This window comes from Delphinus delphis, chromosome 11, assembly GCF_949987515.2.
Source record: "Delphinus delphis chromosome 11, mDelDel1.2, whole genome shotgun sequence".
In the NCBI taxonomy this organism is placed as follows: domain Eukaryota; kingdom Metazoa; phylum Chordata; class Mammalia; order Artiodactyla; family Delphinidae; genus Delphinus; species Delphinus delphis.
In genome coordinates, this window is record NC_082693.1 from 43,329,678 (window position 1) to 43,399,114 (window position 69,437).

The window sequence follows — 69,437 nt, forward strand, 5'->3', positions numbered from 1 at the left end:
AATCCTAAGGTGGTTCCTGCCAGAGTTCCAGGTAGGACTCAATTTGATGGAAGAGGCTTTGCCCTGTTATAAGGCTTGAGTTCAAATTCCAGATCATACATTCTACAGATGCTTTAAGCAGCTAAACTTTTGTGTTGCGCCCTTAGCCATTAGATTTCTTTCACAGAAGACAGAATAAGAGGAAATAAACTGGAAAGCTACAGCAGGGGTTGAGATGAGATAGGAATGATTTCCTGGTCCTTATGGAGTTATCTATAGCCAAATGAAGATGGGGTGCGGCCTGCTCTTGTGAATTCTCTCTGGAAAGCTTTAAGCTTAGGAGAGACTCCCACCCGCCAGGTGGGTAGTTAGAGGCACCAGGGGGAAGGCCACATGATGGGTGCGTGTCAGGAAGACCGCGCTAAGGGAACGGGGGCAGAGGTGTGGGATACCGTGGCCACTCAGAGCACAAGCTAGACTTCTCGCCTCAAAGTCAGGACCACACATGCGAGGGTCTGGTCTGGGGCTGGGTTCTGGTGGTGGGTGGCCTCACTCAGCGAGTGCCCAGGACCCCAGGCAGAGAGCTGTGGACTCGTCCCCGACCCCTCCTTCACGCCTGGGACGCACCGGCGGCTCTGAAACGGCACGCACTCACACAGAAACTCAAAACACACACCCAGGGAACCCACAGCACCGCCCAGAGCGAAGTCCTGCCGCCCACCGCCTGCGCTGCGCTCCGTGAACACGCACTCACATCCACCCGCGTGGGGCACACGCAGCCTCCCGCACCCGCTGCCAGCGTGCGTGCACTCGCCTTTGGGCGCTGCCGGCTGTGTGTGCCCCAGGCTGCCAAGCGTTCCTTTGGGAGGGGGAGGAGAGGCTGCAAGGAGTGAGAGACGAGCGCTTAGGCAGAGAAGGGAGGGGGGAAAGGGAGGGGAAGCCGGCCCGGGGAGGAGGAGAGAGGCGAGGAGGCGGCTCCGGCAGCGCACGGCGGCGGCGGCGGCGGCGCGGAGGGCTTGGACTGGGAGGCCAGAGCTCGGCTGGGCAGCGGGAGAGGAGGAGCCTCAGGAACTGCAGCTCTGCCAGCTTGGGCCGAGCCTAGAGACATCGGCCTGGCTGGTCCCCGCCAGCCGCAGGTGGGAAGGGGCTGGGATGGAGGTCGCGGGTCTCCCGGCTAGCGGCTGGGGCTGAGCCGCGGGGCTGTCTCCTCCCCCTCTGTTCCGTAGACAGAGGCTGAGCATGGAGCTGTCCCCCCGCAGCCCTCCCGAGATGCTGCAGTCGGATTGCCCGTCGGCCCTGGAGCTGAAGTCAGCCCCCAGCAAGAAGATGTGGATTAAGCTTCGGTCTCTGTGAGTCCCCGGGCAGGGGAGTTGGGGGAAGGGATCTTAGGGAGCCTGGAAAGGTGGGGGATAGCCGGAGCCGGGCCGGTGGATTCTCTCGGGCACACATGTTGGCAGGTGAGAGGAAATACGCTGCCCTGACACGCGTGGCCAGACGACATGTGCAAGGCATAGGCATGTGCGGAGCAAGCCGGCCGGTTGGAGCGGGTTTAGGAGTTGCAGAGCTAACGATGTGCCTGCGGACCCCCCGGTGACACATGCAGCGCAGAGAGGCGGCACAATATTTGCGGTGTGGCAGGGCCGCGGACGGGCAGCATTCGGGAGGTGCCAGGCTGACTCACACGTATCCATGTGCAGGGGTGTGCAGATGTGAGACACATCACATGTGTGTGCATGACTGTCCCAGGGTCACAGAGGTGTGTGTAGAGTGATTGCACACAGATGCAGCTCTACTGCCTGGGGATACTTGTGCTAACCTGTGGGCCATATGTATCTCGACTGGGATTGGTGGTTTCCGCCTCCTGCATCCAACGGGGGTGGGGGGTGGGGGGGAGGGAGGGGATGGGCCGGGGCGGGGCACCCCATACCTGAGCTGCTCACCTCTCTGCCTATTAATAATGGGGGACCCATCTGGGATCTAGAGAAGAGGTGGAACCCCTACCTGCGATCTGGAGGAGGGGGGGTGGAGCCCCTACCTGGGAGCCGGGGTGGTGGTGAAGAGAGATTTGTTGACAGGGGCAAGGTAACTGTCAAAGCCTTTTTGCTGCTGTAGGGTCTCCCAAGGATCTCCAAGCACATTTAGGCATCTTTTCTTATTGTTGCAGGAAGAGGGCATGTGGGGAGGAATAAATGGGAAAGGGGTGGACTCCGGTGTCCCATACTCCAGTTCCAGGGAAGGAAAGGAACTTTTCTTCCTGCTCATCAGAGAAGGAGAGGATTGAGTCAAAGACAAGCCATGCATCATGTTTAGCTCCCTGTCAGCGGCCATCGGGTAATCTCCGCAGTCTGTTGATTCTTAACCAGAGCTAGGGAAGTGCTCCTCTCCCTGCTAAGACTTTCCATGGCCCTAGGAAAGAGGCTGCAGATGTTTGGTGAGGAAATACAGGAAACACAGCCTCCAAACCCAGGTCCTCACCAGCATTCTCAATGGTGAGCACTGAAGCTTTTCATTTCTGGGCTCTGGCAGAGGGAGAGATGGGGGTAGAATATGGATAGATGTTTATGATTGTGTTTTTTAAAAAGCCTTCACCTGTGGTGATAAGATGACGCCTTTATATTGGGCCCGTGGGTCTGATTTACACACTAGCTGCTTAGAGAGGCCTTAGGGAGAATGGAGGCATAGTGGGCAACAAACGTGCCGTAGTGGAATCCAAATATGCTTCCCGGTCCCCTCCTTTGCTGTCTCTGACCAAATGCAATTTGCGGGCTCCATGAAGTGCAGCCTTGGAATGAGGTTCTGGGATGAAGAAATGGAAAACCGGATTGAACTGGTTTTTGTTGGGAGGAACACTGGGTGATTCTTGACAGAAAACACTGCTCTGTTAACAGGAACTAAGCTGGGAAGAAGGGTAGGTAGGGAAGTGGTCAAAAGGTAAAGAAGGGCCCACAGGGTCTATAAGTGGCAGAATTCAAGGTGTCCCAGGATGCTTCCCCACAGCACTAGTGGTTCATCCTGTACTTCCCTCGCCTCCGTTCCAGGTAAGGGACGCTGCAAATGAGCAGGTTCTACCATTTCACTCTCTCCCACACCTTGCTAACCACAGGTCTTTTCTGGAAGCAAATTGCTATTTCTTCCTTTAGTGTGAGAAGTGGTCAATGGCAAGAGAAGAGGAGCCTCACAAGGAGGCACTGAAACCCAGGGAAAGAAGGGAGTGGAGGCAGCTGCCCCTACGGAGTGTGTTGGCTGAGATGTCCTTACAGGAGATCACTGTGGACAAGAATCACTAATCTTATTGATGAGACTGTTCCGGTTTTCACTCACTCCAGCAATCTGGTCCTTGAGAGTGCTAGCTACATGTAATAACGTACCCAGAAAAGTACCATCTCCTCAATGTTAATTACCAGGAATAGATTCCCAGTCTCACTTTTTCAAAGCAGAGGCAAGTCTTGATATCAAGTTAGATCCCAAGTTGATAGCTTACTAGATTTGGCCCTGTTTGAATATTGGGCAGGGGTGTGTGCTTTGCCAATCAGATGAAGGGAAATAAAAGGATTTAGGACTTTTGCTTGGTAGGAGAGGGAAACAACTCTCAGGGTCGAGTGGTTTCTGAAGAGGTGAGCAAAGAGGGCATTTCTTCCTTTAAATGGAAATAGAACCTCACCCTCACCCCCAGTCACCACTGTCCCCAAATAGGCCTGGGTGGGAAGGGGCTATTTAGTCTGGAAATAGGTAGATGGATGTGATTATCTCAGGACTAGATACTGAACAGAAATGAAGACAGATGGAGTATATAGATTCCCATGCTCAACATATCCTAGCTCCCCCCCCCCCGCACGACCCTTTTAATTTCTAATCTGGGACATCAAGATTCTCTTTCGGGAACCTGGGCCTGGTGTTTTTTTCCTCTGGTTAAAAAAGCCCATAGGAATATAATTGTCCAGGGCAATTTCTTCTTGGGAAGGGCATCCATCCAGGAATTCTGCTTCCCGTACTAGCACTCTGCCAAAGCTAAATTCAGAATCTGGAGCATATTAGCTGGAGAGACTCTAAGTGTGGGATTTCACCTCTACCTAGCAGGAAGATTTTCCTACCTAAGCAGACTTATAGGCTGAGGCTTGAGAGGGGCTGAGACAGGCATTTCAGGGATGATGGGTTGGCCAGGTGAGTTTCAGCATCTCTAACCTTAAGATGGAGGACTGGACTTGCCTACCCACCCTTCTCTGAGACCAGAGGGCCTTGAGGAGTGTGGGGAAGGGCCAGTAGAAGTTGAAAGGGTTTTCGGTGTCTTTTGTGAAACAAGAAAAGCTATGAGCAGAGATTGGTTTGCCATCCTTAGCTCATTCATTCATTTAACAATTATTAATTGAGTGCCCCCTGTGGGGCAGGTGATGTGCTGGATGCTGGGCATATAGTGGTGGACAAAATGGACTCAGTCCCTGATTCTGCGGAGCTTGTAATATGGATCAACTCCAACAGATGGAGTGGAGAGTAGAGAAGGCCTCCTGCTCCTTGTTTTGCCACACCCATCCAAGTGGTAAAATTCAACCATTCTGGCATCTGCCTCACATTTTCCTTTGGGGGGGTTACCTACACAGGAAAAGCACATATATGATTTCTCTCTCTCCCTCTCCCAGGATAGTACAACATCACTCTCTTCTCTCTGCTCCAGTTCCTCCTGGAATTTTACAGACAGAACTTCCCTCTTCCTTGGGATAGTATAGACACAATCCCTTTCTATTCTCCTTTCTCCACATGGTGTACACTCAGGCTCCCATGGTCTAGACCCAATGTCCTAAGCTGTGGTTCAAGGTCATTTCAGGGGACCTGGAGCAAAGACCCAGCTGGGGATTATTTTTGCCCATCTTTGTTTCATCAGAGTCAGTGTGGGACCCAGAACATAATAGGCACTCAAAAATTGCTCTTAAATAAAGGAACGAACAAATGAGTTAATGAATATACCTGTATATGTCACAGAGCCCAGTTCTGTCTCTGATTGTGTGTTGCGTGTGTTCCTGTGTGTAGTGGGTGAGGGGAGTAGGCATGGGGATGGAAGAAAGGGAGAGGTTGTTTTTGTTGTTGCTTTTGGAGGGTGATGTTCAAAAAGTGTGGTCCTCTCTTTTCTTTTTTTAATTTGTTTATTTTATTTATTTATTTTTGGCTGCGTTGGGTCTTCGTTGCTGCGCGCGGGCCTTCTCTAGTTGCGGCGTGTGGGCTTCTCATTGCGGCGGCCTCTCTTGTTGCAGAGCACAGGCTGTAGGCATGTGGGCTTCAGCAGTTGTGGCATGCAGGCTCAGTAGTCGTGGCACACGGGCTTAGTTGCTCCGCGGCATGTGGGATCCTCCCGGACCAGGGCTGGAACCCGTGTCCCCTGCATTGGCAGGCGGACTCTCAACCACTCTGCCACCATGGGAGCCCTGGTCCTCTCTTTTGAGGACCTCAGACCAGAGTCTGGAACTGAAGGAGTTACAGAGAGGATACAGAAACAATCTGGATATATGAACGAGATGTATCAGGATGAAATTGTGAATGCCTGACGTGTATACATATGAATCTGGGTAAAGGTTGATGTGAGTGACAAGGACATTTGGTGTAGTGTGAGCTCCATGACGATGTCTGTTTTTATGTTTCTAAATGGCATGTGTGGTAATAAATATGTTGGGATAATAAACACGCGCTTACCTGAACACCTGAAATTGTCCTATGTATGAATGAGATGATGTACGTGAGTGTGTGTATAGGTAATGGGATAATATGTATGTGTGATCTGGTGTATGTATCTGTGACACACCCACATTTTGGACAATTCTGGGGAGATCAAATGCACAGGAGGAAGCAGCCCAGGGACTGGACTGGGTGCCTCACTGATTTATCCCACCTTTTGTCTTCATTTTATATATGACCCATGGACTGATCTTCTGTGGCTCTGTTTTGAAAACTGTGCTGCTGTCCTTTCTCTGCATATGGCTGTGGAGCTGCCATGAAGACTGCAGGATAAACTGGCTCCCTGGACCTCTGGAGAAAAAGGAGCATCATTTCTCCCAGGCCTTGGCGGGAATGATTTTTAGTGCCTTCCTCCCTGGATTGGCCCTTCTTCCTTTATATTCAACCATGGCAAAGGGAATCTCTCCTCCCTGGGTTTTATATCCCCCTCTATTGTCTTGAATGAGGCAGCTATTGCCCCCACCAGCTTTGTCTTGAATGAGGCATCCCTCGATGGTAGAGGGTGGAAAACACCTGCAGTAAGGTGAAGGGGAGGTGCAGAGATACGGGAACTCAAATTTAGACCAAGGGGAGAACTTCACAAACCTCTGGTCAGAACAGGTGGCTGGAGGGGACCGGGGACCGGAGTGGTGGCAGTGGAAGAGCAGAGGGAATATTGGGAGACTTGAGCTCGAGTTCTTGTTTCCACTCTGCCAAGTATTAGCTGCATGACCTTGAAGTCGTATAATCTCTGCGTCTCTGTTCTTTATTTGGTAGCGTCCATATGAAAGTGGCTGTTAAATGATAAAGTCTGAAGTTCTTTCAGCATGGGAGCGCTTGCTGTGTGAAGAGGCAGCAGAATGGGAATAAATGGGTGGCCATTGGCTTGGATGGGGAGAAAATAAAGACTCAAGAGGCAGGAATATGAATGACTTAATAGGTTCAGAGTCCTGGTGTCTGGGACCTGATTTGGAAGAGTCTTGCTGATGAGTGGTTGTCTGGAGGGGGTGAGGCAGGTGACTGAGCTTAGAGAATAGAAGGCTGGGTGGGATGGGAAGAGGGCCGTCCCACAAAGGGTGTGGGCCCCTGAGGTCAAAAGAAAAGAGAGAAACTTACTCCTTGTCATCTCTTTCTGATTGGGTCAAACTAGAAGTGGATGGAGCAATTTTAAGTTTTGGTGGGTGTGGGCAGCCTAGGGACTGCGTTGGTGAGTTCCTGAGCATTGGAGGAATTCCCCTCTGGCATTTATCCTAAGTCTGTAGGCCTGGGGGTGATATGACCAGGTATGACACACCCTATTCTAGAGAATCTCTAAAGTCCCTTAGAACCCAAAAGCACTCTGCTTGCCTGGGAGCCCCAGGAGGCCGGTTAAAAAAGGCAGAGGAGATCCCACGTTTGAGGTTGCCACTTAGCACTTTTGCCAGGAGGAGGGTGAAGTAGGTTGGGGATGATGCTATGGGACTGGAAGGCCAGGTGACAGACTCAGGAAGCTTGGATGTCTCTAGACCCTTTCCACCCGCCTCCAGTCCAGGGAGCTCCTGAAGTCAATGCAGTGAGGGGTTGTGTCTCATCTCCTCCTCTTCATTTTTCTGGCTATTCCCATCAGACTGGGATGGAGGAGCCGGGAACCTTGAAACAGATCTTTCCCTCTTTTCTGGGTCTTTACGGGGATCATCGAGGATTTGTTTGCAGCTTCTCTGCTCCCTCTGCTTTCCTCTTCTTTGATTCTTCCTGCAGCCTTTCCTCTGCCCCTTCCCTCCTTTGTTCCCATCTCCTTCTGGTTTCTCTTTCTGTGCTGGGCTCTATTCTGCTCTTCTCTCTTGTCCCTCTTCCTCCCTCTCTTGGTCAGGAGCCAGGACCCCCCCACCCCCCGATCCCCCACCGGCTCAGGTGTTGTTGCGGTGATTGCGGTGATGGTTCAGGGCAAGTTGGCTGCAGGCACCCTTTGGGGCCGCCTGACGAGTCCAGCCTCAACTCCTGTATTCTGCAAGGCCTTTCTTCTGCCATCTCAGTGACCTCATCCTCCCAGCTCCTCTGGGGAGGAAGCCAGGTAATTGCCTTTGGATCTCAGGGGGCTGATTTTCGCAGGTATGGAAGTTGAGTAGCTATTTTCCAACTCTCTTCAGGACAGCAGCAGAGAAAGGGGGACAGAACCAGGGCAGCAGGTGGGCTGCAGGTGAGACCACTGGGAGACTGGTCTCCCAGTTGTTATATAATGAGACTGTCCCCTAAGGGAGGAAGACTTAATGGTCTGCGAGAACTGGGGGAGAATCCTGGGAACAGTGAGTGGGGCAAAGATGGGACTTGAGGGGGAAGAAGGGCTACTGAGAAGGGAAAAGGAGAAAAGCGAGTTGTGATCCATTCATTGCAGGAAGGTCCCTAGTACCAGTGTTCTTGCCCCTCTGTCTCCCATGCCCCCCGTCCTGCAGTTGCTCCCCTCCCCTCAGTTCCAGTGGCATCCTCTCCCTCTCTGGGAAGAAAACAGCAGGTTAGGATATGCTTCAGCATTCCAGACCTGGCAGAGGTCCACTGAGGGAGCTGGGATGGGGTTTTGGTGGAGAAGCAGGCTTGGGGGAGAAAGGGCATATCCAGGGAGAGGCCTGGGGGCTCAGGGCTGGGAGAAAAGCTAGAAAGGGGGTACTCAGGTGGTACTGTTGGATCCAGCCAGGCCCCCAGGTCAGTTGATTCCGCAGCTGCAATGGGTAGTCAGACTTGCAGATAATTACAGTGGCTGCAGCGGGATCAGCCTGCCAGCTGGTGTTGGCACCATTTAGGTTGGGAAGGGAGCTTGGCTTCCAGGGGACTTAATGATTCTCTGGCAGGCAGGACCTGGGGACAAGAGAAGCTTCTTTCCTTCCTATTCCTTGGCTTCTCTGCTCCCCTGTTTATGATCTCTTGATCATCTAACTTGGCACCATCCGCCTAGTTCTCTCCTCTGCGCCCACCTTGTTTGGAAACTTCTCGGGGCCTGGGTTGAGTGAGCACACACGCCAACAGTATTATCGGGCTCCCTAAATTCCAACCGTCTCTCTACAAGCAGTAGCTTTAGAAATTCCAATCTGAAAGAAATGTAATTAATCAAATTGCACCAGACTCACCCCCAAAGACTTCTTTGTCCTGCCCATTCTCTTCCTTTCTGTTCTTCTTTGAAATGCCAAGAAAATGCTGTTGTTTTCATTGCAGCAAGATGGACTAAAGATAGATATGCAGGAGAACTTCCTGGAAATTTCATGGAGGTTAGAATGTAACCTTCCTACGGTAAAGAAGAAAGCCACCCTCCTCCTTTAAAGCATCAGGTTAGGGCTAAGTTGGGGGAAGCAGTGAACCAGTCAGAAAGATAAACTCCAACCAGGGACTCGAGACCCAGGCGTCCTACTTCCCTAGTGCCTCCAACCCAGGCAGTGACTCTGAGAACCATAATGTGTTACAGAGGGGGAGACTGATGCCCAGAAACAGTTGGTGAGGTGGGGGGCAGGGCTGAGACCAGACTCAAATCCTGCTGATTCACAATCTAGAGCTGCTCCCGTCACACTGGCAGTCAGTACCTTGCCAAGCTTCCAACTCACTCTCCCAACCCAGGCGCCCTTCAGTGTCTGTCAGGTCCCCCGGAAGCAGGGAATCTGCTGGGAACATCTGTTGGGATGTGGTTTGGAGGCCCGGTGGGGAGATCCGTGCTCAGGAGGTTAATGAGCAGAATTAAATAGTGCAGGGATGGCGAAGAGGAGTGAGCGAGTGAGCCAGAGACGGGGTCCTCCTGGGTGGGATCCTGGGAGCCTCCTCTCAGGCTACCCTTCCCCTGACCTTCTTGCCCACCCCTCCTATTTCCTCCCTCTTTCAAGGGCTGAAGCCTGAGGGAGACGGGATTCATTTGTGTGCTGGGCAGGCAGCTGGGGTATCTGGGTTCTTATTAGTCTGGCCTGAGGCTCCAGCTGCTTAGATTACCCCTGCCTCAGCGGATCTGAGCTGTGCTGGGCTGTTGCTAGGAACACCTGTTAGAAAGGGCTTCTGGTCAGGAGGCGTAGGGGGGGAGTTGCCTTCAGACACACGTGGGGTGTGAGCCGACCACTCCCCCTCTTCTTCAGTGTTTCCCAGACCTTCTTCAGCAGCGCTTTTCAAGTGTCCTTTCTTTCCTTCCCTGCCCCCTTAATACCTCCTGCCCCTCTCCCTCATCTCCCTCCACCCTCCTGGCTCCTGTCCTTCCCCCACTACCCACCAGCTTTCCCCAAGCCCTGCTCAATTCTCCCTCGACCCTCCCTCCATCCAGCTCCTCTGTTCAGTACCTGGAGATCTCTCACCACCACTGCCATGTCAACCTGAGGCTTGCCGCCTCCCGGGATGGCACCCCAGCTCTGTCACCAGGGGGGCTATTTTTATCTCTGGAGCCACCCCCGCCACTGTGCCCAGCCAGCTGCCAGAACTGGGGCTGCCTGTATAGCAGTGGGAAGCCAGGGGAGTGAGGGGAGCGGCAGTACTTGGGTAAGGTGGGGATCTGGTTGTTCCTAGTCTCTGGAGCTCCATGCTGTGCATGTCCCCAGCTTCCGCTTCTGCTGCTTCCCTGGTCCCTGGAATAAGGAGCCAGGGAGGAGACCCAGACATCTGGAATGGTGGTGGCGGGGAGACTGGGCTTTTCCACATCAGGGGCCCTGGGTACAAGGGTGGGCACGGGGAACTTTGTTCATGGAGGAGTTGTAATGAACCTTGCTGAACTAACTAAAATAAAAACTAAATAGTAATTTTTTGCATTATGCATCACTTTATATTTCCCAGGGTGCTCTCATATGATCTCATTTGATCCTTGTGAGAATTCTATGAAGCGTGTACTTACCCATTTTACAGACAAGGAAACTGGAGCCCAGGGTGTCTTGTCCAAGGTCACACATAGTGCTGAAGTCCAGGCAAAATCTCCTGATTTTAATTCATATCCTTTTTCTATTGGATTTAGATGATTTCTTTGATTTTTTTCAATTTCTGAGATTTTTGGAGCCTTTAGATCAGCCGGGTAATTCCTTCCCCAACACCCCTCCACCCACTCCCCCTCACACCCCTCTTCTCTGACCACAGGCAGAGGCTCCTATGCTTTGCTCATCCCCTATTCCAGCTCCTGTTCTTCAGTGCAGGTGGGGAATGGTGGGGATGGACCAGGGAGGGAGGCATTATAGTTGGGCTCCTTGCTATTTTAAAACTACATTTAAGGGCTGAAGGAAACTTCATGCTGGGATCATCACATCTATGCCCTGCCTCCCATCCAGGGAACAGTCTCCTTAGCTCAGACAGAGGTAGAGTGTGGCATGTGTATATATGTGTGGGTGAGTGGATACGTGTGAAAAAAATTTTTTCCCAGGAAGGGATGGTGGTTGATCAATATCCTTTCTAATTAGGAACCGTTGATAATAGGCTGGGATGAGCAAGTACGGGGTGCACGCTGGGATGATGCAGCATGTATGCACGTGGGGTGATGTGGTAAGCCGTTATTTGTCCAACAATCTTTGGTTCTACTGGGCAAGAGAGCAGAGGGATGGACAAGACATCCTCTCTAGAGCTTTTCTAGTCTAAGAAATCTCTACCTTTCCGTAGGATGGTTGAGGTTAGTGCCTACTTGGCTCAGGGGCCTGGGCCTGGAGTCAGGTGAGGGAGGGGAGCTGGCTTGGGTTGGTGTTTGCTGGTGTACCACCTGCCCCCACTCCCACCCCATCTGTATCTCTCCAAGAGAGCTTGTCTACAGAGCAGGCTGAATAACTTGTCCCTCATCCTCTGGGTGGCAGTTCTAGGTCTCTGACTCTGGGTCTAGTTTTTTCTCTCTAAAAACACTATCTAGCGCACCGGCCGCGCTGCATGGCTACCAGGAGTTCACTAGAACACAACTTTGTAGACATTTAGCCTGCATTGCTGCTTCTTGCTGCTGCTGAAGCCCGCTTCCGCTGGTCCCAGTAATTTCCCAAACTTCATTTGTTTATAAGCCTTCAAGGCTATGGCACAGTGACAAGGTATTTTGATTTCTCCCTGCTTTTGGTGGGGAGGGGTGCGAGGCGGGGTGTGTGCGGGGGGGTGGAGCAAGACTTCCCGTCACAAAATCCTGGCTCTTGGCCCGTTTCCTTTCTTTTCTCTTTCTCCTGTCATCCTCATCCCCACGTTACCCCCAGCCCTAGGACGTAGATTAAAGAGACTGTAATCGAGCGGAACTCTCTTCACTCGCTGCGTTTGGCTTCACTCCGGCTCTCCTCCTTAGCCCCGCCTCGCCCCTCCGCTGACCAATCGCGGCCCCAATGCACTTGTATTGGTGACGTCACCCCACAGCCAATCCGGAGGCGGGCTGGAGCTGTATGCGCACTTCGCGCCGCAGAGGCCGGGTTCTTTTCTTCCTAACCTGAGCGAGAGCAGAGCCAGGAGGAGAAAGAGGGGTCTTGGTTCCCAGGCACTTTCTAGGCTATCCCATCACTTCCCTTCTCCCTCTGCGCTGGATTGAGCTCTCTCCAGTTAATTCACGGTTATTGCCCAGTCCCCGTTTTACAGATGAGGAAACTGGGGCTGGGAGTATTAAAGAAACTTGCCCAGCCTCTCGGTTTCGATGAGCAAGTCCTTCTGACTTTCAGTCACTACTTGGGCGGGGGCTTCCCTCCCTGTTGAGCGGATCTCTGGGTAAGGATCCCCGGATCCCTAGCTTTAGCGAGCCCCTCTCCTGCAGTTCCTAGTTCTCTTCCGGTCTTGCTTCCATACTTTCAGGTGGGTTAAAGCTCATTTTGAAGAATGGCCCCGGAAAAAGACCCTGGGAGGGAGCCGAATCTGCCTTAGCCTCGCTGAGGGGTCTTGCAGGGCCCTTTCCCTTCACTACAGACTTCCTCTCATGGACAAATTCCGGATGGTTCCCTGTCCCTGCACCCTTAAGCCTCCTGCTAACCCTTTCCTTCTCCCCAAAGAGGAGCCCCACCTCCTCAGAGCAAGGGGCTGGCCTGTACTATTTCTGTCCTCTCTGGGATTCTTCTGAGAACAGATTCTTGTTTTCAGTCTGATTCAGATGTGAAACTTTTCCTGCGGCCTCTCACCCACTTGCTGTGGGCTGGGTCTCTCCCTCATCACTCCTTCCTCCAGCCAGGCTCCTCCTGTTCTCCTCCTCCAAATTCTCTCTGGTCAGTCACTTTTGCTGAGACCTGGAGGAGGAAGTCAGGGGCCCAAGAGGGAGCCATTCCCCTCAGGGGCCCAGGGGGCCCGGGGGCAGCATTTTGATACTTTGAAGTAGGAAACTTTGATTCCCATGGCAAGCCCTGTTCCTGTGCCGAGGCGCCACCTCCAGGGCCCCATCCTCAGGTAGGCGCCAGGGATGAGGAAGGGGGAGGGGAGGAGGGGGACAGGCTGCTGTGGGTCTAGTTTGGTGGAGGGGAGGGATCAAGACCTGACAGCCCCATATGCTCTGTGTGTGTGTGTGTGTGTGTTAACAGGGGCAGGTGACTTAGCAGTGTTTCCCCTCTTTCTCTCCTTCCTGACCCCCAGCATCATTTAGGACCTCATATTCCTCCAGTATCTCCTCATCTGGTTTTAAAACCTCCAGAGGGAAATAGGATTCTTCTCTCAATTCCCAGCCTCTTAGCTTGAGGCTGCCCTGTCCTAAGCCCTCTACTTACAGTGATCTTTCAGGGAGTGTGGGTGCTGGAAGTAGTGGCAGGGGCCTTCGGAAATTGTCAGATCATCCGATGGGGGCTGGAGAAGCTGCACTCTTCTGGGGCGTTGGGATTATTACTGCTCAGAGCCCCCTTTTCCAGCTGGCTGCCTAGAGCTGAGAGAGACTGGGGCCTCCAGCAGTCAGGACCTGAGGCTTTCCCGTCGTGGTATGAGGACTGAAGATAAAGGAGAAAGAAGTGGTGGTGGTGAACCAGGGCTAGGAGTGGAGTGGAAGGACTGTTGGGAAGCTTCCAGGCTTCGCCAGGCCAGGAAGTGTCGTGGGGAGACACGTGGGGAGAATTATGTAACTTCAGGAGGGATCCTTCCAGCTGCCGGAGTCCAGGTCCCTTCCTTGGCCTCCCCATTTGTCAAATTTATTCTTTAATCTTTCTTTTCCTCCCTCCCCGCCTCCTTCTGGTATCTGGATCGTGTTGGGTTCAGATTTCAACAGGAGCTGTACAAGAGCTCCTGGACAACATCGAGAGGTGGAGATGGGAGGAACTTGGAGGGAGGGGTGCGTTGAAAGCCAGCCTACAACCGCACTCTGCTTCCCAAGCCCTGAGATCTCAATTGGGAGTGCAGATAGCCCCCGACCTGATTAATCTGCTCCCTTTCCCTTTTATTGTTTAATGAACATTTAGCGAGCATGTACTGTGTGCTCTGGGCGCAGCAGCCAGGATAGAAAAGTCACTGTCAGTGTCATCAAGACACCTCCAGTTTCCTGGGGGTCTGGTGGTGTCTGCAGACACCATCACCCCAGGAAGCCTGGACGACTGACCCTGAAGGAGCTGTGACGCAGTGGGGTCCAGCCTCGCTTTTGGTGTTTGGGACACAGTTAAGCTCCAGTAGAGTGAGTTGTAAGCTTGCCGACCTGAGTGAGATTGACAAGTTGTGTGACCTCGGACGCGTCTTATAACCTCCCCCATGAGGAGACTGTGAGGCTCAAGTCAGGTCTGTAATTATAAAGGAGAGATCACGGTCATTATCATCCTCTCATTTCCTCTGTTAGGGGGCTTCCTAATTACCAGCCTCCATCCAAACTAGGCTCACTCTTCTCCACCTGGACTTGGGATCAAGAAGGCAGGTAGGTGCTTGTTGGACTTGAAGGGAGTGAGGCGTGAGCTGGGCCAGCATGATGCTGGTCAGTTAATTCCAATTCAACTCATGTTTAAAGAGCCTCGTTTTATGTGCCAGGCCTTTCACATACATTCTTTCATTTACTCCTCTTATTAACAGGTGGTTTACTATTATCCTCACTATTTAACAGATGAAGGAATTGAAGCTTGAAAATAAAGGTTCTCAAACTTTAGTGTGAATGAGAATTATCTGGGATGTTTGTTAAAAATGCAGATCCCTGGACCCAAACTTCAGAAATTCTGGTTCAGTAGGTGTGCAGTGAGGCCCAGAATCTAAAATTTTCACAAGTATCCCAGGTGATTCAGGTGCAGTGGTCTACAGGCCACACTTTGATAGACACTGATGAAGAATTAGTGACTTGCCCGGGACTCAGAGCCAGGAAGTGAAAGGTCTGCATCCAGGAGTCCTGCCTCCCAGAGTTGTGCTGGGAGCTTGGGTTTCTGCATTGGAAATAGGGGCAGCACTGCCTTCCCTCCTCCCTCTCTCCCTCCCTCTAGGCCCATTTTGAAGACAAAAGGAGATAATGTAGGAGAAAGCCCTTTTTAAAATGTAGAGCGGGCAGCATTGTCAGAGATTATGCAAATACATGCAAATGAGCACCCATGGGCTTGGCTGTTCACTTGGGAGCTTGTGCTGGGATGTGGGTTTCCCTAGGTGGCTCAAGAAAGAACTTTGGTGGTGGGCATATTGACCCCTAGTGGGCAGAGTTTTCCGCTGTAAAAGGGACTGATCGAAATGGAAGACTGGGGCTGGGATTGGGAAGAGATGGGACCAGAGGCCTTTTTTTCTTCCTGGGTTGTGTGTCCCCAGAGTTGAGGGTCCCTGGCCATGGGGACTGACCAGGAGAGGGAAGCTGTGTGCCCCAATGGCAGAGTGTATCTCTTTCCTCTGTGATCTCTGGTCAGTTCTCAGTTGCTCCTTTCCAGCCCATTGACTGGAAAGCCTTTTTTTAAAAAATTAATTAATTAATTTATGGCTGCGTTGGGTCTTCATTGCTGCGCGCGGGCTTTCCCTAGTTGCGGCGAGTGGGGGGTGGGGTGCTACTCTTCGTTGCGGTGCATGGGCTTCTCATTGCAGTGGCTTCTCTTGTTGCAGAGCACGGGCCCTAGGTGTGTAGGCTTCAGTAGTTGTGGCTCGTGGGCTCTAGAGTGCAGGCTCAGTAGTTGTGGCGCACGGGCGCGCACGGGCTTAGTTGCTCTGCGGCATGTGGGATCTTCCCGGACCGGGGCTCGAACCCGTGTCCCCTGCATCGGCAGGCGGATTCTTAACCACTGCACCACCAGGGAAGCCCCCTGGAAAGCATTTTATGTTGTCAGCCTCTATTCCTCCTCCCTAATGAAGCCTGAGCTGGGGCTGAGCTTTACTGAACCCGGACTCTTTCTTGTGGAACCACCTACTCTTTCCACGTGGAAATGGTGCAGCAGGAAGGCTGGAAGTGATATTTGAAGATAGCCCACCGAGGAGGCTGCAGTGCCACCCTCCAGCTTCCTTCCCCACCCATTTTTCCCCTTTCCCTTCTGCCCCATTTGTATTCAGACCTGTCTTTGGCCAGGACTGCTGGTCCCTGAGGTGAGAGTTGGCCAGTGACGCTTCCTGGGGCTGGCTATTCTGAACGCCCCTATTCCAAAGCTGCTGAGACCCCGGGATTCTAGAGCTGCTTCTGTTCAGGAATGCCATTGTTCTCCCTCCCCCCCACCCCCACCCCGGCATCCCTGGTAATCGATGCTGATTTCAGCCTCCAGTCCCTGACTCATTCTCTTCTCCTCCCTGACTCATAGGGTGACCTTGGGATTCTGAAGCCCCTCTCAGTGGGGAACTGTGCTGGCCACCATTTCACACCATCTTGGTTTTAGGTGGGATGGGGTGGGGCAGGGCTGGGGGAAGGAGCCAGAGGGGAATGTTTCATCGCTTTCTTTAAAATCACCATCTAAAGTCAGAGAGCTCTGTTTGCTTTGTGACTGCCTGGGCTGGACTCAGGCAGTCACAAACCAGACTTTTAAGAAGCCTCCCTGTTAATCCCCCGGAATTCATGAGGGCAAAATATTGTTCCTTCAGGCAAAGCATCCCGTAAGTGAGACCTCCAACCCCACCCTCCCCACTTTGGCTCTGTGGGAAGCTGCCACGGGGCAGAGGTAGGGGATGGGTACAGTCCCCCTTGGCCAGAGGTTCTCTCTGGAGTGGCACTGGGGAGGCAGGGGTTAACCCTGCTTTGTCCTGGTTGATGGATTCTGGAATCATAATCGATTAGCTCTGCCGGGATGGAGTGAGGCCAGGCGAAAGACCAATTCAGATTGGTCTTTGTTCTGTGTCTTTGCCATCCCTGCCAGAGACAGCGGGGCTGTGGACATGTACCCCCTCCCCGCCAAGACCAAGAGACATAATGAAAGAATGCTGAGGGCTCCCAAAGCCCTCTCTTAGGGGGAAATAAGCAGTTTCAGCTCTTGGTTATTCAGACTATGAAACAGCTCATCCCCAAAACATCACCCCGGGAGCTTGTACCTGCCTAATTCTGCTGGGCCCTGGGCACTCTAAACAAGAGTTTTCAGGAAACACTGACTAAAAGGGGGGCGTTGAGAGGTCAGAGAGGGTGGGGACCATGGAAGAGCCTGAGATTTAACTTTGGGGGCTAGGTAAACTTAGTAAGGCAGTGGCAATGGCCTGTGATGAAAAACATTAGCTGCTGTTATATTTTAAATTCTTTTTTTCAAAAATTAATTAATTTGTTCATTTATTTTTGGCTGCATTGGGTCTTTGTTGCTGCACGTGGGTTTTCTCTAGTTGCGGCGAGCGGGGGCTACTCTTCGTTGCGGTGCGTGGGCTTCTCAGTGTGGTGGCTTCTCTTGTTGCGGAGCGTGGGCTCTAGGTGCACGGGCTTCGGTAGTTGTGGCACGCGGGCTCAGTAGTTGTGGCGCATGGGCTTAGTTGCTCCACAGCATGTGGGATCTTCCCGGACCAGGGCTTTTTTTAAAAAAATAAATTTATTTATTTATTTATTTATTTTTGGCTATGTTGGGTCTTTGTTGTGGTGCGCGGGCTTCTCATTGTCGTGGCTTCTCTTGTTGGGAAGCACAGGCTCTAGACGCACAGGCTTCAGTAGTTGTGGCTTGCAGGCTCTAGAGCGCAGGCTCAGTAGTTGTGGCGCATGGGCTTAGCTACTCCGTGGCATGTGGGATCTTCCCAGACCAGGGATCGAACCTGTGCCCCCTGCATTGGCAGGCAGATTCTTAACCTCTCTGCCACCAGGGAAGCCCAGCTGCTTTTATTCTATTAGAAAGATTAATGGGTTATGGAAGACTGAGGCTGTTTCTGTAAAATGCATCCTATTAGAGGTATCCTGTTCTCTTGACAAGGTCCAGCGCCTAAGCAGGTTATCTGTACCCGGGCCCCTACAGGCTGCGCTACATGGTGAAGCAGTTGGAGAATGGGGAGGTAAACATTGAGGAGCTGAAGCAAAACCTGGAGTACACAGCTTCCCTGCTGGAGGCCGTCTACATAAATGAGACGCGGTGAGAGTGGTGACATGGGGCTGCGGGGAGAAACTCACACACAGAGGAGAAAGATACCAGACAGACACAGTGATTCAGGGAGGGCCGGGGAGTCAGACAGGAGCCTGACCCAGCCAGAGCAGGGAGGAGGGGTGGGAGGGCAGATAGATCTATAGGTAGAAATATCGGCAGAGGTACAGGCATAGAGTCGCAGAGACAGAGACAAACACAGACATCAAGAAGAGAACACTGTTCCAGAGCTGGAAGGGACCTTAAAGCTCATCTAGTCCTAACCTTCTTCCCAGTGCGGAGGCCTTCCAGACCTGCGCGCCCTGGATGGGAGCCACTGGTCACACATGGCTGTGGGGCTTGAAACATGGCAAGTGTGAATTGAGATGTATGTGTATGTAAAATACATGCTGGATTTCAAAAGATTTTGAAAGAATGTCAACTATCTCATTAATATTTTTATATTGATTCCACATTGGAATGATAGTACTTTGCGTGTATTAGGTTAAAGAAACGTTATCATTAAAATGGATTTCACCTGTTTTTTTAACCTTTGAATGTGGCTACTAGACAATTGAAAGTAACTTATACGTGGCTTGCATTTTATTTCTGGAGGACACTGCTGCTGGCCTGTAGCATCCTCGATGGGTGGTATCCATTCCACTGTCTGCTTGAATACTTCCAAAGTTGGGGTGCTCACTACCTCGCATAGTGACCTGTTTCATTATTGGAGACATCAGATAGAGAAACAGAAGTAAAAAGACTTAGCGAAAGAAAGGAAAGGGAGGGTCAGAGAAGGGAGAGAGCTGCTGTGAGAGTTTCCAAGGTGTGGCTGGGCCCGGGCCTCTAGGCTGTGGAAGCACCTGCCGTCTTTCCTCTGTGACTCCCCTCCTGGGGCTTCAGGCAAATCTTGGACACGGAGGATGAGCTGCAGGAGCTGCGGTCTGACGCGGTGCCTTCGGAGGTGCGGGACTGGCTGGCCTCCACCTTCACCCAGCAGGCCCGGGCCAAAGGCCGCCGAGCAGAGGAGAAGCCCAAGTTCCGGAGCATCGTGCACGCGGTGCAGGCTGGGATCTTCGTGGAACGGTGAGCTCACCCACTCCCTGCCAGCTTCTACCTCTAGCTGTGTCCCTCGTTCCCAGCCACCCTCGTCTTCCAGGACCCCACTGTACCACCAGCCCCACATGCCCACGGCCTATCCGCACAGCCCCGCCTGATCCGACCCCATTCCCAGACCTCACACCTGGGCTCCTTTTCGTTCTTCTCCCTCAGGATGTTCCGGAGAACGTACACCTCTGTGGGCCCCACCTATTCCACTGTGGTCCTCAACTGTCTCAAGGTGATCCCAGGGGTTTCAGGCAAGAGGAGAAGCTTGGAGGGGGGTGGAACAGTCCTTGGGACTTTCAGACGCTTTACGGGATGAGTTTTGCCTTCCCTTTTAACTGTTGTTTCCATATTCCTCAAAACAACTTTTCCCCACTCAAGAGGCACACTCCTGACTTCTTGTCACTCCCCTACTGAATGATATCTGGGAAGAAAGAGGCCTATTTACCACTTCTTTGTTTTCCTGCTTCCCAAGCCTCTGTAATCATTGGGAAGTCCTCCTTGAAGTCTCCCTGCAGCCCTCGCTGCTGCAGGAGATGTCCCCCTTGGGAGTCTCCCTGCCTAGTTCCTTGTTTCTCCACAGAACCTGGATCTCTGGTGCTTTGATGTCTTCTCCTTGAACCGGGCATCTGATGACCACGCACTGAGGACCATTGTTTTTCAGTTGCTGACTCGGCACAACCTCATCAGCCGCTTTAAGGTTGGGCAGCATCCTATCCCTGCCTCTGGGTAGGATTCTCTACTCCCACCACCCTGTTCTCAAAGAGTCCCAACAAGCAGCAGATTCCACAGGCTCCCTGGCTCCGTCTCACTGTCAAGGAAGTCGCCCCCTGCACACCCCAGTCTAGCCTTTCCTTCACTTGCTGCAGTCCCAGCCTCTGGCTTCATGTATTGCTTTCTAGGGGAAGATTCTAGCCCTGAAACTGGCCAGCCTAGGATTCTGCACTCTCGCCCTTTGCTCTGTCCCCTAACTTGTCCTCTCCAGGCTGGCTGCAAGTTCAGCTCCCTGTTTCAGCCCTCCTGCCCCTGTCCATGGACACTGGAGGCTTAGAGGTCAGAAGCTCTCAGCTGGTGCCCTGCAGGACTAGTGTCTCTCCACTTGTTTCGGGGGGGCCTCTCCCTCCCCTCCCCCTCCAGCTCTAGTCTCTGTCCAAGGAATTTTAGGGAGAGGGTCAGCTCTTGGCCAAGGCTATGTAGGGCTGTAGGAGGGGAGGGAGGGTGTGAACTCGATTTGCTGTTCAGCTTGGCTGGCCAGGAAGTGTACAGGATTAATGTCCTCTTCAGATCCTGTGCCAGGAGGGAGGGTCTTTTGCGAACAGGGGCCGGTTAAAGATCACTTGCACGTGGAAAAACCACACTTGGAAGTGGAGGGTGAGGGGGGCTGAGGAGTCGCCATGGGGATATTTGGCGAGCACTTGGGTGAGGCGTTAGGGTGGAGGAGAACATGTGTGTTCTGAGGGGTTTGGCGGGGGGTCAAAGGAGTCCAGCTGGAGGGCCCCTCCCAGAGGGCTCTGGGAGGTAACCCGGCCACCTGTGCCTCCACTTCACTGTAACAGACTATTGGTGTGTGAGAGCCTTTCCTCGACCTTTGACTCCTCCCTTTACAACTCCCAAGGGGTTTCCAGAACGTCCCTGAGATGCTCAGCTGAGATTTTCTTCAGTGCCTCCCCGAGCCCTGTTCTGCAGTTGCGTTTTCTTCTTCTTTCCAATCCTGCCCTCTCCAGGACGGAGAACAGCAGGCTCTTATTTTTCCTAAGACTTTTCCCAGCTCGTGTTTCTCCAGACTGGTTCTCAGGCTTACTCCAGACACCAAGTTCTCCCACAGGTGCTTCCTCACCCGGAAGGACTGGTTCCGGGGAACTCCGAGAGTAACTGCATCACGTTGGGTTTGGCCTCGCCCCAGCCCACCTTGCTCCAAGGCAGTTAGAGAGAGAGGAGCCTTCTTGCTCTAGTAGTAGAGACCCCCTTGGAGCTGCCCTTTTCAAGCTCCACATTCCCTTCCTGGGTACCCAGCCCCTCCCATGCTCCTCCCCTTCCCTTCCCTTCCTCCAGGGACACCATGGCAACGCAAAAGCAAGGGCGGTTGTCGTGGAAACAGTCCTTTAAAATTCCCTGAATTTGGGGCACAGCCCTCCAGGGGTTGGGGCGGGGGACGTTAGGGTCCGACTGACTAGTGGCACATCCTCTGTTGTCTCGTCACTACTGCGCATCTCTACAGAAGCTTCCTCAAGTCCTGAACCCCGCTCTCCTTGCAGCCTCAGAGATCTAGGGACAGGTACAGACACCAGCCCCGCCCTCTGGGAACCTTGGGCCTTTGAAGGAAGCAAACGTACCCCAGGGCACATGCAGAGACCGAGACAGGATTGAGACAGGATTGAATAGCCCGTGCGCAGCCCGACAGACCTCTGGTTCCTGGTGCTTGGGTGTGTGTGTGTGTGTGGTGGTCGAAGGGTGGGGAAAGGCTTCTCAGAGGAGGGGGTGATCCACATCTGGCTAGAGGGGCCTCTCCGGGTCATCTTATTCTTTCGTTTGCTTCTGAGCCCCTCTCCATGGTATTGGCTTGGGGATGGGGTAAAGTGGTTGGAAGGTAGGAGGGAAACTTGACTTCCTCTTCTGAAAAATCTCCAGGGAAATAATAATAATTATAGCTACTCTCTAGAGAACACTTACTAAGTGCCTTGTGCTTATCTCATTAAATTCAAGGTAGGTGGTATTATCTTCATTCTGCAGTTAAGCATCTGAGGCACAGGAAGGCACGTGACTTGCACAAGGTCACACAGCCAGCAGGTGGTAGAGCAGGATGTGAACCCAGGTTCACCCGACTGCAGAGCCAGCACTCTCCTATGCCCTGTTGCCTTCCAAAGAATGGGCCTTGCTGACCTCCGTCTTCGGCCGTCTGCCATTCCCGCACATCCGCCACAAATCTCGATTTCCTCCGTCCTATTGCAGATTCCCACTGTGTTTTTGATGACTTTCCTGGATGCCTTGGAGACAGGTTATGGGAAGTACAAGAACCCTTACCATAACCAGATCCATGCAGCTGATGTTACACAGACGGTCCATTGCTTCTTGCTCCGCACAGGGATGGTGGTAGGTGCCCTGGAAATCAGTCTTCTGTGACTCAGGGTCTTACGGCTGCAGAACCGGGAAGTCTAGACTTTACTCCCATTTCCTCTTTTCTCTCTTTGGTTCCTCTCCTTTGGCATCCCAGAGTCTTTACAGATTCAGATTGGGCTTACTCACTCTAGAGTATTCCTGGGTGGACCGTAACTTCATGGGCAGCGCTGGGGATGTGTGCCGGGATGTGATGGGAATGTTGCTGGTTGGGATGGAGGAAGGTCTTTGGCCATTCTGGGAGCTGAGAAACGTGGCTGCATTAGCCCAAGAGCTGGCCTCGAAGAATGGAAGGGCTGGGCTGAGCAGTCCTGCCTGTGTGTGGAGGTCTTTGGGCAGTGGCCGGCAGGGGGTCCGCCCCCTCTCATCATCTGTCTCTTTCTCCCAGCACTGCCTGTCGGAGATCGAGGTCCTGGCCATCATCTTTGCTGCAGCCATCCACGACTATGAGCACACTGGCACTACCAACAGCTTCCACATCCAGACCAAGTGAGGGGTGGGGACGTGGCAGGGGCAGGAGGGGCCGAGTGGACGTGCAGAGGGCCGGACACGGTGACTTGGGCTTTGCAGGTCAGAATGCGCCATCCTGTACAATGATCGCTCAGTGCTGGAGAATCACCACATCAGCTCTGTTTTCCGAATAATGCAGGACGACGAGATGAACATTTTCATCAACCTCACCAAGGATGAGTTTGTGTGAGCAGAAGCCAGGAGTGGGCATCCCTAGGGACCCCCTCACCCCAACCCTCTTTCCCCACTTCCCGGAACTCCTGCCTAGCAGTGCTGATCAATACTTGGGTTCTGTCCTTTCAGAGAGCTGCGGGCCCTGGTCATCGAGATGGTGTTGGCCACAGACATGTCCTGCCATTTCCAGCAATTGAAGTCCATGAAGACGGCCTTGCAGCAGCTGGAAAGGTGAGATATGGTGGGGTGTGGCTGGGCATAGGCCAGAGTGAGGTGTGTGTGAATTGGGGGGGGCATCCGCATGGGTAAAGGGTGTGACAAGTCTTTACCCGGATATAGAAACTCTCCTGGCTCCAGGAATCTGAGTGTATCTCGTCTATGTGATGTGTACAGCCCAGGCAGCCCGTCTACTGGAGAGCGCTTGGGCTGGGGGTCTGAGATGGGCGTTCTCAGGGCAGCTTCAGGTCAGGCTTACTCCAACTCTTTGGACTCATTTCTGTATCTGGGAAATGTGAAAATGTAATGCCTCCTTCCACAATAGCTTGCCACCAGTTCCTACTCTCATAGGGCTACTGGGAGAGTCATGTGAGGTTAAAAAAAAAAAAAAAGCACAGAAGAAATGCCATAATTACATCTAATGTTGCTTAAAAGTGGGTGGGAGTATATAAATGTAAGGGAGAACAGACTGTGTTTGTGTGCTCTGAAGGTGTGTGTTAAAAATTGTATGGTGTCGGACTTCCCTGGTGGCGCAGTGGTTGAGAGTCCGCCTGCCGATGCAGGGGACACGGGTTCGTGCCCCGGTCCAGGAAGATCCTACATGCCGCGGAGTGGCTGGGCCCGTGAGCCATGGCTGCTGAGCCTGCACGTCCGGAGCCTGTGCTCCGCAACAGGAGAGGCTGCAGCAGTGAGAGGCCCGCGTACCACAAAAAAAAAATAAAAATTGTATGGTGTCTGGGTGTGAGAGAGTGTGCAGTGTCAGAGCGTGTCATTGTTGGGAAATAATAATAATAATTATTATTATAGATTACATCTACCGAGCACTTACTAGGTGCCAGACACTCTTCTAAATACTTATATGCTGTATGTCATTTAATTCTCAGAACAACTCTATGTGGCAGATTCTGTTATTATTTCCACTTAGGATTGAGGAGAATGAAATATGTAAATTTTAAGTAACTCACTCTTTGTCACAGCTAGTGTGTGATAGGTATGTGGGGATTCGAACCCAGGCCCTTTGATTCTGAGAGCCTGGGCTGCTTCCTATACATATGTAAGTGTGTGTGTGTGTGTGTGTGTGTGTGTGTGTGTGTGTCTAGCCTCACAGGGTGTTTGAAGTTTGATCTGAGAGAGGGCTTGTGATGGGAAGTTAGGAATGGTCCAGGCTTCCTTCCCCTAGAAGATCAGTCTCCGTCCCCTTGCCATCTGCCCCAACAGGATTGATAAGCCCAAGGCCCTGTCTCTACTGCTCCATGCTGCTGACATCAGCCACCCAACCAAGCAGTGGTCGGTTCACAGCCGCTGGACCAAGGCCCTCATGGAGGAATTCTTCCGCCAGGTATGAGGCCTCTTTGCCTGCCCCCGCCCCCGCCCATGGGGCCTTCTCTCCCCTTTGTTCTCCAAGTTCCCTGTTCCTACTCCAGTCCTCATTCAGTGGCCTGCAGCTGCCAACCTGATCCCAAACCCATGGGATATAATGTCATCTCCGAAAAGCTTAACAGTAATCGCTGGCAGTGGCATTTGCATGCCACTCATTTCCAGGTCCAAGGCACAGAGATCCCTCTTCTCCCCCGGCAGCCCCTTCTACCCCCAGCTGCACCTTGATCTGGTAGACTGAGGTGCTTCCCCGCCCTGTCTGCTCCCCTAGGGTGACAAAGAGGCAGAGCTGGGCCTGCCCTTTTCTCCGCTCTGTGACCGCACTTCCACTCTCGTGGCACAGTCCCAGATTGGTGAGTGTCCCTTCCCGCAGGGAGGAGAGAGTTGCGAAGGCTAAAGGATGCTGGCTGGGCCGGGTCAGGACCTCTCCAAGTCCACCTCCTTCAAAGCCATTCTTCCCGTAGCAGCAAGCCCGCCGTGCTAGAGCATGGGGTCCTGGGGTGGAGTTCTCTGGGGTCGTAAAGACATCATCGCAAAGGCTGCCCCCACTGGGAACTTTTCAGCCCCAGGTGACCCTGTTTTACGTGCAGCCGGGGGCACGGCTGTGCCGGCCATATCCTCTGCCCGGGCCCCCAGGTCAGATGGCTCCATTGTGTTACCCCTGCACTGCAGGTTTCATTGACTTCATCGTGGAACCCACGTTCTCTGTGCTGACTGATGTGGCCGAGAAGAGTGTCCAGCCCATGGGGGAGGAAGACTCCAAGTCTAAAACCCAGCCCAGGTGAGGGTGGCCGCAGCAGCCGGGGGCCCACAGAGAGCACTGACTCCCAGGGAGGAGGTACAGGCGGGCGTGGAGAAGCAGGCGACTCCAAAAGTGGGAGCCCCTCTACTGCGAGTCACACACAGGGGCGGAAGGATGGGGGGCAGGGAGTGTGGTCTGCACCTCTGTTCCCTCCACCGTATTTGTATCTCTCCCATTAGCTCTGTCTTTATTGCCTTTCTGCTAATCTGCTTTTATTTTCCTTCTAGGAGGAGGGAAGGTGTGGAGAGGGATGGGGACTGCGGGTACCTAGCAGAGGGAAAAGAGGACAAGGATGAGGGTGCCTGAGCCTACTGGTCTTCTACCCCCTCCACTCCGAGGGCTGTGAAGATGGCTCTGGGGTGGGCAGGGCCTGACCTCGCAATGTTGGGGTCCGGCTTTTAGCTTCCAGTGGCGCCAGCCTTCTCTGGATGTGGAAGTGGGAGACCCCAACCCCGACGTGGTCAGCTTCCGCTCTACCTGGATCAAATACATTCAGGAGAACAAGCAGAAATGGAAGGAACGGGCGGCAAGCGGTGGGTCCATTGGGAGGACGAGGCCTTGCGGGGAGGGTGGCTGCTGCAGCAGTAGCGGGTCCCTTTTCCTTAAGCCCGTAAGCCCTTCCTCAAGCAACCCTTTGTCTGACTCCTTCCCTGAGTTGGGAAAGGGAACTGACTAGGCTGCAGTAAGATCACAGGAACGACTGACTGGCCGACTGGCCTGGACCGTTCTAGAATGCGGACCTGAGAGAGGATAGGGACAGCCACAGGCCACGACCTGAGGGACCCCATGCACACTGCGGCTCGTCAGTGGTCCCCTGTGGATGTGGTGACCTGGTGGCCCCGGCTGGGGCAGCTCTTCCTTAACGTGGGAGTTGAGGGCTGTGCCTTTTAGCAAGGTTGGAGAGGCTCTCCCCAGGTAGGCGTGGGTTGGATGTAGCTCAGCTGGAAGGAAGGGGGATGTGTGAGAATCCCTTACTTGTCTCCACATATTCCTTGGGTTTGGGGGAAACATACTGCTTGGTCTGGTCCCAGCTTCCTTCCTGCCCCTTTGCAGGCGTCACCAACCAGATGTCCATTGACGAGCTGTCCCCCTGTGAGGAAGAGGCGCCAGCCTCCCCCGCCGAAGATGAACACAACCAGAACGGGAATCTGGACTAGCCTGGGGCTGGCCCAGGTGAGCCTGTCGCGGCAGACAGGGCGGGGCTTAAGGTTCTGCAGGGAGCTGGGCCAGCGGGGTGTGCCACAGCCCTCTTTGAAGGGTCCTCTCTGGGGTTCAGTGGATGCAAGGTGGTCCTTCCCTCTTTCCCAGCAGGGATATGGAGGAAGTGAGCACACAGACTCGAGCGGGGCCTGAGTGGAGAGCAGAGTCCTCCCACCTGCAGGAAGAGAGGAGTGGGCTGAGCAGCTCCTTTGTGAGGGCCTGGGGAGAGGCGGCAGTCAGGGCCCAAGACTCCGGGAGGTCAGCTGGGCATGACTTTCAATCCAGCCCCGCTCGCGCCCTGGCTGAGCTCCTTCTGCAGGGCCTTTTTTGCTCAACTGTAAGCGGGACTGAGTGGGGATCCGGTGGGACCCGAGGAAGGTAAGTCAGGCTGGAGATGAAGGAGGAGGTCAGAGCACCGAGGTGTCTCCTCTTCCCCCAGGTCCTCACCGAGTCCAAAGTGTTCGATGTCGTCAGCACCACCCATCGGGACTGGCTCCCCCATCTGCTCCAAGGGAGCATGGACATCAAGGAACAGACACCCCACCCGAAGGACAGATGCCAGAGATTGCGGGATTGGGGAAAGGGCCTGTCCCCACCCGACACCCATTGGGGCGCACTTTAATCTCCCGGCGGCAAGACTGGGGAACTTCAGGCTCCCAGTGGTCACTGTGTCCATCCCCCCCCGCCTCTGGACTCTCCCTATGGCCAGATGGTCGGCTGGAGGGGAGCTTCCTGGAGGCTTCCCAGGGCCTGCGGGGGAGGGTTGGAGATGCCAGCCCCCTGGGTCCTCCCGCATCCTTCTTGACTCCAAGTTTCTAAGCAATACATTTTGGGGGTTTCCTCAGCCCCCACCCCAGACCTTAGCTGGCAGGTCTGGGTCCCCCTTTTCCTCCCCTGGGAAGGGCTGGAATAGGATAGGAAGCTGGGGGTTTTCAGAGCCCTATGTGAGGGTAGGGGAGTGGGCTCCTTCAGGGCATGGTACCTTTCTAGGGCCTGGGAATGGGGGGCATCCTCTTTACCCTAGACCTGCACTGCTTCAGTCCCATCCCCAGCCCAGACCCTGCAATCTTCCCTCTCTCCCATTCTGCAATGGTGACTGGGGGAAGAGGAGCCATTGCCACCAGGGGCTGAGAGGAGGCCTTTCCTGGGGTGGCCAAGGACTCGGGACTGGTCTAGGCCCCTGGGGCTTGTCATCTGCCCTGGCTGAGTCCTGAACCCTTTGCCTCCTTCCTCTCCCCTGGGGCTGGGAGGCTCCCATCCGACCAATGTCTGTACAGTGCTTTGAAGTCTCCCCAGCAAAGCACCTTCAGGATACATCCTACGGGCACAGGAGGGGAGAGCTGGGTTGGGGTCAAGGGCGCATGGGGAGGGTGAGGTGTAACCCAGTAATCCTGTGTTGCTGACAGAGAGGGTCCGTCCCCCTCCTAGCCCCGGCCCAAGAGGCCCCTCCCCAGGACAAGTGGGGAGTGGCGGGTGGAAGGCAGACGGGCAGGGGCTCAGGACTGCTGCTCTCATGTCCTCTGGAGAGAGCCCAGCCAGGCCCCTGCCCCTTCCTCTCCTCAGGCTCCTCTCACCCGGCTTTGTCCCAGGAAGGGCCCAAGTCCAGGTGACTGCCCTCCTCCTTTCTTGTACCAACCATGCATTTGTACAGTGGGCCCTGTTCCTGTGAAGTCATATCCATCGTCTCTTAGACCTGCCACCTGCCACTTGTCCCTCCTACCCCACCCTGAGTGGGGCAGAGACGCATGAGACTCACCCCCACCCTTGGTCTCCCAGAATCCTGCTATAGCCAGAGATCAATAAAGAAGGGAGACCTGGCCTGGCTGTGTGTGTTGTTTGTCGGGTGAAAGTGCACTGGGCATCTTCACGTGCACTGTCTCTTCAAGCTGATGAAACCCTGGTGCGGTGTTCATCCTGTTATATATGGAGGCCCAGAGAGGTGAGGTCTTGCCTGAGGTGCACAGCAAGGGTGGCAGAAGGGGACCTTACACTTCTGAAGTTCTTTTTTCTCTCCATCGCACTACTTCTTCAGTAAAGAGGGGTGAATCTCCCCTCCCCTCCTCTCCTCTCTCCACTGCCCGGAAAAATCAAAAGCAGTAGACAGGAGAGGCCTGGCTGTGGGGTCTGAGGAAGGTTCTTCACTTCTCAGCTTTCGTCGTTTACCCTGGCCCCTTGGTGTCTTGGACAAGGGGGAGAGGTGACCTTTCCAGTTCCCAGCAAGGGCCTCTTCGTGAATAGCCACTGTGTCCTCAATCTAGCTTGGCTAACAGGTTGGAGTCTGGGTGGTGGTCTCCGCACAGCTGGAGAGGGAACACATCCTGAAGCTTGGGGATCACTGAGGCTTGGAGGGCAGGCAGGGAGGCATCCACGCAACGCCCCGCCTCTTTCCCATGGGCCAAGTGCCAGGGTGCAGTTCCAAGCTTTGTTCAGCAGATGGCGCCCACAGCAGCGTCGCAGCCATACGGGCCTTAGGGCTCCAAGGCCTCAGGGCAGCCCTGCCAGGTGGTTGTATCTTTTCCTCAATGTGAAGAGAGCCTGGGGCCATCCTTCCTTCTTGGTACCCCGGAAGTCAGTCCTCCTACCTATCTGACCCTCAGCTCTCTTTCCCCACCCAGCAAGTCAGGGCAAGGCTGGGGAAAAACTCCTCCCTTCTCAAGGCTCCTGCCCAGCTTCCTTATTTCCTCCTTCCTGGAGGCAGCTGGGCAAGAGGGAGGGGGGCTATAGAGAGGGCAGGACAAGACGGGAGGGAGAAAAGATTCTCCAAGTTGGGAAAGAAGGAGAATACCAAGGACTTAACACTAAATTTATCACTTTTAAAAACAAGAGATTTTCCCCAAAAGTGAAGAAATAAACAAATCCAGTGTCCGTGCATTCCCAACTGCAGTCTTGATTCCAAGATACCTCCTTCACTCTCAGACCTGTTGCAAGGGAAGCAGGTAGAAAGAGAAAGTGAGTGAGAGGCCTGAGGTCCTATTGTCCCCTCCCCTGCTGGTGTGCCCAACCATCCCGTTAGGCATCTAACTTCTCATGTCTGACTCCAGTCCCTGGCCCCGTGTCCAGTCTACAAAGGGGAGGGGAGACTGTAGAATCAGAGCTCACAGGATTATTTCATCCGTGTGTCCACTCCAGGCAGGACCACTGCTCACCAGCCTGGACAGGTGAGGATCTCCCTTTGGGTTCCAAATGCCCTTTATCAGAAAATCCATGGTCTACTTCCATCACCCATTCCAGGAGCCAGAAATCCTCAGACAGAGTCTAACCTCACTGCCTCCTGCTGCACTGTTATCCCGTTTCTCTTTGTCTGTCCTTCCGGGGAGATGCAAATCCTCTGGCCACAGACGACAGCTTTTCAGTGACTGAAGCTGGTCCTTTGTCCCCCTTTTCCTTGACTCCAGATCTTAGCCCTCACCCTCCCCACACAGCCTGCTCTCCTGCAGACTGGGCAGCCCAGCCCTGGGGTCTTACCGAACTGGCTCCCTTGGAATCCAATGGTGGTCTATGGGTTGAGGGTTCCTCTGTGCTGGGTTTCTCACTGCCCCTCTCCTGAGTGTTAGGGATGGATTCTGCAGGCTCTGAGGAGGAAGAACAGGTGGTGGGAGGGACAGGTAGTATTCACGAGGCCTTGCAGAGAGGCAGCTGCTTCTACTCACCCTAGCCCATACTTCAACAAGCCCTGAGAGGAGCCCAAGACCAAGTGGAAGGCAACGGGGCAAGACCAACAGGGTTTTCTCTGGTCACAATGACTACTTAGGTTCACTATTTTTTAAAAAATCTGCAATCGGAAATCGAAAAAAAAAAAAAACCCTCTAAAAAAAAGCTTAAAATTTGGGGTATGATCTCCAAGTGTGGCTAAACCTGATCTGAACAGAGATGAGCGTTTGATAGCCTGTTTATCCCACTTCGTGTGACCACGCATTTCCCTGCAGAAATCTTCACGTGTTCGATTACAGGGGGCTCTGCTGGGGTGTTATGGAACATATGGTGTATATACCGTGTCACCTTCATAAAACTGGAAACATTCTGCCTTCCGGCCCACACCTGGGATAAGGACTCGTGGACAGGCAGGTTCCATTGCTTGCATACTTTGTGTTCTCTGCTGGGCCAAGGACCAGTCTCACTGAAGTTTCACACACAACCCGATGCGATAGGCGCCATCATTATCACTCTACTGATTGAGGTTAAGCTGCTGAAGACCTCTGGGCTGATAAAGTGGCAGAGCCAGGATTCCAGCCTGTGAAGGCTGCCCCCATGCCGCCGGGCTCCCCCGATACAATAGGGAGCTCTGAAGTCCAAGTTGGAAGGGGATGGTGTCATTCAGTAAAGAAAGATGAAGAGATGCAAACACACGCTGTCCATGCAAAGTTCCATACTCTCAAGACAGTTTCTGGCTACTGCTAGGCCCCTCCCTACAACGGGGAAGGCTGGCCTCGCCCGGGGTTGGTCCCTCCCCAGCCTGAACGTACTGTGTGCTTTCCCAGAGGTGCCCAGCCACGACTCCGCTGCTGTGTCTCCGATCCCAGGTGGGCAGGACTCCCGTGTCCCTGTGCTCTCGGCGGCTCCTTCAGGCTCCTCTCCCTCCTGCTGTTGCCCCAGGTGATGTTCGACCATCATCTGGAGCTCTGAGGGCAAACAGAAAGGGAGAGAGCATTGGACGTGACTGCCCCAGGCTTCCTCCATGGACCCTCAGATGTGACAGCCCCACTAGAGGGCCAGCACACACTGCCCGTGTGGTTTGACTTTCCTGTCTGAGATTGAACAAGGAGGGACATCTGCTGTACAATAAGGAGGGACTAATGTTAGACAATAAAATGTACTTTTTTCAAAGGTAAGGGAGGGGAAAGGAAGAGCCTTTAAGCTCAAAAGATCCTCCTGATTTGCTGGGATACCTGGTCTCCTTTGGGGTCAGGAGAAAAGACTCAATTTAGATTCAAGAAATATTTGAGTACCTCCTCTGTGCTGTGCACTATGCCGGGTGAGTTCACATACTTTATTTAACTGCCAAAGTGAGGTAGTATTCAGGGCCCCTGTAGGTTAAGCAGGTTCTCCAAGGCCACCCAGCTAGTGGGTGGCAGAGCTGGAATGCAGCCCCGGGCGGTCCAGCAACAACTCTCCTTTAATAAAGGCAGACGTAATGACTTCCCAAGGATTCCTTCCAAACGGGTCATCCTGGCCACTGCTCAGCGTCAGGCATAGCGGGGAAGAGTCTTCCGAACCTTTCATTGTGGGTGTGGTCCTCATCACCTTCTTCTGTTGCCGTGGAGACATGGACAAAGTGGACTGTGAAGGGCACAGAGCACAGGTGGGCGTCCGCCCTTCTCGCCCTCCTCCCTGCCGTGCCATGCTGTGGGACTGGAGACTGGGGGTAGGTGTGGGCTTCAGCAAGTGGGGGAAGAAAACTCCTGCTTCCTCGGCCCCCACCCCTATGATGGTGAGCAAGGAGACCGTGTATGGGAGAACGTAGAGGACCATGTGTGTACATCCACTCAAGAACATTTTGGGGGGGTACAAGAAAGAGGGAGACAAAAGGTCCTAAGAGGGGGGGTTGAGGAATAATCTTCTAATGGGTCTGGGGGTTCTCTGTGCTGGGCTGAGCGGGAGGGGCCAGCTCACCTTGAGATGCGGGTTGGGGACCCGGTCTTCATCCACCTCTGAGGGAAGGAGGGAAAGGAGAAAGTGATGAGGATGGGAAACCCAGGGGGTCCCGCAGACTGACTTCCCAAGGGGAGGAGCCTCTGCCATCACCTCCTTCCTGATCCGTCCCTCACATCTGTCCCTAGGAAGCTGGCCCTGACTGTGGCTGTCCCCAGCCTCTTCCCTCCAGCTCCCTCCTGCTCTGCTGGCTGGCGTTACCTCCTCCTGCTTCTAGTCCTGTCCTTGCCTCTGTGGTCAGTCTGCATCTACATCCTTGCCTCAGACCTGGAGGTTCTTGAAGGCAGGCTTTGTGGTCCTTTTGTCCTTTTCCTCCCTGTCTCCTTCCAATCAGCCCCCCACCCCCGATCCAGAACTGAAACATGCCTAGGAGGGAACACCGGATAGAGAACAGCAAACTTATCGTGTGCAGGGCCCAGGACAGTCTTTTTTAGTAGTTGGAGGAAGTTGGAGACTCAGGTATCCTGAATTCCAGTCCGGCTTATTAGCGTCACTACCTCTCTTCCACTCTCTCGCCAGCGCCCCTGACATTCTCTGAGACCTTGTTCTCTCCCCAGACCTTGATGGAGACACTGGTGACCAGAATGCCAGCTGCTCCCTGAGCTGTTTCTAACCTTCCCCTTCCCCTCTGGGGGCCATGAGAATAGCTGATGGCGTTGGTCCCTCCCCCTCACAGCTGTCACCGCCTCTGGCAGTGGGGGCAGCAGCCTCTCAGTTGCTGGAGAAACCTGGAAGGCTGTTGCCACAGCAACCAACACTCCGTTGACCACCCCAACTCCTGGGGGGCTTAGGAACCAGGTTGTCTCCCCCGCTTCCTAGCACTGCTCTGTCTTTCCAAAGCGGAGGAAATCCCACTGCTAACCCAGCCACCGCTTCCCTGCCTCCAGGACTGAGGAGACCGCGGGCTCCTCAGATGTGCCCTCCTGTCTAGCACCCACCTTCTCTCACTGGGACCCAGCTGTCTTCAGCAGCCCCTACTCCCTTCAGCGACCCATCCTGGGGTTACCTGGGGATGACTGGTCACTGGTCAGCACGAGGGTGGCAGGGGTGGGGCGGCGCCTCCGGATCTGAGGGAAGAGGTCAAGTACACGTGGAAGCATCGCAGCCCCGCGCACACTCGGTAACATAATCCAGGCCGCCCACTTAGCACACCTCCAAAAGTGCCACGTTACACTGAACCCACGCTCTCCGGGTGGACGTTCTTGGGCCCATCCCTCTGCCCTGGGGACCCAGAAGACCACCTCCACTCCCTGCTTTCCCCAACCCCCTTTCTGTCTCCGCATCTCCCCGGGTCCTGGTCCCAGCTCTCCATCTCAGCAGCTATATCTGCGCTAATGCATCGATTTCTGGCCTGCTGTCCTTCCGTCCATCCTGGATCAATGGTCAGAAATAACCCGAGAGGGCACAAAACTTTCCCCTTAGTCTCCCAGACCACTCCCCAAATGGACATAAACCTGTAGTGGGCCAGCACCGGCGGAGAGCGCCCCTCGATCCCCACCCAGCCTGGGAGGACAACACAGAGAAGGTGGGTCTGAACGTGCCTTCACCTGGCCCATGCCCCTCCCTCCCTCATCTCCTCCCTATCCTTGTACACACTGCCTTTCTGATTTGTGAGGAAATACGGCCTAGAGAAATCCTTGTCATGGTAAATATAATATGAGGAGAAGCGTGAGGCGGGACCCTGGTCAGGGACTAAAGCTAAACTGAAAAATCTTATCCTGGGCTCTGGGGTCCGATTCTAAGGAAGTAACAGATAAGAGCGGATTCCCTGCTGGGCCTCTGAGCCCCCTTTCCCCGCCTCTGTTCTTTTGTCTTGCTGCCAATAAAGTTGACTGTTGTTGAAGTCAGTCCAAGGACTCTTGGGACACGTAGTTTTTTCCGTTTCTCTGGAGGCTTGAAAGTGAAGGGTACCGTGGGGTTGGAGTCCCTGCGGCTCCCTCCAGGGCAGAAAGTGGGTATCAGCCCTAGCGGGGGGCAGGGTTAATCTGAGAGAAGGACACCTCAAAGAAGAAATGGGTACATAGAATGGGGGTAGGTTGGGGTAGGGACTGTTTTCTTAGGAGAATCCAGCAGCATCTGTTTCTGGTGGCATTTCAAGGTCCCTGGCAGTTCTGTGTGTGTGTTTGTGTGTGCATACAAGCACGCACAGCATAGACATTATCTGTGAGTCCGTCGCTGGCTATTCCTGGTGCAAACGTGCTGGGGGCCAGCAGGTGGGCAAGTGTGCTCCGTGCATGTGGGGTGAGGCCATCCTTCTCCTGAGACAGGACTCCTCTCTATTTCTTTCCTGCCCTGGGGGAGGGGAGCTGAGAGAGGGAGAGGGTGCGGTGGGGGTGGGGATTAATGGGGGTTGGGAGCCTGAGAAGGAGTCTGCAAGTTTGACAGAAAGGACCTCTGAGAGGGCAGCAGGGCTCTGTGATCTTGGACAGGTCCCTTAACCAATGTCCTTGCCTTGGACAAGATTTCTAAGCACTCAGAGTCCTTGAGGATTTTGATGTCCTACAGGAGGAGGGAGTAAAGTTAGACTTCCTGAAGTACCTCCCAGGCACCTGAACTACTAGCAAATGAGTAGGCGGTCTCCTATTTTCCATGCCCCGATCACAAATCCTAGTTCTCAAGGACACTTGGTGCGTTTGCCTCTGATTTCTTTCCAAACCAGTTATGCCAAGGACCTGGTAGCTGCGGGCACCCCTCCATCCCCTGCCACTCTGTGCTCCATAACTCAGAGTTTCCAACCCCTGCCGCCCTCTCATGTCACTCTGGGTTAGGTGTTTCTGCCAAGCCTGGAACTTTTTGCCTACACACTTGGGTAACACGGCAAGGGGGGTTGAAGTTAGACTGCAGGTAGAATTTCAGGCTGAGCAGACACAGATTTCTGAAGACGAGAGAAAAGCAGGCTGAAGTCCCAGCTCTTTTTCCCTCTGGCTCTATAGCACTGCCTCATTCTCCTCCCCTGCTCCCCAGAACCCTGGGCCAGCTGGCCTGCCATCCCCCAACACACACCTACACCTGCCACATCTAACGCCAAACAGAGGCAGGTGTCAGGCAGTGAGCACTGGCTGTGCCAGTGGAAGGCATTTCTGCTTGGAACCTCACCCCTGAGCCCGTAGCTCACACTCCTGGGCCCTTTTCCCTGGGTCTGAGGTTATCTTAGCCGGCCCCCTGCCTCTAGGCATAATAGCCTTTTCCCTGACCCCAAGGGGACGCTCCCCATGCCCCTGGCTCTCCACCCTCCTCATCCTCAGGAGGTTTGCAGTCCCACCACCCTCCCTCCTACTGTCACACCTTAGAGGTCTGGAGATCCGGCTCCCCCCACAGGCCAGGGAGAGGATGGAGACACAGGTCCCTAACCCCTCCCCACACTTTGGGAAGCTAACGTTATAGGGAGAGCGTGTGTACCCAACCTTTCCCTTCACATCAGACCTTATTCCACCAAACAGCTGGAGCAGCAGAAAGAACACTCTCTCCAGCCCATCCCAAGAGGTCAGAGTTTTCTCAGGTGGGGAGGCCCAGCCAGAGCCCTGGCAGCCGGTTGGGAGAAACAGAGAAGTGACCTTGTGGGCAATGGATAGTCTTTAGGAACAGGGATGTCTAGGCAAATGGATAGAGAACCCGAAAAGAGATGGAGCAACAAGCAAACGAGCAAATATTTGGCAAATGGGTGGTAGTAGCGACCGCGGGTGGTCACCGTCTCCACGCACAGGCTCACTCTCCCTGATACACACACTTGCTCACACAGTCTCATACACTGCCGCCTCTGCCAGGCTGCTCGGAGCTAAAAATAGGCCAGGCCCGGAGGCTGGGCCAGGGCCCTGGACTCCCACCCCTTGAGCCCAGCCCAGCACAGTGCTTCTCTCTTGCCCACGCCCAGCTAGGACCCCAGCCCCGAGAAAGCGCTCGTTCCGCGCTCCCCAGGGCCATTCTCTCCATGCCCTCCCCTTCCCGCCGCCCCCCCACCCTGCCCCATAACCGATCCAAAGGGCAGGAGATGGGAATAAGGACCCAGTGTCCAGACCTGAAGAGCGCGGAGTCAGCCTGCAGACACGACCACTCCTCTCCCCCAAGCCCCAGCCCTCGCAGTTTTCCTCAGCCCTTCTTGTCCTCACCCTCTGGGGTCCGGCAGGGTCGCCCCCAATTAAGAGCTGGGGGGGCTCTTTCTCCTCTTTCAACTCCCTCCATTACCTGCCCTCTCCCTTAGGCCCTCCGACACCTTTGGGCGCCCCTTCCGAGCTCAGAAACTCTGGCAGGGTGTTGACTGGGTGGGGGATGAAAGACTGGCGAAGGGGGGAGGGGTCGTGTCCTCAGGCAAGCCCCCTCCCCCAGGGCTGGGAAAGCAGGGAGCGACTCTCGCGGGGACCGGCTTCGAGGGCAGGCTCTCGTCCTTCAGTCCGTCTCGAAGAAGCACAGCTGGGGAGATGGGGTTTCCACGGTGGGGGAGGGGAGAGAAGACCCCCACCCCCCGCAAACAGCGCGCCGGCGCTCGCAGGGGCGCACCGCCAAGGGAGGACTGAGCGGGGGTCTCGGATCGCACAGTCCAGGGGTCCCTCGTCCTCTGTGGGGCGAGTTCCCTGCCGCCCCGCCCCGCTCCGCACCTGCTCCGCCGCCTCGGGGTCAAGGTGCGGCTCTAGCAGCGGGACGGTGAACTGGATCTTCCGGGGGCTGTGGTCTTGCTCCATGGCTGGGGCGGCGGCCGCTGGGCCGGCGGCGGCGGCGGCGGGCGGGCAGGCGGCGGACTCGGGGCTGGGACGGGAGCGCTCCCTCTTCGCTCCGCTCCGGCCCGGCCCCAGCCGGGCGCGCTTGGCTCTCGGCTCCCGGCTCAGCGCTCTCGGCTCGCGGCCCCGGGGACTCCGCGGCCGCCGATTGGCTCGGCACCCGCCCCTCCCGGCCCCCTCCTCTTCCCCACGCCCGGAGCCTTAACCCCGTGGTGGCTGCGCCGCCGGCTGGCGGGGGTCACCGCCCCGCTGGCGGGCGAACCTGGGTCCCGGTCGCTGTGGACACAAACCGGATGGGTATGCGGGGATCCTTAGAGTTCTGGGCGGGGAGTGGAGGTGGGGAGTGGCCACGATGAACTTCTCCAGGCTGGGGCAGAATTGAGGGGCTGGGAATGTGGAGGGGCGCTGCCAGAGAGGAGGCTGCAAACGCTAGAGGAAGATTTCCTTTCTGATCTTAAAGGGGTCGCCTCATAGAGAAAAGAAAGAAAGGGGATCTAGGCTTGCAGCAGGAGGGATTAAAGTTAGACCAGGAGAGAGACTTTCCACTGAGAGGAGACTGCTAGAGCGGAGGTGGAAACTTGGAGGGGAGGCGTGGGGTCTGGGTACAGGTCTGGGTTCACTGTGCAGCGAGAGGGGGAACCGAAGACCTTAGAGGGTATCCAGAGCCTCTGTCTTGAAGTGCTGATGGCAGTGGGTGGAGGGCTCAGGGAGCAGGACCATCTGGGACTCAGCAGAAGGAGAAGTGGGTGTGGGGAGCCAGTAATGCTTGTGAAATACGTTTCTCTTCTTGCTTGCTAAATTCTGGGGATGTAAAGCAGGTGAAAGGCCTGCTGGGGAGAACGCTCCCCGGGGATGGAGAGGGAAACACCTTTGGTGGGGTGGCTTGTTTATAGATGGGGTTGGTTTCCAGTTCCACTATTGGCAGAATAATGAAAAGGATCTGCTGTAACTGAAGGGATGGAGGTGAGACTATGTGAAGAACTTACTAGTTTGGTGTAGGACCAAGATGTCAATACTACTGAGTGAGGGAGATAGGATATTCACCGGAGCTGGTGGGCACTCTGCCAGGGGCTGGGGGCCACTGGGTAGAGGGAGGAGAGGTGCTGGGCACTGAGGAGGGCAGGGCTGGATGCATCTTTGGGGGAGGGAGCTCTGAGGGAGGGGCTGGGCAGAGGCCGGGGCCAGAGATCTGTCTCTCTAGTCTTAAACTGAGCAACTGGCACGTTCAGTACAGATTGATGCCTGGTTCTCTGGGAACCCTGGGATCATCCTCTCCTCTAAGTGGTCAGCCTAAATCCTCAGTTGCCTCCTTTTCCAGGCAGCCCTTCCCTGGCCTGGATTTCACATTGCCCCTTTCCATCTTACCTCCCCAAATAACCTCCCCTGCCCTTCCCCCTAACCGTATCCCTTTACACAAAACAGGTGTGGCTCACTTTTCTCAGGGCAAGGCTGGGGCTATAGGCACGCAGTGGGCCAGCCAGACCTCTATCTGCTGTTAATTCTCTCCTGTTTTGCTGTCGCTTGGACTCCAGAAATGACCCCCTACACCCAGCCTACACATGCATGGTCCCTTTGTGCTCTCTTTGAGGTAGCGGGGCCGTTCTGGATAACAGCTGGTTGGATCCTCAGATCCCTCCCTTCCAGTTGCTCCCCTCCCCGCAGGTGACATTGGGAGGAGGGTGTGTGAAGGCACTGAAGCCAAGAAGATAAGGCTAGGGTGGGGGACAAGGGGGCCCAATAGGACCCAGGTGCTCTCTCTGGCTTTCCCTCCGCTCACCCATCTCCTAACTACACATACACAGAGCAAGGTCCAAGGTGTCCTTTAAATAGGTGACTTGTCCCTCCCCTACACCATTCCACCAGGACCCTGGAACCTGGAACTTGAAGCCAGGACTCCCACACCCCCGTCTCTGGGGACTCAGATGCCCCTCGCTGAGGCTTGATTTCCACATTTGTAAAATGGGCAGAATTGTCCCTACCAGATAAGGTTCAGTATCATAGGAGGTAAGGCACCTGGCACATAGAAGGCCCTCAATTCATTGATAGCTGCTGTTATTATTGTCGCGTTATCTCCTGGCAGGACAGCAGAGTTAGGGGAGTCACCTTTCCAGGTTCTCAAAAGAAGACCCTCCACACCCACCGCAGTCACCCAGTTTGCCGTATTCCCTTCAAACTTGGGTTTGGTCGTGGAAATTCCTCCCAAAGGCTCACATCCACACTTCCGTTTCCCTTCTCAAGCTCCAGATCCTCAGACTCCCTTCCGCTGAAAGCTCCAGGTCAGGAGAGGGCCCAGAGCGCTCAGGCTCTGGAGAGATGGCTGATGGGGGCTGTGTAGGACAAGGGTTCCTGGGAGCAGCCAGCGCTGGGGTAGAGGCAGAGGAGGGGAGAGAGCGGGGAGGGAGGAAAGGCAGCTCCTGCTTCTGGCAGGAGCGTGGGGGTGGGTGGGCAAAACGTTTATGGGTATCGGGGAGGGGAGTGTGGCTGGCTGCAGCCTCTGGTCCTGGGGTTGCTACACAAGTTGGAAGGGGTCTGTCTGTGAAGGCCTGTGATGTCGTTTTGACCTTTCTTATCCCCGGAGCTGGGTGGGTGACTGTGGTGCCTGTTGGGCTTGTGGGTGGAAGAAGACGTGGGTCGCTTGCACATGAGGCTGGGAGTTGCAATGCCTGCTCTTGGAGCCCTTCCTAGAATGAGTAAGAGCGGAGCCTGCCCCGTCCCTGGCTTGCACGTGTCTGTGCAAGGTGTGCTTGTGTGTGTGCAAGCGTTCACATCCCTGCCGCAGTCCCGGCCCCACCGGCGGAGCAGCAGCTGTTCCACGTGGTGTACTTCTGGGTCCATGAAATATTTAAGGTTACAGGGATGTGACTCGGTGATGCAATTGCTTCACAGCTCCCGCCCGCCCCTACTCTCCAAGCTGGACTCTGGCTTAATGTGGCGGCTCTTTGTGGCTCTCAGCATTTCTGCTTTTATTTGTCTGTCATCCTCACCCCCCACTAACCTTCTCCTGCGTTAATTTACTAATCCCCACACCCAACCAGGAAGGAGGGCAGGAATTATGATTAGAACCCAGGAGGCCAAGCCCTTACCTCTATCTTTGAGTCTCCCTGCTGGTCAGTGTGGCAGGGCTAAACTCCTGCCTGTTGAAAACATGAGGTCAAATAAAATTCAAAAAGAAAACATGATGCATGCGCACTTTCCACGCATTCAGCTCTGAGGACTTTATACACCCAAAGGAGTAATGACCCTATCCAAGTGGTCCCCTGGGAAGCCATATGCTCCTACCAATTTGCCGCAGTTTCTCAAACATTTCTGGAAACTCCTTTGGAATCATCTCAGAACTGGTGGCATCTGCTCTGAAAAATCCTTCCTGGGGAGCGAATCTTTGTCCTTTGGGGTGGTTTTGCTCTTCTGGAAACGAGTGAGAGTCTTTAGGGGTTGTGCCTTGTGAAGAAGGAGGGAAACCAGGTGAGGAGCAGGACTGGATCTAGAACTGAGGTGCGGGTATCCTGCAGTGAGGCTGTCTGCCCCCTGGGGCTCCAAAGCCCATCTAGAAGCCATGTCTGCAAGAGAAGTTTCCAGAACTTCTTGTGAGCCCCAGCAGCACCGTTGGAGTAGATGTGTGGCCTCTCAGGGGATGACTTGGAAGGCCCAGCCTTCTCCAGCTGCATGAGTGCTGGTTTGCCTGCAAAAAACCCCATTGTCGCGATTCTGCCAGGCTTGGGTGCACACCCCCTTGCAGATGGCAGTGTTGGGAATGGGGCCAGAGCTGGAGATTCAAATCGAGGGGATGCTCATTTCCAAAATGCTTTGCCTCTTCTTGAACCACAAACTGGTAGAGGTGGAAGAGATGTAAAGATCAGTCAACCCAACCTCCTTGAGCTAGAGAGGGGAAACTATGGCCGAGAGAGAGGAAGCAGCTCTCCCAAGGACTTGAACCCATGCCAATGTTTTCCCCAATAAGCCAGATTTGGAGGCAACGGCTGAACCTGAAGCAGGGGCATAGACCAGAGGACCTCTTGAAATGCATTTTAACCCTGTGATCATCACTAGTCTAGAAGACCCAATCCCTCGCCTTCCACCCCAGTTCTCTAACAGGTTGAATTTATACTTCCAACCAATCTTTATCAGGTATTCATATGTGCCAGGCATCGTGCTAAGCACTGGGGATACAGTGGAGCACAAAATAAGTACATTCTCTGTCCACTGGCATCTTACAGCCTAGCAGGGCTCCGGGTGGAGCAGGGTAACTAGGTAATGATAAATGACAAATACTGCAAAGTGAAAGTACAAGAATGAGGTGCATCAGGGAAGGCGGAAGGTCAATGACCTCTGATTGCTCAGATAACCGTCTCCTGGGTTCAAATCTTAGCTCTGCCACTTTGGGCAAATGTTTAACTTCTCTGAGCTTTGGTTTCTTTATCTGTAACTAACAGGTATCTCTATTATCCTAGTGAGGGTGGGATAAGATGATGTCCACAGAGTGCCTAGCTCAGTGCCTGGCGCCCATCCAGCTCTTGTGAAAGGAACGTGAGTAACGAGGAGATCATCTTAGCTAATGTTTTCTCCTTTGACTCTGGAAAAGGCAGGGATGAAGAAATGGGGGCTTCAAAACTTTCAGAATTGGGAGGGGGTCTGCAGAACGCCCCCTGCCCCTTTTTAGCCAGACCCTGCTCTTCCCACCCTTGCCTGGTCAGCTGTTCTTGATGGCCAGCTGTGTCCTCATCAGCACGGATGACCACCCTGCCCTGCTAATTAACACCCGCCCTGTTAATGATTAAATCTACTGACTTTGACTTGGGGGTGGGATGGAAAATTCCCCAGCCACAGGACGGGACTGAGGTAGGTAACTGGGAGTAGGAGGGAAGGGCCCCCTGGGCTCTGGGTGCGTTGTTGATGGTAGGTGGCCAGGGAGCAGATGCCTGGTTTTCTCCCGGGGGCTACTCAGCAGCGGAGTGTGGTTGGAGAAGGGTCATTTGAAAGTCACAGCCCATCCTCCTCCCGCACTCCTCCCAAGCTTGGCGGAGGGCACTGGGCCCCAGCCCAAGCCTTGGCATTCCTCTTGCCGGGGGTTGGCCATTGAATACTGCTATAGCCGGAAGGACAGGGGGAGATGGTGTATTAGTTCCTAGGGCTGCTGTAACAAAATACCACTAACTGGGTGGCTTAAAACAATAGGGCTTTATTCTCTTACAGCTCTGGAGGCTAGGAGTCTGAAATCAAGGTGTCAGCAGGGCCACGCTCCCGCGGACGGCTCTAGGGCACAATCCTTCCTTCTCTCTCAGCTTCCGATGGCCCCAGGTGTTCCTGGGTTTGTGGCAGCGTAACTCCAGTCTCTGCCTCTGTCTTCACATGGCTTTCTTCCCTCTTGTGTGCTCTCTGTGTCCTCTCTCCTCTTCCTGTAAAGACATCAGTCATTGGATTTAGCGCCCACCCTAAATCCAGGATAATTTCATCTCAAGATCCTTAATTAATTACATCTGCAAAGACTCTGTTTCCAAATAAGGTCACATTCTGAGGTTCTGGGTGGACGTGAATTGTTTTGGAGACACTCTTCGGCCCGCTACAGATAGTGAGATTGCCCGGCAGTTCGGCGAGGTGGTGAGTGCTCTAGAAGACTGCGCCAGGGCTGGTACAGGAGACCAAGGCTCTGGGTCCCCCCCCTCCCCCAGAAGTAGAGGAAGTGCTCAGGACCCGTAGGTGGGGTTGGACTGGGTCTCAAGGGGCCTAGAAAGAAAGGCTACTGGTGGTACAGAGGCAAAAGGATGGGAGTAGGGCTGTTCTAGTTTGGAGTCAAGAAGGCTGAGGGGACTTTGAAGGGAAAATCCTGGGTCCCTGTAATTTAGTCCCATTGGAGGGGAGAGCGTAATGCCCATTACATTATATATTGTATATCGTACATATTCTGTATTGTATATTGTACATGTTATTGTGTATATTATATACTATATATTATATGACAACCACAACTTTTCATGTAATAAAAGAATGAAGTTGCATTTTGATTACCTGATACGTTTGATTTCATGACGCAATCCTTTATACTTTATTGGGCCAGTGGGCAGAGAGAATTGATTCTCTTGCTTGTGGGAGAAAACCCAGGAAAGCTTCTTAACTATTCTGCTCACTCTTAGATAAGAGACAGGCTCAATTCAGAGATTAGAATGACCCGGCCAAAGTATGAACCAAAACGTAAAACTGTTTATTTTTTGCCTTGCTATCCTTCGTCTTTTTTTTTTTTTATTGAAGTCTAGTTGATTTACAATATTGCATTAATTTCAGGTGTACAGCCTAGTGATTCAGTTTTTTATTTTTTTTTTACAGATTACATTCTATTACAGGTTATTACCAGATACTGGACATAATTCCCTGTGCTATACAGTGCATCCTTGTTGCTTATCTATTTTATGTAGAGCAGTGTGTATCTGTTAATCCCACACTGCTAATTTCCCCTCCCCACCCAGCCCTGCCCAGTGCGGGTGGTGCAGAGCAGACAGGAAGGGGTAGGTGAGTTTTTCCACCCTTTGGCACTCAGCCTCCTTCTCCATCAGCTGGCAGTGTCCTCGCCCTTCCTCTCTGATGTTCTCTGGTGACCATTCTCTCCTGGGTGCTCTCCTGGCTCCTCAGAGGTTTGCCATCAGCTCTGTTTACCTGTGTTTCCTTATCCTAGAAACTTGAGCCCCCTTCCTCAGCTGCTGGGGTCTCTTTGTCCCTTGAGGAAGCCCTATTGGACAGCACCCAAGATGCATGCATGGGGATACACCTGTTTCTCCTCCAGGACCCATAGTTGGTTCTTCCTTTGCCAGGCAAACTCTGGGAGCCCAGGCTGTCCCAGAGCGTCAGCTCAGCCAGCCTGCCTACACGTGGTTCCCTGGTGCTTGTCTCTCCTTCTAAACTTCTGGGAGGCATCCAGCCCCCAGGACATGCTTCTCCCCACCCTAGGGGCCACATATTCAGCTCTTGGGGTAACCCGTGCCAGCATCCACTAGGTTTGCTGCAAGGGGGTAGGTCCCCTTCCCTTCCTTGGGAGAGAGGGGATGGGGCTCACAGCACAGCTCCCTCCATGCATTTCCTCCTTGCAAAATCCTCCCTTTGTTACTGGATGCAATGGGTCCATCGCTTGGGATGCTTAGCCAATGAACACGCCAAGTACTTTTGATTAAAACAGAAACATTTATTACTTGTGACAAGTAAGGAGACAGGGAGATAGCTCTCAAAGCCTTGTCTCCCAAAACATCAGGATCAGGGAAGTTTTAAGCTACAGGTGCACGCACATTCATGAACGGTCGAGTGTGATCTTCCACGTAGAGGTAGAGTTCCAGATGCGCTTGTGCAGTATGACACGTTCAAACATATGTTGTGCGTTCCAAAATGGTGGCAGTCCCTGCCCTTGGAGTGGAGATTTTAGCATTGACGTGAGGCAAAGGGCGCTCTAGGCTGACAAAATCCAGGCACCTCGTTGAGTGAAGTCACGAGGGTCAGCAAAGGTCAGTATTGTCATTCCCTGGGCTCCAGTGATTCTGGTGGTTGAGTGGTTGAGGGCTTTGGATCCTACAGAACAGCTCAAGAATGTGCTTCAGGCTGACCTTTACCTTTGAAAGAGAACTGGGTGTCTTTAAGGCTGATTTATTATCTTTGCTATGGTCACTTCACTTTCTGATAATAGTTTCTGCATTCTTTTTTCTTTTTAAAATCATTAATTATTGAGACTGATTCTTTCCACATGAAGACCTAGGAGCCCATAGTTCACCTTTCTCCGAATCATCAGTAAAGAGAACAGAGAGGGGTTCTGAAATGTTTGCTCTGGTTCTTAACGTAAGCTTGTCCAGGGCGTGTTAATGCTTTCTCTTATTGCCTGGTACTCTACTTCTGCAAGATATGACATACTCTGGTTTAACCCCATCCCTTCCTTGTCACTGTCTTGCTAACACCTTCTCTCTCTATAATGATGCCTCTCTGTCTCCTTGATCTGGCTGAGGGGGTCAGAAACTAGTTCTTAAACACTTCTTTTGAAATTCTTCCTATGATGATTTGGTGCTTCTCTTTGAAACTCCATCTATTGTATCTTCAACTGGTGCCCAGTTGAAATTCTAATTTTAATATTCTGTTGCAAAAGCATCTGGGACAGTTACGATTGTGCCGGGAGAGAGGGGCATCAGGTTTTAAATTCATACCAGCATCTTCTCTGTGTGGGGAACAAGAGGACGTCAAGTGAACGGCCCTGAGGTGGAATGGCCACCAGAGGGCAGCAGATCCTGCTTCAAACCCTGTTTCCTTCCTTGGACTCACTGGAGCTGGATTGTTTTATTCAATTCCCAGAGACCAGGTGCCGCCCAGGTGCTGGGTCACGTGGAGGGGCTGAGCTCTCCCGATATCTCAACCGGCTCTTCAATGTTGATCCTGCTTTCTGACTTTCTGCAGTCTAACCACCATTCTGCCAGTTGAAGGATCAAAGATGTCAGTCTGCATTTGACAGTAACAGCCAGTTACTAAACACCTACACTGTAATGGGCTTGGACATTAAAGCTATACTTCCTGGGCTTCCCTGGTGGCGCAGTGGTTAAGAACCCGCCTGCCAATGCAGGGAACACGGGTTCGAGCCCTGGTCCGGGAAGATCCCACATGCCGCGGAGCAACTAAGCCTGTGCGCCACAACTGCTAAGTCTGCCCTCTGGAGCCTGCGGGCCACAGCTACTGAGGCCCGTACGCCTAGGGTCCGTGATCCACAACAAGAGAAGAGGGTCTGAGCCTAGATGACACGAGGATTTTATTGAACTTGGAAGTTATCGGAGAAAATGGGGAGATGGGTGCCTTGAGCTTCTCAGAGAAGAAACGCTTGAAGGATTTGGTGTTGTCTAGCCAGGATTAAAGACGACTCTGTCAGGGATGGGTGATCTTGCATAACAGGAGAAGTGAGGGCATGGGCTTTGGATGGAGTCAGATGGGTCCTGGAACAAATCCTCATTCTTCCAATACCTGGGTGACCCCGGGCTGATGGCTTTACTTCTCAAGTTTATTTCCTAATCCCCAGAATGGGAATAATAATTCCTACCTGCTAGGGATGCTGCAAGGATTGAATGAGATAATATACATAAAATGCTTAGCACGGTGCCTGGTAACCATTCACCAAATGGCAGAATTTATTATTAGAATACTTGCCTTCATATGTTTAAAGGTTTTCACATGGGCACAACCAGCTCATCTGTGCTGGTCCACCAGACTGAACTAGCAATGCTGGTGTGAAGGAGACAGATTTGGCCTGGCTGGGAGGAAGAACCTCTTATAATCAGAGCTGCCCAAGCCTGGAAAAGTCTGCATTATGTGTAAGGAGAGCTCGGTCTCTGAAGTACCCAGAGGCTGTCTGGGAGCTCCTTACATTAGGCCCAAAGCTGGACCTTTAATGACTCTTCCTAACTCAATTCTCTGGGATCCTGGGTTGTTCTGAAACTGTGCATCAGTGTCTATGAATGGAAGATTCTGTGATTTCCCTTGGAGGAGAAGGGCCCCTGGAACAGGGGAGACGGAACCGGCAGTGGAGAGAACCAGCGTCTGTCCTGGTCCAAGGCCAGATGACCGGAGGCCTTAGCTTTCTGGTCTCCTCGGGTGAGGGAGTGCGAGCAGGAGGCTCTGTGGAGGCTGCCCTGTCCCTCCTCTTCCCTCCACGTGATGGAGTTCCATATTCTGTGTAGGAAGTCTGGGAGTGGTGGGGAAGATTCTTTTTAAAGACACTTCTCTCAACCCCAATAAAAGAAATTCCCGATGCCGGGGTCCCCCTCCCTGTGCATGTGTTGAGAAGCCCTTTCCGAGACACAGCCTCAGGCTTCCGCAGTGCAGTGCCTGAACCTCTGGTGCTGTACCTTGTTCTCTGGGAATGTGGTCTCCTCATCTCTGCATAAACCCTGTAGAGGCTGGGGAAGAGAGGCTTCTCAGCCCTTCCCAGGATCTTTTCTTCCCAACCACTCCGACGAAGGGAGACCCTTTTCTGCTGCCCCCTCCCTGTGCCCCTTTCCATTAGAGGAGAGAACTTTGCTCCCTTCTTCCGCAGGGGGTGGGCATCTGAGTGAACCCTTCTCGTTTCTCTCTGTCCCTTACTTGCTCCTTCCTAGGAAAGGAGTAGCTAATTTCACCATTCATTCATTCCTTCATTCAATTCACTCATGAATTTAATTGGGCTTCATTCATTGAACCCTGTTTGCCCAGTTATTATTGTTCAAGGCACCAGGGAGAAAATGGTGAATACTAATGATTGACAAGTTCCCAGGTTTCATGGAGCTCACATTTTTCTGAGGTAGAAAGCATATACACAAGTAAACAAGTGTATAAATAAGATAATTTCAGACTATGCTAAGTGCAATGAGGGAATAAAAAGAGTGAGGTGACGGAAGTAACGGATGGAAAGGGAGGTGGGGCTAAGCGCTGAATGGGGTAGCCACGGAAGCTCTCTCTGAAAAGAGACATTTGAGCTGAGACCTGAAGGATGGGCGGGAGTCAGCTAAGCAAAGAGCAAGAGGAACGGGGTTCTAGCAGAGGGAACAGCCCTGAGGAGGAAAGCCCTGAGCTGGGAAAGATGCTGTGTGTCCCAGGATCATGACGGATGCCAGCGTGGCCATGAGGTACTGAGTAGGAGAGTGGAACCTGAGAGGTTGGGGGGATATAGGCGGGAACATGTCGGCCCTGGGAAAGGGGTTGGATTCCACATGATGAGCAACTGGAAAACATCTAAGTGTTTAAGCAGCAGACTGGCTGACGTGATATGATATACACCTTAAAAATATCACTTGGGGCTTCCCTGGTGGCGCAGTGGTTGAGAGTCCGCCTGCCGATGCAGGGGACACGGGTTCGTGCCCCGGTCCGGGAAGATCCCACATGCCACGGAGTGGCTGGGCCAGTGAGCCATGGCCGCTGAGCCTGTGCGTCCGGAGCCTGTGCTCCGCAACGAGAGAGGCCACAACAATGAGAGGCCCACGTACTGAAAAAAAAAAAAAAAATATATATATATATATATATGTATCACTTGTCTAAATGCTGAATGGAGGGTGGTTTGGAAGGGGTAGGAGTAGAGGCAGAGGGCACTGCAGACATCTGAGTGATGAATCATGGTGGTGGAACTAGGGAGACGGGAGAGAGGGAGGAAGTCAAGGTATATTCTGGAGGTAGAGTTCAAGGCCTTATTAATGTGGGCATTGAGGGAAAAGCACAAGTCAAGACTGACTCAGGTTTTTGGCTTGAATAATTGATTATATGGAGGATATATTTAGTGAGCTAGCAAGATGAAGTGGACAAGTATATTAAGATATTAGTTCAGATGCAGTAATAAGGTCATAATACTGCAGCTTTAGCAGAAGTTAGACAGGGGTACTAGGGTGGCTCCACGATATTCAAGACTCAGGCTTTTTCTATTTTGCAACTTTTTAAAAATTAATTAATTCTTTTGTTTATTTATTTTTGGCTGCGTTGGGTCTTCGTTGCCACTCACTGGCTTTCTCTAGTTGTGGCGAGCGAGGGCTACTCTTCGTTGCGGGGCACGGGCTTCTCATTGCAGTGGCTTCTCTTGTTGTGGAGCATGGGCTCTAGGCATGGGAGTTCAGTATTTGTGGCACGTGGGCTCGGTAGTTGTGGAGCACAGACGTAGTTGCTCCGCAGCATGTGGGATCTTTCAGACCAGGGATCAAACCTGTGTCCCCTGCACTGGCAGGTGGATTCTTAACCACTGTGCCACAAGGGAAGTCCCACAACTTTTTTTTAACATGTGGCTTCCATTTAGTGGCCTACAATGGCTGCTACAGCTCCCACCTCTTCATCTCATTCCCATCAGTGGGAAGGGGAGCAAAGAGAAGGGAAGGACACACTCCTCTTCTATTAAGGATCTCACACATAACTGCCCTTATCATATTTTCTCATATCCTACTGGCCACAGTCTAGTCACATGGCCACATCTAGCTGCAAGGAATCCTGGGAAATGTAGTCATTAGTTACATGGAAACAATAGCAGAGTCAGTAGATTGGAGGTCCGGACAAGGTGAAAGAGTTGTTACAGCTGGACTTCTAGAGCAAAGGAGATGAAAGGTCGGGAGGTTGTAGACGGAGGATGGGATTCCTGAACTGGAGATTTAGGAGGTTACTGGAGCAAAGAGTAGGCTGAGGTACAAAAGTCAAGGGCTGAGAAGCCAGAGTGGATGAGAGGTCATCTGTGTGAATGTTGAACATCAGGAATGGTGAGAGGAGCAGGTGGGGAGAGGAAGACCAAGTGCTGAGATTGTCAGTCAATGAGGGGCAGTGGGGTAGAAGCAGAGATGGGGAGCAAGGAGGACATCCCTTCCCACCTTCTGGCTCTGAGGTTAATGGCGGTAAGGGAGACAGCGGCTTCCACTTGGGAGTCTTGTAGATGCCGTGGGATTCTTAGGAAATCTTAAAATGTCACTTAAGATCAGGCACTTGAGAGAACATTCAAAATAAGACATTGGCTCAAGGAGTTTGCTGATCACAGATCAGCAATTCTAGAGGGCACAGGAGAAGGGTTTGGGAGAGAGAGGCAGAGGACTGGGTTGGATTAGGGACAGACAGAGTCAAATGGAGATGGGAGTCTGGATAATAGCGTCCCAGAGGCTATGGTTTTGTTCCGGTGATGACTGAGGAAAACAGAACAGGCTTGACAAGAGTGACACAGTTGATCATCTTCCTCTAAGAGCACTTGGGATAGGATAAAGACCTGAGTATCTAGCAGGATGGTTGGGGCCTCTGGTTGGAGTAACCAATTCCTGTGGTGCCAAGAACTAAGGGGTGTGAGTAGTGGCCAATCCCATAGGAGCAGGAGATGTGTGGTAGCAGAGTAATGGCCCCCAAAGATGTCCATGTCAAAAAAACCCCCAAACAAACCCAAGAAACAACCCAGGGGGCTTCCCTGGTGGTCTAGTGGTTAAGACTTCCACTGCAGGGGGTGTGGGTTCAACTCCCCAGTCGGGGAGTAGCACATGCCATGCAGTGATGCCAAAAAAAACCCCCCAGAAAAACAAAAAACAAAAATACCTCAAAGATGTCCATGTCCTAATCCTCAGAGCCTGTGAATATATTAGATTATGTGGCAAAGGGGAAATAAGGATTTGGATGGAATTAACGTTACTGATCAACTGGTTTAAAATAGGGAGATTACCCTAGATTATCTGGTTTAGTCCAATGAAATCTCAAGGATCCTTAAGCATGGAAGAGGGATTCGGAAGAGGGATTCAGAATAGAGAAACAGATTGAGAGCAAAGTGAGAACCTGGATGGATGTTGCTGGGTTTGAAAGTGAGAGAATGGGGCCATGAGCCAAGGACTGTGGGTGACCTCTAGAAGCTGAAAAGGTTACAAAAATGGATTCTCCCCTAGAGCCTTCAAAAAAGGAGTGTGCTCCTGCGGACATCTTGATTTTAGCCTAAGTGAGACCCATCTTAGACTTCTGAACTCCAGAACTACAAGATAATAAATTTGTGTTGTTTTAAGCCAGTGCATTTGTGGTAATTTGTAATTAGAAATTGTAATTAGAAAACTAATACAACTCCCTCACACCATACACAAAAATAAACTCAAAATGGCTTAAAGACTTAAATATAAGACATGACACCATAAAACTCCTAGAAGAGAACATAGGCAAAACACCCTCTGACATAAATCGTAGCAATGTTTTCTCAGGTCAGTCTCCCAAGGCCATAGAAACAAAAGCAAAATACAAACAAACAAACAAGAAAACCCAAACCAAATGGGACCTAATCAAACGTATAAACTTTTCCATAGCAAAGGGAACTGTAAACAAAACGAAAAGACAACCTATGGAATGGGAGAAAATATTTGCAAATGATGCGACTGACAAGGGCTTAATTTCCAAAATATACCAACAGTTCGTACAACTCAATAACAAAAAAAACTAACAACCCAATCAAAAAATGGGCAGAAGACCTAAATGGACATTTCTCCAAAGAAGACATACAGATGGCCAGTAGGCACATGAAAAGATGTTCAACATCACTAATTATTAGAGAAATGTGAATCAAAACTACAATGAAGTGTCACCTTACACCGCTCAGAATGGCCATCATCAAAAAGTCTATAAATAACAAATGCTGGAGAGGGTGTGAAGAAAAGGGAGCCCTCCTGCACTGCTGGTGGGAATGTACAATAAGTTGGTGCAGCCACTATGGAAAATGGTATGGCGATTTCTTAAAAAATTAAAAATAGAGCTACCATACGATCTAGCAATCCCACTCCTGGGCGTACATCCAGAGAAAACTCTAATTCAAAAAGATACATGCACCCCACTGTTTATAGCAGCACTATTTACAATAACCAAGACATGGAAGCAACCTAAATGTCCACAGCCAGATGAAGGGATAAAGAAGATGTGGTATATATATATATATATATATATATATATATATATATATATATATACACACAATGGAATATTAGCCATAAAAAAGAATGAAATGCCATTTGCAGCAACATGGATGGACCTAGTGAAGTCAGAAAGAGAAAGACAAATACCATATGGTATCACTTATATGTGGAATCTAAAATACGATACAAATGGACTTATTTACAAAACAGAAGCAAATTCACATAGAAAACAAATTTATGGTTACTAAAGCGGAAAGCGGATGGGGGAGGGATAAATTAGGATTTGGGGATTAGCAGATACAAACTACTATATATAAAAGAGATAAACAAGGTCCTACTGTATAGCACACGGAACTATAGTCAACATCCTGTGAAAAACTATAATGGTTTGCTGTACGCCAGAAACTGAAACTAGTACAACATTGTAAATCAACTATACTTCAATTACAAAAAAAAAGAAAAGTAATACAAGATGAAAGTGCCTCCTATTCTGGGTGACTGCTGGGCGAGATGCTGTGGCAGCTGGTGAGGCAGAACATTTCTTGGACCGTGTTTCACCAGGAAGTGGAGTTAATGCATGAACGGGAATGTTCCCAAATAGCACTGCCTCCTTCTCTGCTACCCTCTCCTGATGCAAACATACACACTTGGACAGGCTTCCCCTCCCCTCCTCTCCACTGGGGGATGTCTGCTGTTTCCCTCTCTGTTTAGCGGCAGGAAAGAGAGGAGGCCCCTTTTGGACTCGTGTCTCAATTGTATTCTCCAGCTCGGCTTGCCAGGGAGGTCAGAGTGCAGTGGGTTGTCTGGAGCTGGTCTAGTCCTTAATAAAACTGATACTTCGTGTCGTTTTTGCGCTCTGTTCTCTGGGCGCTTTCTCCACTGGCGGGATTCAGAGGTGTGGAGGGATGACACCAGGGTGGGCCCTTCTGGAGCCTTGATGATAAAATCAAGGACTAGCCTTGGGGGACACAGTACAGTGGATTTTAAAAGGCAAAAGCCTCTGCAGTTACCTCTGACCTGCAGCCTTATAGGTACAGTTGAAGCCGAATGAAATTACCCCAGTTCCACGTGGGTACAGAGCGCAAGACTTAAATTTTGGCTTCAGATTATTTGTGCTAATCTTTAGTAAGTGAGGCTATAGGTTGGCTGTCCCAGATCCTGACTGTCTACTTTGTTGTGAACTTCACTTAGGGCCACAGAAGGAGCCATGGAGGGATTTTATTTATGGACTGTCCATAGGTTCCTAGAATTATTTCCTGCTGCACAGTCTCAAGGTTGTACTTTTATAAATCAAGCCCTGCCTATCTGAGAAGTTGTGTATTTCAGACGCCCGCTGTGGGATTAACCACAGAGGTGTGGTGGACTTCATACCAATAAAAAGGACCGGGACCCCTTAAATGGAGGAAATGCCAATGTGCGTGAAAGTGGAGAAAACTCAATTTGGAATTATCGCAAACCTGAAAGATAAGAGAGAAACGAACAAGTCTTGTACCTGGAACATTCTGCCTCTGGAAAGTAGACTTACTCAAGCCATCAAGGAGGCATGGGGTCCAAGAGAGATGCAAGTCTTGGACTTGTGGTGAGAAAAGTCAGCAAGAAAAGGAAAGAGAAAAAGAAGGAAGTTCTGTTGTTCAAGCTGGGGGAAAAGATAAGATTTTCTTGGGAAATAGTTTGAGTTTTTAGAGGGCGTGCTTGAGATGTTTGAAGAGAAAAAGGAAGTTTCCACACCTAAATGCTTTTAAGGACAGAACTAGAAAAGAGCAAACTATTTATTTATTTCAAGATCAGGGAGGATGAACGGGCAGATTTAACAACGATGCAAAGAGGAGAGAGGCCGCTAGAGGGAGTGTGGACCCAGGAAACTAGTGTAGACAGTTGCTTGCCCAGCATGAGGGAAGAAAGGACCAGTTGGAGCATTGTGTGTTGTTATATAAGTTTCAAAGGGTCACAGTTATTTGGGCGTGTGTGTGTGTGTGTACGTGTGTGTATTGCTCACATCCTGTGGGGCCAAGCCCAGGAATTTGTAGAGTCAGGACTGACCCTCCACATAGTTACTGAGAAGATGAAATGCACACTAAGGGGAATTCATACAGGAAAGAAATATCTCTAGTCCCACCTGAGTTAAATTAGTACTATTGGCAGCATTATTTTAAATTTCTACATATCGCAAGATGACAGAAGTGTCTTTTTTTAAATTAATTAATTAAGTTTTGGCTGCGTTGGGTCCTTGTTGCTGTGTGCGGGCTTTCTCTAGTTGCAGCAAGTGGGGGCTACTCTTCCTTGCGGTGCGCGGGCTTCTCATTGCGGTGGCTTCTCTTGTTGCGGAGCACGGGCTCTAGGCGCGCGGGCTTCATTAGTTGTGGCACGTGGGCTCAGTAGTTGTGGCTCACAGGCTGTAGAGTGCAGTGGGCTTAGCTGCTCCGCAGCATGTGGGATATTTCCGGACCAGGGCTCAAACCCGTGTCCCCTGCATTGGCAGGCGGATTCTTAACCACTGCGCCACCAGGGAAGCCCCCGAAGTGTCTTAAAGGCCCCTCTTTGAGAGAAGAGATAGTAGGCATGCCCCGGCCCTCACCCCATGGTAAACAATGCCCAAATCAACCTCTCCATGGGTGGTTTCTCCCAGTTGAGGTTTAAGTTCACATGCTGGGAAAAAGCTGGCACTGACTGAGAGCATCCTGGCGAGGTGCTCTTCTCTCGGGTACCACTGAGTTTCCGCTATGGCACAGTGCTGGCATTGAAACTTGATTGGCTGAGTTCAGTGCCCCCCGTGTCAGGAGGAGACTGTCATGGAGATGCCTGGCCATCACCTCTTGTGTTTCAACTGCATTCTGCCCTGGCTGAGTGAGCCACCTTCCAGCCCCTGTGCTGCCATGAGCTGCCCACTGAAGATCTCATTCAAGGGGATCATGGATCTTCCCCAAGCAGCAGCCGAAGGAGACAGCCTCTTCCCCAAGCAGCAGCCGAAGCAGCAGTGGAGACCCTCCGTGAAGTATGCACTCAGGACGCATCTCCACAACAGCTTTCTCTTGCACCTTGAGCCCCCATTAAGCTTTTCTTGACCCTCATCCTCCCCCGGCAAAAGAACCCCAGAAAAAGCCATGCACTAGGTCCTGGGCACATCATTGCCCTGGAGCCTGAGAATATGCTTGTGCTTCTAAGTTTTGTGATGTGGAGCTGGTCCCATAGTATTCTGCGTCCCAGTTACGCTGGCTTGGAAAAAGCAGAACCCAGGAGCTACTTGGGGGTGGACTAAGTCAGCGTTGGAGGTGCTGGAGGAGCTGCTCACAGTTCATGGGCGGGAAAGACCAGGATGCAGCCGGCCCCCTGCCTCTAGGCATAATAGCCTTTTTCCTGACCCCAGGGGGACGCTCCCCATGCTCCTGGCTCTCTGGCCTCCTCATCCTCAGGAGGTTTGCAGTCCCACCACCCTCCCTCCTACTGTCACACCTTAGAGACAGCCGGTCTGGAGATCCAGCTCCCCCCACAGGCCAGGGAGAGGATGGAGACACAGGTCCCTAACCCCTCCCCACACTTTGGGAAGCTAACGTTATAGGGAGAGCGTGTGTACCCAACCTTTCCCTTCACATCAGACCTTATTCCACCAAACAGCTGGAGCAGCAGAAAGAACACTCTCTCCAGCCCATCCCAAGAGGTCAGAGTTTTCTCAGGTGGGGAGGCCCAGCCAGAGCCCTGGCAGCCGGTTGGGGGAAACAGAGAAGTGACCTTGTGGGAAATGGATAGTCTTCTTTTTTTTTTTTTAAATAAATTTATTATTTATTTTTGACTGAGTTGGGTCTTCATTGCTGTGTGCTGGCTTTTCTCTGGTTGTGGCGAGTGGGGGCTACTCTTCATTGCGGTGCACGGGCTTCTCAATGTGATGGCTTCTCTTGTTGCAGAGTACGGGCTCTAGGCACGCAGGCTTCAGTAGTTATGGCTTGCGGGCTAAGTAGTTGTGGCTCGCGGGCTCAGTAGTTGTGGCTCGTGGGCTCAGTAGTTGTGCACGGGCTTATTTGCTCCGCGGCATGTGGGATCTTCCTGGATTAGGGCTCGAGCCCGTGTCCCCTGCATTGGCAGGCGGCTTCTTAACCACTGCGCCACCAGGGAAGCCTGGAAATGGATAGTCCTTAGGAACAGGGATGTCTAGGCAAATGGACAAAACCAGATTCCTTTGGAGTGAGACCTCCTGGAGCAGAATAAGAAATTAGAAAGAGAAGAAGTTTGGACTTTCATTTCCTTATATTTTACTTTAAAAGAAAGTGTATTTAAATTTTGTTCTTTGTTACTTTTGAAATTAGGAGGGGGTTTATGTTCAAACATCCTAGGCCTGGTTCTGGGCCTAGGACTGAACTAGTTGACTTCCTGTGCCCTCCTCTGGCTGGAGGTTTCGAAGAGCTCTCTGGAACCTGTTTTTTGGATCATCTCCTGGAAGGTGAGGGCTGCTACCCACCCCGTGATGGAATCTCCTGTCCTCAGCAGGGAGCACGACTTGCTGGGCATGTGGGGTTCCCACAGAGGGTAAAGTCCCACCTGTAGACCACAGAGAGCTCTGGACTGTGCCAGCCAAGCTGGGGCATTCTCCTCCCTCTGGAAGCAAGAGGGAAGAGCCCGGGGGTTGGCCATAATCCTGTGATGGCTCAGTTGCTGCTCTCTCCTTAGGCGAGGCTGTGAAGTGAAGGAAGCTTGTCTTGGGCTGCCTCCTGCCTCTCCTTCCTCCCCGGTTTCCCCCACTGACTGGCCACCTCCCCTCTCGCAGCCCGGGGCACTTAGGAACAGGGCATGGACAGGGGAGGGCATTCACAGCATCCTCGAGAACACGGCTGCAGCCCTATAGGCTTATTTCCTAATACCCCGCAATTTTGGACCTCCACCGTTTCCAGTCTAGGCTATTTCTCACTGTTTCTCACTGCCCTTCTGGCTTGAAGTCTGTCTCCACTCTAGTCCATCTTCTGTGTTGATGCTGGAGGAATCCCTGAAGTTCAGGCCACTTCCCTGCTCAAAAGTCTCTAATGACCATCATTATCCATTGGATAAAGTCCACACTCCTTGGCCATGTGTTTGAGGCTCTCCACCTTTCGGACTTCATCTCTTGGCCCTTTGCGTTATTCCCTGCTCACTGAAGTGTTATTCCTGTTCAAGCTGTTCTTCTGTCAGGAGTGCTCTTTCTTCTCCATCTGCCAGCTGTGTTCCTACCTCATAATCCACTTCAAATAATACCTCCTCCCTGGAGTGAGCCCCACCTTCTCACCATGACCAGTCTCTTGGTTAATCGCCGCACCTCTGTGGTCCCATGATACGTGGTTCATATCTTTGCCTTTTTGTGATTCCATCCCACTACTATTTATTGAGTGCCTGCCATGTTGCAAGTTTTGGAGATATGGTGGTGAGCAAAATTTCCTGGCCCTGGCCTGATGGCCTTTGTTGTCTAGCATTTATCACACTCGATTGTAGTTCTCTGTTTAGATCGATTGCTCCTACTGGTCAATTACCATTTTGAGGACAAGAGCCATGGTTTATCTCTGAATCTCAATTTAGTTAGCACAGATCCTGACACTTGCTAAGTGCTCCAGTCTGGTAAACTGAACGAGTCAATTTGTCTGCTCAAGGCGGGCCCCTGGGGGATAAGTTTACCGTTAATGGGGAGGGAGGGACCTCTGAGAGGCCTTCTTCAATAACTGAATATTTCAACAAGAATTGTATGAGTGTCTGCTATATACCAGGCATGTGATGGGTACCTGAGATTCAACCCTGAGCAAAACAGACTGGATCCCCGCTCTCCCAGGTAGGATTGCCAGGTAAAATGCAAGTCACTCAGTTAAGTGTGAATTTCAGATAAGCAGTGAATAATTTTTTTCAGTATAAGTACGTCTCAAATATGCATGGGACATACTTAAACTAAAAAGTTGTTTATTGTTTTTCTGATTCACATTTAACTGGGTGTTCTGTATTTTGCTGGCCAAGTTTGGCAATCCTACCCCAGGGGTCCAGACCAGCCTCCACCCTCCACCATCTGTCCCTTCAAGACGGAGACTTGTCCTTTGTACTTAAGGGTTCAGGGGTAGGCAGAAGATGGACAGGAGTGGAGCCTGGCTGCCAGGCCTGTAGCTCTCTTCTGAGAAAAGAGGTCACAGTGGTTCTTTACCCACAAGTTCCCAACTTTGTGTCAGATGACCCTGTTCCTCTGGCCACTCCTATTTGGTGAGGAAGTCCGGGTCTTATCCAGAGGCAGCCACCACCAGGCTGGACATAGGGAAGACCAGTGGCTTCTGAGGAGGCCAGGGTGAGAGACGTGTCCATTTCTGGTGCTCCCTACTGGATGGTCCCTAACCAAGTCAACGAGATCCCTCTCAGTGAATTCGGAATGTGAGACGGAGAGAACGAAAACTCAACGGGATGTAAAAGCAGTAGATGCAGAGGAGGAGAGGAGAGGCAGAGAGATGCCAGCGAGACAGACAGAGGTCATTATGTGTACAGTACTTGTCCTGGGCTGATATTTAGGGCAAGATGACTGTCACCAGAGCAGCCGGAGGGGCGCACGGCCCAGCCCCAGTTGTACCCTGCACAGCACTCCACTAGGCCTCCTGAGATGCTTTCCTGGTCGTCCTTCCTCCCAATGTCACTTGACATAACCTGAGTGAGTCTTATAAACTTGAAAAAGCCTATTTTGTTTTTTTAAAAATTAGCTTTTAGTTGGGACACTTATGTCCAAGGGTCAATCTGCCATTACTTCACTGTGTGGCTCTTGGCCAGCCATTCCCCCTCTCTGGGCCCCATTTTCCTCCTCAACAAGGAGAGGAAGGGTCCACAGGGATGTCCAAGGACCTCTAGGATTCCTGTTCCAGGATCTGACACCCTCTTGGGTCAGGGCTAGAGTCTTTTTTGGAGATTGTCATTTCAAGAAGGATAACAGCATCAGGCTGGTTAGCCTTGAAATTCCGTGCACACCAGAGTCAACTGGGGAACTTCCCTTCCTCTCCATTTAGTAAGTTAGGATGCAAGTTAGGATGCAGCCCAGGAATCTGCATTTTAGAACCAGCGTCCAGGGTAATTCTGATGGATGCTGATGGGAGATATTGAGGAACACATGCCCTTTGGCTGACAGAATAGCTTCTAAGCAAATCTCAACCATTTTTTCTGGTAAGGATTTTGGAAGGCAGAGAGTGTGTGTGTGTATGTGTGTGTGTGTGTGTGTGTGTGTGTGTGTTATTACTATGGTGGCTGCTGGCCTGAGGCACTGGGGGTTGGAGAGGAGGAGAAGAGGAGATTAATATTCTGTGAGGTCTGACCTTGAGCCAGATACAAGATGATTTAATTCTCACAGTAGTTGGCAGGGTAGTATTAATAGCCTCTGGCAGATTGGGAAAACTGAGGTTTTTGAGCCCAAAATTGAGACTCAGAGAGGTTAAGTAAATTTACCAAGGTGACATAAATGTCAGCTGGCATGGCTGGGATTTGAACCCAGATCTGTTTGATTCCCATGCTTCCCATAATGCCCTGCCCACCCCCACCTCAAGCATCACCAGAGTCAACTCCACAGTACAGCAACCATAAACCCTTGTTTTCCCAGCGGGGCTCCATTTTACATGTTCTGTGCTGTTTCCCACAAATCATTGACTATCCTGGAAAATCACTGTTTCTGCCTCCGAACCCTCCCAGACTGCATCTCATCCCCAGGGGATGAGAGTAGGGGAGTCTGTTACTAGAACAGGGAGGAACAGAAGGCTATTGACAGGGGAGCTCAGAGGGCGACAGAGCCAGTGGGAGCAGGTCTACATTGGAGGTGGGGGAGTGCAGGGGGGTCAGGAGGGAGTAAGCATGGGGCAGCCAAGTGCGGAAAGATTCCACTTCCACGGGGCCTGGAGCAGGTGCGGGGGAGAGCAGTTCCTGTCTTGCTTCTCAGTCAGGATCCGTAAGTTCTTCCTGAATGAATCTCTAGTTCCCTCCTTCAAGGTCCATTGCTGACAAGTCCACTCCAGCCATATCTAGTTTCTCTGCAGGAGGGTCTGAGCCAGACTTGGAAAGTGGTCCCCATGTGGGAGATGGGGCCTCAAGAATGTTGTCCATGTTGCTCGCTGCTCAGTGCTCCCCACGCATGCTCAGTGGCCCCCACGCAGCCTGGTGCGCTGGGTTGGGAGTCTGTGAGCGTTGTGGGTGTGAGAGCTGATGGGCCGGCTACACTGAGAGCTGCAGTTACCGGGATGCCTTAGGACCACTCACCCACCCTTGGGGCTCTGAGCAGGCTTTTTCCCTCTCCTCTTAAAGGCTTTATGAACCATTCCTCAAACTACATACACAATATCTAACCTGGATGTTTTCTGTCAATAACTCTGATCTGTAAGGTTTTATTCCAATGTGGGGATTGCAGGCTGTGGGAAGGGGCTACCACAAATGAGGATGGTTGGAGGTTAGACACCCCGGAGACCAGGGGTCTGTCCTCCCCACTTTGCACATTGGGAGGTGAAATAAAAATGGCAGAGTGCACAGTGGAGGGAGGGAGGTTGTTCCTGGGGCAGACTGACCATCACAAAGTTATGGAGTTTTGGATCTGGAAGGAATCATGTCATTTGTGAACCTATAGTGAGGACTCTACGTGAGGAACGACACTAACAGGTAGTGGTTGTGAGACATCATGGTCACTTCTATGTGTTAGGGGCACTTCCGTATGGCTGTTAGCATAACTGACGCCATCTTGGACACTTACAGTGATGTGGGCACTTGGCTGCCCCTTGCTGACTCCCTTCTGTTCCCTGCACTCCCCCACCTGACCGAGGACTGTACTGTGCAGTGATCAAGGGCTTTGCAGTTAATAGATATTGTTTAATAATCATTAGGACCAGGTGGACTCTCTGCTCTGTTTAGTGCCCTAACAATGATGAAAACTTTCCTTGACATATTCCTGGCACCCATGAGACGAGTTACCCATTCATAAACCTTGACTTAGGAATGCATGTCCTGTTTCCAGGCTCCTAACCTCATACCTTAGGTTAACTATAAAATTATCCCAGGGGTCCCTTGGTGGTGCAGAGCGCAGCTGTGAATGCTCCCAGATCATTGTCTGCCTGACGCTGATCCCACCCTGTGTGTAAGTTACTCTATAGTAAACTGATCCATTGATTATATGGAGCTGCCTGCCTCATCTTACAGTCTCAAGATGCCTTCTCAGTTTGGTGGGCACTTTTTGTTCCCTCTGTCCTCCAACAACTTCTAGTCTCATTAATCCCCACATGGGAGTGGGGTGGAGGGTTTGACATTGGGGACCTTGTTCAGGGATGTACTGGCTTTGAAATATAGGTTTTGAGTGCAACCCAGAGCACTCAATTTTCCTGGCTACCCGCAGATAGGATGCTTTCACATGTGAATAATGAACAATCCAATTCAACTGGCTAAAACAACGAGAAAGGTATTATTTCTTGTCACAGAACCCTGGAAGTAGGATTGGTTAATTCATCAGTTCAAACAAATCATCAAAGGCTTAGACTCTTTCCATTTCTTTGTTTTATTTTTTATTTATTTATTTTTTCGCGGTACGCGGGCCTCTCACTGTTGTGGCCTCTCCCGTTGCGGAGCACAGGCTCCGGACGCACAGGCCCAGTGGCCATGGCTCACGGGCGCAGCCGCTCTGCGGCATGTGGGATCTTCCCGGACCGGGGCACGAACCCATGTCCCCTGCATCGGCAGGCCGACTCTCAACCTCTGCGCCACCAGGGAAGCCCGACTCTTTCCGTTTCTCCACACTGCTATTCTCTACCCAAGAACCCTGTCTTCTGGCTACCTCTCCTCAGGTAGCAATATGGCTGCTGCTGCTCCAAATATCACATCTCAACATTCGGAGGCAGAAAAAGAACCGTTATCTTTGTGTGTCATTTTTTTAAGATCAAGGAAAACCTTTTCAGAAGTCTCTATGGCAAAATCTTCCTTATGTCTCACTTTTTTTTGGGTTGTACCACATGGCTTGCGGGATCGTAGTTCCCCGACCAGGGATCAGACCCCGGCCCCGACAGTGAAAGTGCCAAGTCCTAACCACTGGACCACCAGGGAATTCCCTGTGATTGATCCTTCGATGGAGTCTGCCTCTCCTAAAACACATGGCTATGAGATTGGTTCAAGATGGTGGAAATAGGAGGATGAGTGCCCACTCTCTCTTGTGAGAGCACCGGAATCGCAACTAACTGCTGAACAATCATCAACAGGAAGACACTGGAACTCACCAAAAAAGATACCCCACATCCAAACACAAAGGAGAAGCCACAATGAGACAGCAGGAGGAGCGCAATCACAATAAAATCAAATCCCATAACTGCTAGGTGGGTGACTCACAAACTGGAGAACACTTACACCACAGAAGTCCACCCACTGGAGTGAAGGTTCTGAGCCCCATGTCAGGCTTCCCAACCTGGGGTTCCAGCAACAGGAGGAGGAATTTCCGGGGAACCAGACTTTGAAGGCTGGCGGGATTTGATTACAGGACTTTGACAGGACTGGGGGAAACAGAGACTCCATGCTTGGAGGGCACACACGAAGTAGTGTGCGCATCAGGACCCAGGGGAAGGAGCAGTGACCCCATAGGAGACTGAACTAGACCTACCTGCTAGTGTTGGAGGGTCTCCTGCAGAGGAAGGGGGTGGCTGTGGCTCACCACGGGGACAAGGACACTGGCAGCAGAAATTCTGGGAAGTACTCCTTGGCATGAACTCTCCCAGAGTCCTCCATTAGCCCCACCAAGGAGCCTGTGGGCTGCGTCGCCTCTGGCCAAACAACTAACAAGGAGGAAACTCAGCCCCACCCATCAGCAGACTAGCAGATTAAAGTTTTACTGGGCTCTGCCCACCAGAGCAACACCCAGCTCTACACACCACGAGTCCCTCCCATCAGAAGGCTTGCACAAGCCTCTTAGATAGCCTCATCCACCAGAGGGCAGACAGCAGAAGAACTACAATCCTGCAGCCTGTGGAATGAAAACCACATTCACAGAAAGATAGACAAAATTAAAAGGCAGAGGACTGTGTACCAGATGAAGGAACAAGATAAAACCCCAGAAAAACAACTAAATGAAGTGGAGATAGGCAACCTTCCAGAAAAAGAATTCAAAATAATGATAGTGAAGATGATCCAGGACCTCGGAAAAAGAATGGAGGCAAAGATCGAGAAGATGCAAGAAATGTTTAACAAAGACCCAGAAGAATTAAAGAACAAACACCTAGAAGAATTAAAGAACAAACAGAGATGAATAATACTGTTTTGTAAGTTCATTTGTATCATTTTTTAGCTTACACATATAAGTGATACCATATGATATTTGTCTTTGACTTACTTCACTTAGTATGATAATTTCTAAGTCCATCCATGATGCTGCAAAGGGCATTATTTCATTCTTATTTTTATGGCTGAGTAATATTCCATTGTATATAGGCACCACATCTTCTTTATCCATTCATCTGTTGATGGACATTTAGGTTGCTTCCATGTCCTGGCAATTGTACATAGTGCTGCTATGAACACTGGGGGGCATGTAACTTTTCCAAGTATGGTTTTCTCTGGATATATGTCCAAGATTGGGATTGCTGGATCATATGGTAGCTCTATTCTTAGCTTTTTAAGGAAACTCCATACTGCTCTCCATTGTGGCTGAACCAATTTACATTCCCACCAACAGTGTAGGAGGGTTCCCTAGAAAATTTACATTTTATATACTATTAATACCTTATTACTGTCTAAACCACAGGTCCCGTTTATTTTATTTCATTGATCTCTTTTTTAATTTTTAAAAGTTTTTATACAATTTTAAAAGTTACTTTCCATTTACAGTTATAAAATACCAGCTATACTCCCCGAGTTGTACAATACATCCTTGAGCCTATCATCTTACACCCAATAGTTTGCACCTCCCACTCCCCCACCCCAATATTGCCCCTCCGCCCCATAAATATTAGTTTGTTCTCTGTATCTGTGAGTCCCACAGGCCCCATTTAAATGTTGTCAGTAGTCCCAGTAATGTCCTCTATGACAAAAGGATCTAATCCAAGATTCTGCAGAACATTTAGTTGTCACAGTTCCTCAGTCCTTCCTTGATTTTCATGGCATTTTCACTTTTGAAGATTACAGGTCAGTTGTGTAAAATGATCCCCAATTTGGGCTCATCTGATTTTTCCTCATAATTAGATTCAGGTTCTGCATTTTTTTGTCAGGAATATCAAGAAGTGACACTGTATTCTTCACATTCACGTTTTATCAGGTGGGACATAATTTCGATTTGTCCCATTTTTGTGATGTCAACTTTGATCACTGATTAATGGGAAGTCCGTCCTCTCCTCTGGGGAGTTCCTTTTTTTTTTGCAGTACGCGGGCCTCTCACTGTTGCGGCCTCTCCCGTTGCGGAGCACAGGCTCCGGACGCCCAGGCTCAGCGGCCATGGCTCACGGGCCCAGCCGCTCCGCCGCAGGTGGGATCTTCCCGGACTAGGGCACGAACCCGTGTCCCCTGCATCGGCAGGCGGACTCTCAACCACTGCGCCACCAGGGAAGCCCGGGAGTTACTCTTTTTACTCTTTGTAATTAATAAGTATTTTGTGGCAAGGTACTTTGAGGCCATGTAAATATCGTATTCCTCATCAAACTTTTACCAGTTAGTTTTGCACTCATGGATATTTCTTGGCTGAATTCTTTATTATTGTAGTGAATTCTTTATTATTGTAGTATTATTGCCAAATAGTGATTTTCTAGCTCAATCATTCCTTCTCCATTCATTAGCTGCCATTCTGCTGGAAGGAAAACAGCAGAGTTTCTCACTTCCCCATTTATTTATTCATTTATTTATATTAATATGGACTCATGACTTTCTATTTAGCCAATGAATTATTATCCTGTTGCTATCATTATTTATCGTTGTTATTATGATTATTGTAATTATAATCTTTTATAATGTTTTTCTTTTCCACTGAACTTGGTTAGTCTGAAACAATTTGACAGTAAGGGAATTAAGCTAGCCTTTTGGAGCTTCGGTATTCTTTTGATATGTCTCCATCATTCTTTGAGCATTTTTTAACTTTCTGGCACAACAAGGCATTCCAGGCTCATCATGTACTCTCTCTACCCCAACCCTGGTCTCAGCCATTTCTTCAAGGATTTTTGTTCTCTTAATGGTACTTAGAAACAAAGATACAGTCTCTAGGTATGCTCACTGTTCTTGGGATGTCGCTGCTTCCAGGCCCTCCCAATGGTTAAAGCTAGGGAATGGGCATTTGTATGTATGTATGTATGCATCTATGTACATATGTATGGATGGATGTGTGTTGATACAAATAAATAACACATGCCCATTTTACAGCTAGATGTGTGTGTGTGTGAGTATATATATATGTGTGTGTGTGTGAGTATATATATATATATATATAGTTTGGCACCACAGAATTCAGGCTCAGTCACCCTGAAGCATGTAGACCTGCTCCTTACCCTGCTTGAGCTCTGACACCCCATGCCAGGCCACTACTTCCTCCCTGCCCCCTGAACCTGTGGGCAGACACCTTCCTCATCTCACTCCAGTTCCAACACCCTGTTCTAGCTTTCTAGCAATCCCCCATCCCCTGACCATGCAGATGCCTACCTTGCTGGGCTCTACCTACGGGCTTTTGTGACGAATTACTGGGGAGGAAGGCAGGAGTGCAGGCAAGTTGGAAGGAAGACAAAATGAAGCACTTACTTTGTTATTGATATATTTTTTAATCCATTGTTTATAGTTTGGTTTTGCTTTGTGATCCAATCTAAGAATCTTTTGCTTTCAATACATGAATTTGTGCTATTTATTTCTTCATATGAAAGGTGTTTTGGTACTAGTTTTATCTTCTTAATACTATCCCTTTTTAACAATTTTTTTTTATTATCTGTGTTTTGCTATATGATTTGTGTTTCTCTTTCCTCTTTTATGTGTAGCTCTTCTGGTAATAGAAAAGATTTATAATTTGTTTATAGTCCTATTGATTATCTTCATAACCATAACTTCAAATGATACACTCAATGCTTTATTATTGAGAATTGACTCCCTCTACTAGCAATGATTAAAATAGTGCACTTTCTGGTATATATATATATATATATATATATATATAGAGAGAGAGAGAGAGAGAGAGAGAGAGAGAGAGAGAGAGAGACAGAATGGAATATTACTCAGCCATAAAAAAGAATGAAATATGGCCATTTGCAGCAACATGGATGGACCTAGAGAATATCATACTAAGTGAAGTCAGAGAAGAAGTATTTATATGATATCACTTATATGTGGAATCTAAAAAAATAATGCAAATGAATCTATATACAAAACAAACAGACTCACAGACATAGAAAACAAACTTATAGTTACCAAAGGGGAAAGAATGGGAGGGAAGGGATAAACTAGGAGTATGGGGTTAACAGATACTACTGTACATAAAATAGATAAGCAAGAAGGATTTATTATATAGCACAGGGAATTATATTCAATACCTTGTGAGAACCTGTAATGGAGAATAATCTGAAAAAAATATATATATAACTGAATCACTTTGCCGTACATCTGAAACTAACACCATATTGTAAATTAACTATACTTCAATATAAAAAATAGTGTACTTTCTCCTTTCTCCCCTCCTCTTCACCATCTGATTTTCATGGATCATACTATTATTATTATTAATTTTCCTACTAATTTCCTTTATCATTATTACTTGATTTAGCAGGTTGAAAATAGTTTTTGATACTCCACCTATAACAGTTGTATAAGTCTGCCTACTTATATTAACTCTACTCTCTCTTCTATCTCTACCATTCCTATTCTGATCTTTGGTTACATTCTCATACTTTATAACATTTACCTTCTGCATTGTAACCCTAATTCCCACAGCAATTTTAGCTTTTGTCTTGCATTAAAGTGGATTTAACACTCACAGCTAATCCTTTTACCTAGTTTTCTCTTGGTTGGCTAGAGTTTATTGCCTAATACTTTTTTTGAAAGGGTTCATAGGAGTGAAATTCCCTGAATTCTTGCATGCTGGAAATATTTGTCTGTTGCCTTTAGCCCAGTAAAATAGTTAAGCACAAAATGCTTGGATCTCATTTTCCTTCTCCTGGAGGACTATGTAGGGATTTCTGCGCTATCTTTTCTTGTTGAAGTCTGGAGCCAGCCTGAATATGTATATGTATGTGTATATATTTATTTATATATATATATATATATATATATATATATATATATATTTTTTTTTTTTTTCCCCTTACCTCAGCGGGGTATTTGATAGTTTTGCCTGAACGCCTAATGATTCTTTGTCTTTGAAGATAAAGAACTTTACTAGGCCAGGCTCAGCATTGATCTTTTTTTTTTTTTTGCGGTGTGCGGGCCTCTCACTGTTGTGGCCTCTCCCGTTGTGGAGCACAGGCTCCGGACGCGCAGGCTCAGCGGCCATGGCTCACGGGTCCAGCCGCTCCGCCGCAGGTGGGATCTTTCCGGACTGGGGCACGAACCCGTGTCCCCTTCATCGGCAGGCGGACTCTCAACCACTGCGCCACCAGGGAAGCCCAGCATTGATCATTTTGAATCCGTTTTTCCTTTCAATCTGTAGGTTCAAGTTTTTAGTTTTTAATTTAAATTTTAAAGTATAGTAAAATGCACATAACATAGAATTTACCATGTGGACAAAGAATGCCGCTTAACAAAGGGTGTTGTGACCATCAAGCCATCAGCCACTACAGCAGCCTCTCCCCCCACTCCCTCCCCCATGGTGAGCCCTGAGGGAATTCTGGATGGAGACAAACAGGATGCCTGCCAGCAAGCTGTCAGCCGCTGCAGCTGTCCCCAGCAGTGTACCCTGAGTGGATTCTGGGTGGGCAAGAACACGATAGTGACCCTAGATAGTTAAGCTTCCTATCAAAGGAATCTTTCCATACATAGAAAAGCGCTAAATTGATTAACTGGAGATGGCTGTTTTAACTGTCTGAGATTACTGTTTTAACAGGAATCTTTTGATGTTCCAACTACCTTTTTTTTTTTGCAAAAATTCCTATATATCCTGGCTCCTCCCCTACCTCTTCAGGGGAGGCCCTCAGAGCTATCTGAGAGGTTGACTCCTGGGCTTAAGTCCTCAACAAGTCTGCCGAATAAAACATAATTCCCAACTTTTAGGTTGTACATTTTTTTTCAGGCGACACCATCTAAATCATTTTTAAGTGTACAGTCCAATAGTGCTAAGTATATTCATGTTGTCGTGCAACCCATCTCCAGAACTTTCTCATCTTGCAAAACTGAAACTCTATACCCATTAAACAACTCCCCATTCCCGCCCCACCCCCCCCAGCCAGATTCAAGTTTTCTTTATCTTTAAGAAACACTGTCCTTGATCATGTTTTTCTTTCCTAGGTGTTCCGTTCTTTTTTGCAGGAGCAATCATTATACACATAGTGGATCTAGTTATAAATAAGGTGTCCTCGATTTCACTTTTCTGAGTATATCATGTCCTCAGAGAACTTGTCCTTTGCCAGCTCTGCCCATGATCTGTCATTATGGGACACTGGGTTAGCATTCTCCCTCAATTTGGTTCCAGTTTCACTGGACTTGGCAGAAGTTCATCAAAGAAAGTGTTATTTGGGGTCGTAAGTGCTTTCTATTTTCATCCAAAATGGAATTTACACATCTGTATTTATTTTTCTTGTTGTAATCAATTCAATTGGTTTCAGAGGTAAGAAGTTGGTAGCTATGTCTTTACTCCTGTTCCTTACATTTGGAATTGTGTTGGGACCCTGACCCTCAAACTGGGCCTGTGCAAGTGTACAATGAATGAAGTTTTGACGTCAGAGGGCCAAAAACTCCACCCTCAGATCATGCTAACATAGCTACTTTCTGAACATGAGTCCCACGAAGAAGTATGTAACTCAATATGCCTGCACAGAACACCGATTACCTCACCTTTTCCCTGCCTCCAAACACATTTCCCCGTACCTCAGACCACTCTGCTTCTCTGTCCCATAAATATTCCAAGCTCCGTGCCTTCAGGGAGGCAGATTTGAGATCTGTTATCCTCACTTGATTGCCTTGTGAATAAACCCTTTCTCTGCCGCAAATCTCTTGGTGTCCCAGCGTTTGGCCTGCTGTGTGTTGGGCAAAGGAATCTAGTTCCGGTTCAGTAACACAAGTGCCTGACTTAAGCTTCTATTGCCAGGGCATCCACTTCAAAGATGGCTGTCCTGAATAAACACAATTCCCAGCTGCAGGACTAAAGAAACAGGCCACCTCCCTGATGCCTTTGTTTTAGAGAACTTGGCTGGTTTTGATAACTGGCCTTTTGGGTCACTTGTTTTTTCTCTTCCCATGCTTTAAATTCCAGCTCTTATGTTTTAAATTCACCAATAAGGGGCTTCCCTGGTGGCGCAGTGGTTGAGAGTCCGCCTGCCGATTCAGGGGACATGGGTTCGTGCCCCGGTCCGGGAAGATCCCACATGCCGCGGAGCGGCTAGGCCCGTGAGCCATGGCCACTGGCGTGTCCGGTGTCTGTGCTCCGCAGTGGGAGAGGCCACAACAGTGAAAGGCCCGTGTACTGCAAAAAAAAGTACAGATTTGCCTCTGAGTCTTCCAGTTTTCTTTTGATATCACCCCAAAGTCCTGTCATTTGACATTACCCAAAGATCACTGAAATATTCTGTTACCGACAAAAAAATGTATACCTGGATAAATGACGTCATTAATTTGGAGGGCAGGAGGTCTGTAGCCAGTTATTTTTGATATAAATTATTCTATAATAAGAATGATGTAATTTGGTTGGTATGAGGAGGGGTGGGGAGAGAGGAGGTCCCACCTGAAGGCTGAGGTAATTCCTTGGGCAATGGTTGACCTTTAGGTCCCTGCTGGTTCTGACAGATGGAGTGTCAGTGTCTGACACACTCTCTGCCTCTCCTCCATCCCTCCCCCTCCCACCACCCCAGATTTCTGGCTTTTTTGCCACACGTGAGTTTATTGGAGGCTGCAGTGGATCTATCATTCATATGTTTCTGGGTGTTGAAGTGGAGGAGAGTTTTCTCGAATGAACACAGGCCAGGGACCAGGGAGGGTCAGAACTCAGGCGGGCTGCCTGCAGATTCTCACCAGTTGATTCCAGAGCCCCAGCAGTGGTCCTGTGAGGCAGGGGGTAGAAGGGGCAGCCCGTGAACCCTGGCAGTGAGCGCTCCCTGGGAGGCTCAAAATTCTGTTAGCTGGACTGTTTGAATCCTGGTTTTTTGTTTTTAAATTCTCTGTT

The 69,437-nt window shown here is 51.0% G+C and overlaps 2 protein-coding genes across 4 annotated transcripts; one reads left to right on the forward strand and one right to left on the reverse strand.

Annotated features, from left to right (window-relative positions):
- The first annotated feature begins 976 nt into the window (after window positions 1–976).
- PDE1B (phosphodiesterase 1B) lies at window positions 977–28,269 on the forward strand. Of its 2 annotated transcripts, XM_060026264.1 has the most exons (16): window positions 977–1,115; window positions 1,206–1,328; window positions 17,862–17,975; window positions 18,867–19,049; window positions 19,236–19,302; window positions 19,651–19,767; window positions 22,017–22,157; window positions 22,570–22,670; window positions 22,752–22,877; window positions 22,995–23,096; window positions 24,300–24,420; window positions 24,730–24,811; window positions 25,131–25,239; window positions 25,663–25,793; window positions 26,314–26,433; window positions 26,900–28,269. In XM_060026264.1, the coding sequence occupies exons 2-15, from the start codon at window positions 1,219–1,221 to the stop codon at window positions 26,415–26,417; spliced, it is 1,608 nt and encodes a 535-aa protein (XP_059882247.1). In that variant the 5' UTR covers window positions 977–1,115; window positions 1,206–1,218; the 3' UTR covers window positions 26,418–26,433; window positions 26,900–28,269. The 2 variants fall into 2 exon arrangements, with proteins under 2 accessions (XP_059882247.1, XP_059882246.1); XM_060026263.1 differs by lacking the exons at window positions 977–1,115; window positions 1,206–1,328 and adding an exon at window positions 12,839–12,981.
- A 980-nt stretch (window positions 28,270–29,249) lies between these two features.
- On the reverse strand, window positions 29,250–36,989 carry PPP1R1A (protein phosphatase 1 regulatory inhibitor subunit 1A). 2 transcript variants are annotated; one of them, XM_060026266.1, is made up of 7 exons: window positions 36,702–36,989; window positions 33,116–33,176; window positions 32,071–32,108; window positions 31,674–31,707; window positions 30,924–31,079; window positions 29,926–30,032; window positions 29,250–29,378 (listed from the first exon to the last, which is right to left on the reverse strand). In XM_060026266.1, the coding sequence occupies exons 1-7, from the start codon at window positions 36,783–36,785 to the stop codon at window positions 29,373–29,375; spliced, it is 486 nt and encodes a 161-aa protein (XP_059882249.1). In that variant the 5' UTR covers window positions 36,786–36,989; the 3' UTR covers window positions 29,250–29,372. The 2 variants fall into 2 exon arrangements, with proteins under 2 accessions (XP_059882249.1, XP_059882248.1); XM_060026265.1 differs by having other exon boundaries at window positions 31,674–31,737; window positions 36,702–36,980.
- Between the last annotated feature and the right edge of the window lie 32,448 nt (window positions 36,990–69,437).

What these genes read in the sequence shown, in the direction of transcription:
- PDE1B (XM_060026264.1), top strand. Translation starts at nt 1,219, where the DNA reads ATGGAGCTGTCCCCCCGCAGCCCTCCCGAGATGCTGCAGTCGGATTGC. An exon ending in GTCTACATAAATGAGACGCG is followed by an intron (nt 17,976 to 18,866) that starts GTGAGAGTGGTG and finishes CTGGGGCTTCAG; the next exon opens with GCAAATCTTGGACACGGAGG. An exon ending in AGCTTCCACATCCAGACCAA is followed by an intron (nt 22,671 to 22,751) that starts GTGAGGGGTGGG and finishes TGGGCTTTGCAG; the next exon opens with GTCAGAATGCGCCATCCTGT.
- PPP1R1A (XM_060026265.1), bottom strand. Translation starts at nt 36,785, where the DNA reads ATGGAGCAAGACCACAGCCCCCGGAAGATCCAGTTCACCGTCCCGCTG. An exon ending in GACCACACCCACAATGAAAG is followed by an intron (nt 31,080 to 31,673) that starts GTTCGGAAGACT and finishes GTTTGCCCTCAG; the next exon opens with AGCTCCAGATGATGGTCGAA. An exon ending in CACCTCTGGGAAAGCACACA is followed by an intron (nt 30,033 to 30,923) that starts GTACGTTCAGGC and finishes CTTCCTCCTCAG; the next exon opens with AGCCTGCAGAATCCATCCCT.